General features: G+C 35.9%; 1 protein-coding gene across 3 annotated transcripts; it reads right to left on the reverse strand.

Moving 5' to 3' along the window:
• Positions 1-19135: 19135 nt before the first annotated feature.
• On the reverse strand, positions 19136-43329 carry pcdh10a (protocadherin 10a). 3 transcript variants are annotated; one of them, XM_051109955.1, is made up of 5 exons: positions 40366-43329; positions 39321-39379; positions 38492-38598; positions 25521-25838; positions 19136-22877 (listed from the first exon to the last, which is right to left on the reverse strand). In XM_051109955.1, the coding sequence occupies exons 1-5, from the start codon at positions 42853-42855 to the stop codon at positions 22858-22860; spliced, it is 2994 nt and encodes a 997-aa protein (XP_050965912.1). In that variant the 5' UTR covers positions 42856-43329; the 3' UTR covers positions 19136-22857. The 3 variants fall into 3 exon arrangements, with proteins under 3 accessions (XP_050965912.1, XP_050965920.1, XP_050965904.1); XM_051109963.1 differs by having other exon boundaries at positions 19280-22877; positions 25681-25838; XM_051109947.1 differs by lacking the exon at positions 19136-22877 and adding an exon at positions 22884-25180.
• Positions 43330-72089: the final 28760 nt, after the last annotated feature.

Genomic DNA, 72089 nt, shown 5'->3' on the forward strand with positions numbered 1-72089 from the left:
ATAAATATTTATATTTATTGATTGCCTTTTTTTCTCCCACTAGTGCTCTCAGAAGTTTAGACCGTGATGTACGTTTGCAAACACACATACACAGAATTATAAGGTACTTAGAAAAGATGCATAAGCACACACACAGCAAACCAATTTTGTGGGATGATGCAATACACAAATAATAACCCAAGAGGGTATGCAGCAACAAAAACGTAACACACTTGTGTCTCTCCTAAATGAAAACTTGTTTATTGGCATAATAATTACGAAGGTGAAGGGTCTCTCTCTCTTTTTCTCTCTCTCTCTCGCTCCCTTTGGGAGGTTTAAATTCTTTGTCCTTGTTACCTCTTTCTCTCTTTCTCTCAGTCTGTCTCTCTCTCTCTCTCACCCTCTGGGAGGTTTAAATTGTTTGTCCTTGTTCTCTTTCTCTCTCACTCTCTCTCAGTCATTGGCCTGGCTGTGTTTCTGTATCCCTAATGAGACAGTCCTGTCCTAACCTGACACAGCAACTTACTTCTGGCTAACCACTAATGAGCAATATGAGGTGCTCCACTCGTTTATTTACACCCTCGTTCTATCTCTCACTCTCTCTCGCTCTCTCTCTCCAGCATCACAGACCCTGCAGAGGTTTTGGTGTGAGGTCAGAGGGATGGGAAATAAAAGGAGGGTGCATAAATGACAGGGTAAGTGGAAGTACCCCAGCAGTCATTACCCATGAGTCTAAACTGATACAGTCATCTCTGATTGGCCTGCAGAGATCTCACTCACAAAAGGGCTTCTAGTGTTCATTCTATGTGTTGTTTTTTGTTTGGCAAGCACAAGGCAATAACTCATGCGTTTGCTTTGGCTCAGGGCGAAATTTCATCTGACATGTGGGAAAATTAATTTGGCTAAAAAATCAACTTCAGGCTACAGTAAATGTGCACAGGGGCCCGTGTTTTCTTGATTGGTGGAGTCTAAATGATATTGTCGTTATAAGATAGACGTGAATGTATTCATCTGTATATGTGTGTGTAAAACACAATGCATGCGATAAGAAACGCTTGCCCTTTTTTTATTCAGCCTGAATCAGTCACTCTGCGATAAGTCAATAGAACTCAAATTGGTCTGTCTGTTACAGCAGCAGCTTTCATTCTCTTTGAATTTGGGTGTGTGTACAGAAGCTAGGTGAAAATACTGTACACTATATAGCTAAAAGGATGTGAATGCCCTTTTTTAATTAACAGAATTTTTGAGGACAAACCTTAGCTTTCTACTTCCAGCTGCAACAGTTTAGAAAGAATCCTTTTCTGTTCCAAAATGCTAATAACCATGTAAACAAAACTTGACTTTCCTGTACAAATACCAGACTTGAGAGGGATATTTATTTATTTATTTAATTTTGGACAGTATTGTGTATATACACTACCATTCAGAAGTTGGGATTTGAGCAATTTATGCTATTAATTCCTGTAATAGCAGAGCTAAATTTTTAGCAGCCATACTCCAGTATTACGCAAAACTGCCTAATACTATTCAAAAATTATATAATTAATTTGTTCATTTATTTTTGGACAATATTTCATTTAAACATATAGATAGGACAGTTGAGAGACGACAGGAAAACATTGGGAGAAGAAAGGGTGTCATGATCGGCAAAGGACCTCAAGGCGGTAATCGAACTCGGGTCGCCGTGAGCGCAGTTGCGCCATTTGTCGACCAGAGTATGTGAGCAACAACAATTTCCCCCTCCACGCTCCAAGCATTTTATAACCGCTCTGCTTCCACTCCGGGTTCACTGTTTCCCGTTCCCGCTCCACTCCTCGCTCACTGACACCAGAAACGCCACTCCGCCTTCACTCCATGTCTAAACTATTTCAGTATGTTTGAAATACCATAGTTCTGTTCATAACGTGCATTAAAAGAAGAAAATAACAGAAATAAAACAACAGGATAGCTTTAAAGTGGCTTATTGGAACACTAGTGTGCAAACTTTTTTCCTCATGCCAAGATAACATGGTTGTCAGCATAAAAAGGTATAATTGCAACTTTTTGCAGTGGAAATGTTTGTGATGAAAATAACAGTACGTTTCGTCAGTTATTTTACGTACAGATCGCTGCATTTTTTACAGATTTCTTCTCATTCGAAATCGGATACAGATGAAGTACCACCGTAAGTTTACATTTGTGACCCTGGACCACAAAACCAGTCTTAAGTCGCTGGGGTATATTTGTAGCAATAGCCAAAAATACATTGTATGGGTCAAAATTATTGATTTTTCTTTTATGCCAAAAATCATTAGGAAATTAAGTAAAGATTATGTTCCATGAAGATATTTTGTAAATTTCCAAATATCAAAACTTAATTTTTGATTAGTAATGTGCATTGTTAAGAACTTCATTTGACAACTTTAAAGGTGATTTTCTCAGTATTTAGATTTTTTGCACCCTCAGATTCCGGATTTTAAATAGTTGTATCTCGGCCAAATATTGTCCTATTGTAGCAAACCATACATCAATGAAAAGCTTATTTATTCAACTTTCACGTGATGTACAAATCTCAGTTTAAAAAAATTGACCCTTATGACTGGTTTTGTGATCCAGGGTCACATTTGTTTGAATGCATTATTGAGAGAGTGATTGCGTGTGAATAAGTATTGTACTTGCTTAAATCATGCTTTCACTTGAAAATATTCAGTATCTTGAAGAAACAAACTAATTCATTGAAAACTGTAACTTTCTGCTCATGTCCATTGCTGTCATCCTAGTCTTCACATTCTTTCTGATTTGAGTGATCCATTTCTATCAAGCTAGCTAAATAGGCTGTGTTTAACACGTGAATTCTTACTAAATATGCTGTTATATTATGGGTCGTTGTCATGAATTGTATTCATGATGGAGCAATGCTGGAGTGCATTTGGAGCGAGTAAAAACCACTACGCTCCTCACTCCATTAAAAATCACACCACTCCACTCCGCTCTGCTCACATACTCTGGTGTCGAAGCACTAACCACGAGGCTATTGGTGCCAACTGAGTAATTTTGGGGGGTTTTTTATGTTTTTGAAAAAAAGTTTCTTACGCTGAGTTTATTGGATTACAAAATACAGTAAAACAGTAAAAAAAAAAAAAAAAAAAAAAAAAAAGTTAACAATATTGTGAAATTAGTTCAGAATATAAGTTATGTGTAATAAAATGGAATGACACTGGGGAGAAGTATTGAACACATGAAGAAAGTGAGGTGCAAAAAGCCAAGACACCAGCTGAAATCTATCAGTAATTAAAAAGCAATCCTGCCCCTTGTCAGTGGAAATTAACATTAGCTGGTTCAGTCCCAACACCTACAGTACCAGACCTATGGTACCTATGATCCCAAACACAGCCAAGGAATCTCTCAATTGGTTTCTGAAAAAGAAAATAAAGCTGCTAGAAAGGCCCAGCCAATCACCTGACTTAAAGAACTAAAGAACTAAAGATAGATAAGAACGAAAGAAAGATAAAAATAAAGGTTCTTTATTGGCATCGATGGCTCCATGAAGAACCTTGAACATCCATGGGAACTTTCAAGTGCAGAAAAGGTTCTTTATATTCGAAAAAGTTTCTTTAGATTTTTAAAATGTTCTTTTAAGAACTGTTCACTGTTCACTTTTGATCAATTTAATGTCCTTGGTGAATGAAAGAATTTCTTAAAGGAAAGAATTTCTTAAAGAAAAGAAAAGAAAAAAATCTTTTTAGACCTTCAGACTTCTGCGTTTTTGCTGTTAAGTAATGCACAGGAATCACAAGATAATGAGGAAGTATTCCAATTACCGAATTTTAAAGAGGTCATGAACTTCCTTTTTTATTATTTTGTACTGTTCTCTGAGGTCCACTTAAAATGTTATCAAGATTTTTACATAAAAAAACAACAACTTAATTTAGAAGTAATAGACTTTTTTTTTTAGTTTTGACCACCTAATCAGAACGCATAGTTTGAATAGGCGTGGTGGATTGTAGACTCGAAAATAAACACCCACTGCTATGATTGGCTAACAGTGGTGTATGTTTGACAACCTACATCCCTCATAGAGACAGAGTGCATTTAGGCCACGCCCACACCAGGAAATAGTTGATGTCAGGGTATTTCATGTTGGGCCATTCATTGGATCATTTCTCCAAAAAGGAAGGTAAGGAATAGGAGCACTGACACAGACCAATAAAATGTAGCTTCTCAGTATGTCTCCTCCTCTCAGGTTTACATAGGGTGGTGAAGTAATCCTTCAACATGGTTAAAAATAATAAATGCTTCCTATCGCCAGTTAGGTTTCCCTCCAGTGGGCGTAGTTCTCAGAGTAATATGACAAGTTGCACTCTATTTTTGTGTCCTTAAATGCTCGTTTTTGGAGTCGACAGCTTATAAAAACATAGTTCTGGGTTTTTTAGCTTGTTTACTGTACACACAGAAGCTTTTGAACATTGTTATGTTATTTTGTTATATGTCAGAAAGGACAAGGAGACAGCTTCCTGCAATACAAAGTCAATGGATTGTTTTCCCCCCGGTGGGCGTGGCAAAAGCAACAGTGAACACATAATACAAACTGTTACTCACACTTATGTGTTCAGACAATACTGTCGGATCCTATATAGCCGGCACAGCATCGTCTTTTGTTTCAATCTGAAAATTCTTTGTCGAATTGTGCCTTGTTTGTAAACGGATTTACGGTACAATGAAGTGAACAAAGGACCAAGCTCTTACTGACAGTCTGGAACTTCATTAAAAATAAAGTTCTGAAATAAACATAAAAGTAATTTTAAGTTAAGTATTTTTTTGCACCCTCAGATTTCATATTTTCTAATAGTTCTAATAGTATCTCCTGCCAACTATTGTCCAATCATAACAAACCATACATCAATAGACAGTGTTGGGGATAGTTACTTTTAAAAGTAATGCATTACAATATTGAGTTACTCCCTAAAAAAGTAACTAATTACGTTACTTAGTTACTTTTTTATGGAAAGTAATGCGTTACGTTACTTTTGCGTTACTTTTTAAATCTGGGCAGGGCTTGCTTGTTTGTTTTTAATATAAAAAGTTATATTTTTGGCAAATGTAAAAGCCTTTTCACACCAAAAGCCTCAGGCTTTGAGAAAAGTAAAGTCATGTCTGTACAGTAGACAGTAGAAGAAAAAAATGTCAACTCTTCTGCAAAAAAAGGAAAACAAATGTATCTTGAGTATCTTGGATCATCGAAGGTCGGCAGCAAAGACATTGGTTAATAAAATGGGATTAAATGCATAAAGGATATTTGTATTATTTAACATATTTACAGGAAAAGCTTTTAATCAATAAATTGGGGGGGGGGGGGGGGAGTAAGAAAAAAAGTATTTGAAAAAAGTAACTCAGATATGTTCTTGTCAATTTAAAAGTAATGCGTTACATTACTAGTTACTTGGAAAAAGTAATAGTATTACGTAACTTGCATTACTTGTAGTGCATTACCCCCAACACTGTCAATAGAAAGCTATTCATATTTTAGATGATGTAAATCTCAACGTAAAAAAATTGGCCCCTATGACTGGTTTTGTGGTCCAGGGTCACATATAATAAATATAGTGAGCATGATGCTAACAATCAAGGTCATGTGTCATGCGTGCGGTTTCCAGAGAACACACACATGCACATACGAAATGAAATGTCCCTTCAATGCACTGTAGATTGCAATGAATGAAGTGTCTGCTAAATACATACATGTAAATGTTGCTTCAACTCAGTTGGCACTAGTGACGCCAGAGTCACAGATTTAATTCCCAGGGCGCCTATTGTGATAAAATGTACTTTGAATGCACTGTAAGTTGCTTTGCATTAAAGCATCTGGCAAGTGTAAATGTACTGATAAACGTAAGGGTAATTAATGTGTGTTTATGAGGCTAGCATATTTCTCCAGCCCTGTTCTGCACTGCTTGAATCTGTCTAAAGCTTCTTGTGTGTGTGTGTGTGTGTGTGTGTGTGTGTGTGTGTTGTTTGTTTTTTTGTGACAGTATATGCATTCTCTTTCCTATGCAAATGTAGTATATGCATAAAATGATTTAAGTGCATGCAACAGATTGTGAGTTACTACAGCAGCGCAGCGGTTACCCTACACTGCTGTATCTCAGAAAGAACTGCTGTTTGCCACAATCTCCACTTTGGTCAGGCTAACAGTCGGAGGCAGGCCTTCATACATCGCATCTTTCGGAGGGAGATGGTCTGTGTATGTGTGTGTGAGAGTAGTGCATGAGTGGATTAGGTTTAAATAGAGAGACAAGTCTTGTATCTCCTTTGTTTGTTGTGTAATCGTTGTGGAAAGCTGTCAGAGGAGGTTGGAGTTTGTTTTATTCTTTCATACTGAGGCAAGACTTCCAGTTTTTATTCTCTCACATTTTCTTTTCTCTATTCCCCTGTTGTTTCTTGTTTATTCTCCTTTTGTGTGTGAGCGTGTGTATGCATGTGTGAAAATGTGGTTCCTGTTGATGTCACACTTACAGAAAAAAATAGAGCATTTGGAATTTGCTCAAGTACGGATGCAGAACGGATGCTGTTATAAAAATAGTATGCGTGTGTGTAAAATGTTTGTGTATTTGCATGCATTTTATATCACATGTGACACGGTTTAGGTGTTTGAACACACAATGCCTGTGAAGTGGGATGTTTCTGGATCAACAATACTGCTATTTTTGCTTTGTGGCCACTCAGTTCCAGAAACATTAAGTTTTTTAAGCATTTTTTTAGTTGTAAGAAATACTGTACATTTTAGTATTATTAAAATAACTATTTTGAATTTTTTGGTGTTTGATTTTGTTAATTTTAGTATTCTTGTGACAACAAAATGTTCTACATGATGCTGTTTAATTTTCAGAATTAAATGTTTTATAAAATTTCAGTCATTTACAAAATATTATTAACTAAAATGATCAAGAAAATGCATTTTAGATTAGTTTAAATTTTGCAGTAATTTCTATTTTAGATTATTAAAGTGTTGTTTTTGTTTTAATTTTGCTAACAATAAAACAGTTTTTTTTAGGTTGATTCAAGAGATGATTTAATATTAATATGAATATTTTAATATTTTTGTTATGTAAAATATAAAATAGCAACATCAGTCCATGTTGTGTTGTAAATATAAACAAAAAAAGGAAAATATGCTTTAATTTTAACTACATATTTTACAGAATTTTAGTCTTTGCAGTACAAATTTTGAATCAAGATTTTAAAAAACATTTTAAAAACCCTTTTTAAAGTAAATACACAAATATTGAGATGTACACTGAAAAAAAATGCATATAAACATTTTTACTCAGAAACTACTAGTAAATTTTACAGTTACAATGAAACAGCAAGTAACAGATTCAGTCAAATGTGAAATTTTGAGGGGGGAAAAAATTGTCAAAACTCAGAAATTGCTAGTAGGTTTTACAAACAGTTACAAAGAAACAAAACAGAACGTTAAATTAATTAAATTAATGAAATATTTAGGTAGAAAAACTGAAATAGTATTTTCTTGTGAAACATGCTGTGTGATCTTTGTTTTATTTACAATTTTGAAAATAATTTTGTACAGTGTAATATAGTAGAATATGTATATATATATATATATATATATACACTACACTACCGTTCAAAAGTCTTGTAATAGTCTTTAAAGTAGTCTCTTATACTCATCAAGGCTGCACAGTAATATTGCAAAATGTTTTTACAATATAAAATAATGTTTTTTATTTTAACATACTTTAAAATAGAATTTATTCCTGTGATGAAAAGCTGAATTTTTATCAGCTGTTACTCCAGTCTTAAGTGTCACATGATCCTTCAGAAATCATTCTAATATGCGGATTTATTATTAGAATGATCAATGTTGGATAATATCAACAGTTGTGCTGCCAAATATTTTTTGGAACCTGTAATTTTTTTTTTTCAGGATTTTTTCATGAATAACAAGTTTAAAAAGTACAGTGTTTATTCAAAATATAAATATTTTATAACAATGTAAATTATTTATTATTAACTTTTAATAAACGTTTAATTATTAACTTAATACATCCTTGGTGAATAAAAGTATTAATTTCTTAAAAAAAAAGAAAAAAGAAACAATAAAAATGTACTGACCCCAAACTTTTGAACGGTAGTGTATATATATATATATATATATATATATATATATATATATATATAGTTTGTTTTTTGTCAAAGTTTTCGGGTTTTCAAGTTACTTTTATTTTTAATTCAGATAATAAAATGTCCAGCATCCCCTCAGAGGTCAAGCAGTTTAAGAAGCATGAGTAAATGAATGGATGGATAATGAAAATGATGTTTTTGTTTTCTTTAACAATATCGCCACTTTTTGTAATTGATGGAAGTTTTAAATCCTGTGATAGGCCACAAACACTTTCATTTCAATAAATCTGACTGGATCCAGATGATTTAAGCAGTTTAGAGCAACATTTTTGAGGTCTGGGTTCTTTTACGTGTCTTGGTTAAATCACAGCGCTTGTGTGAAGGGAATGCTTAAGTGTTTGTATGTTTGAACTTGTTTGTGCATATGTTGTTCACACATCTTTCTGTCCCTCTGCTGTAGTGTGTGTGTGAGAGAGAGAGTGAGGGATATGACCAGTAATTGTTTCCTGGGAGAAACACAGGACAGGTATGAACCAAACCCGCCAGACACACTCATAACACATTAACTCACACAAACAACCTTTCCGCTCATTAGAGCCTGTTGTCGATTTTTCTGCACACGCTGGTCATTTACAGATACACCTCTGTGTGTTTGTGTCAGAAATGTATGACAAATGTTTTATTTTTTTGTTTATAAGTACCTCATACTTTTCTTTCAGCTAATGCTTAGTTGTTTTCGGTGCGTGTGTGTTGTGTGTATATCGACTATAGTAGTAATAAAAGAAGAAAGAAGGATAATTCAAAAATATTGTTGTGAAAACTCATATTACTGTGTTAAGGTGAAACTTTTGGTTTACAACACCATGATTACAACATCATGTTTGTTCTCAAAAGCTAAAAGCAATCATTTTATATAAACCAAGTTTATAAGTTTCATATTGTTTCGATATGAAATTATATGTATATATACCATTATGTGTGTATTGTTACAGCCTAAAGAAGTTTCTGTCCCTTCTTCACCATCCACAGTGAGGAAACATCAGTAGAAGTGCAGCCAGACTGTCTCAGCATCCGCTGCAGATGTCAAGTGCATTTATCACACTGACTCCAGCAACAAACTGTTCTTGTTTGTTTGTTTGTTTGTTTATTTGTTTGGTTCATGAGTCAAGCAATGCTTAATCTTAACTGGTAAATATCTAGAACTAATTAACATTGCCAGTGTTTCTGCATTGTTTTGGGGGCACAGATCTATGTTTTTAAAGGGGTCACTGGATGCTAAGTTCACTTTTACATGCTGTTATTAATGTGTGTTGGCAGTGTCTGTACAAATCTACCCTATAATGATAAAAGTCCATGCAGTGGTTTTTAATTAATCTGTAAAAATAATATCCCCTTTTTCAAATCAAGCCATTCTCAGATGCCTGTTGTTGTTGCGTCACACTGACGGAGGTCGCTCCCACGATAGTTGATTGACATGAGCGTCTTACCTCAGATCAGTTGTAACAGTCCAACCTCCATGTTTTGATGCCGGAGCAGGGATGTAAGTTAGACAAGAATATCTCCGACTGAGTGATTGAGGTGTTGTGTTGCTGGATGTAATAATGAACATAGTGGTCGTCATTTACTCCCGACATCTGCGCCGCTGAAGATGCAGTAGATTACATTTTTTTGTAAAGGGAATGCGCATCCCGATCTACATATATCCGTCTATGTTCATGCGAATCATTCGTGATCCAGCTTCACTTACAGCAGAAGTGAGTATAAGGGGTTTTTTATGAATCTTTGCAATCTCCTTTCCTAGTAATGTGCTAGTTAGCAAGTTTAGCGGTTAAACGTGGTTAAAGTAAACAGGCTCGTCACTCCACAGAGAGAAGAGAGGGGCTGGGGCGAGCAGAGCTCAGTTGCATTTAAAGCAGCCTCGACCAGAATGGGATGATTTTTGTAGAGCTGATTTTGGCAAGGTAAAAAGGGTGTTGTTTTACACTACCATTGAGAATTTTTAACCAAAGTATATTATAGACTTTTCATTAAGACCCTAAAGAATCATATCAACTTGTGGAAAATGGGCATCCGATGACCCCTTTAACAATTTTCAAAAATCATGTTTTTTCATTGTGCATTCCAGTTATTCTCAGTCAAACGGCAGTTGGGTTATTTTGATTAAGTAAAGAGTTTAGAGTTTAAGTTGACATGCTAAAATTAAAATTAAAATTAAAATTGAAATAAAATCAATAAAAAATATATTGAAATATTTCGTACTCATCATCCTTTCCTATCAAAATGCTTGCTACGGATGCGAAAACGCAGAAAATCGAACCTGATCCGAATTTTTTTATGACGGACAAAAGTTTCGGAGGCAGTGTGTAAATGTGATGATACAATGTGAAGTCATATTTATTTTTCAACTTTTCAAAAATTTTGGAATGTACAATGAGCTATAGGCTACAACAACCTAACGTAAACTATGGAACATAAAAGAAAATGAGAAACATCTCAGCATTTTTTGTTCATACAATGAAAGTCATTGGTAACTAAAACAGCTTTGTTACCAACAATCTTCAAAATACCTTATTATGTGTTCCACAAAAGAAAGGTTTGGATAGACATGAGGGTGAGTAAATAGTGACAGAATTCAATTTTTTAGGTGAAATATCCCTTTAATGGTTTTGTTTCATTTTTGTTTTTGTTTTGTTTTGTTTGTTTGTTTGTTTTTTGTTTGTTTTTTTGTTTTGTTTTGTTTTTTTTTTTTTTTTTAGTATTAGTAGTAGTAGTAGTAGTAGTAGTAGTAGTATTTTATGAAATGATACTCTAAACAAGAAACTAAATCTGCCAGCAGGTGGCGGTAAATGTCTTTATTCGATTCGTTTTAATGGCTGATTCATTGAGGAATGAAGTAAACTGCTCTCTTTTTATGAAAGGGCCTTTGAATTGCTTCACAGGCTATTCGTTCAAAACGTGGATTCATTCAGAAACTAAACACCACTGGGGTGCTTTATAGGTCATTTGTTCTCTGCAAAATTGAGCAAAAACACATATTGGGTTTAAAATATAACACAATATCAACTTCAATTTACTGAACTGTTGTATAAAATCACATTTAAACTCTTGATATTCTGGACAAAATCAGCACTCGTGTCATATTGCTCTCCCTGCTCGTGTGAATATATAAGGCAGATTCCATATAGTTTCCATCTGGTGTTTGTTTCTTGGTGTTGTTTCCGTTCTTTTGGTATCGGAATTCAGATCTGTTTCTGAGAGAGATAACAAGAGCGAACTGTATATCCATCCTATGAAATAAACTCATACAGGGTTTTTTTTTTTTGCATCCAATAAGTTTTTTGCGTTGTTTAAGTTGACATGCTAAAATTAAAATTAAATGTATTAAAAATATATAGAAATGTTTAATAATAATAATAATAATAATAATAATAATAATGACCAAAGAAAAAAAAAAAACTAAACAAAATTAAATAAATAAGTAAATAATGTTAAAATAACAGTAAAATTAAAAAAAAAAAACCATGACATCAACTTAAAATTGTTATTACTGATTTTCCTGTTGAAGCAATTTTGCTGGTAAGGCTAGTCTTTTTGTGCTGGTTTTCAAGGGGTTTGGGGTATCTGGCCAAACTGTTCCAAGTTGGATAACTAGCAGAGCTATGCTATGCATATAACTATGCATACGATGTGCATGTTTTATTACAATAGGGTTTAGTAAATTATTGATACATAATGCATTAATTCACATTTTTAGGGACAAAGATACGCAAGTAAAAAAAAAAAATACTATCAATTCATGATTGATTCAGTTGTGTTAAAGTTGCTTATCAACAGTTGATAAACAGAAAATGGAGAAAATGTACTCTGTATGCACAATTAACTGATTCCAATCAGTTTCTCTGTTCTTTGCATTAAATATGCTTCTACTGCAGTAGCTTAAATATGAACTTGTCCAGTGTCTATTTTCACAATATATACCACTAATTAATGTTATTTAATACAAAAGAGAGTACATGAAAAGAATAGATATATTCTTGTTCTATCTGTGGTTTTCCTGTCATTGCTTGAATGCGACTGCAACTTAATTTTTGACCTTGCAACCCTCCAGTGTCCAACACTAAATTTCAGAATTTCATCCAACACACTTTTTACCTTTAAATAAACCATTGCTTAACCGGGTTAGTCCCCGTGAGATTTCAGATGTCTTACAATAGAAACGTCTTATTTCAGAGATCCACAGTGCAGCAACAGCCTTCACCCTGCAGGAAGCTCTGGTCACCCACAACGCACTGCCTTTTATAGTGTTTTAATTTGACAGCGCAGTAGGCTAGACTTGTAATTTCATTTTGACTGTATAGCAGATTTTTACACAGTGTATGACTAGGTGGAGTCAGAATCAATGTTCAGCGACTGTGCGCTCACCAGGTGTGTGTGAATTAGCTGATGTGTGGGGCCTCAGACTGACTCTGTCGGCACTCTTTCTGTGCTGCTGCTGCTGCTACAGGGCTTATTTCTGCTGCCTGCTCGCTATTCTTGTCCTTGGACAGCCACTGCATCATGGATCTGCTTGTATTTTCTCTTGGGATGGCTAAAATACAATGTTCAAAGGTTCGTCTTTTTTCTGGATAGCTCTTTGTCTCTCTGTCCCTCATGTGCCCTGTCAAGGTTTGCAAAAACATTGCAAACAAATTGATATTTTTGGAAAAGTTTACATTATGATGCCAGGATAGTTATTTGGCCACTTATGCCATTAAATACAGTTCAAGTGTAAGAGTGTGTGTATATATAAATATTTATGCAACAGTTCTTTATGATCCTCGAATCTGATTGGCTGAGTGGTATTAGATATTCTAGTGATATCAGAATTGTATCACTCTCCAACAGATGAAAGGATAGTACGACAAAGATATCTATCGCTTTTCTCAGTTGACATTCAAACATTTTATTGTGAATACGAGCATAAGCTGAAGAATGAATGTTGTATCAGATGCAGGTGATCACACTCAACATTCCTTTGTTACTAAAATATTCTAAAATGACATTCTCGAATGGGTCCAGCTTGGGTCAGCTGTTAAACTTTCAACTTGAGATTTGAATCAATGGTGGAAGGAAGTAGTTCCAGACAAAAGAGAGTTTTTAAAGACACTCTGTTGTTGTCTCTTTTTTTTATTTACACACTTGTGCCATCAAACTGTTGTATAAACGTAATATCATACTCGTAAACGTTCCATATGGCTGTGTATCGGCACGCTGTGATTACCTACGAATGCTACTTGTATGATATTGCTTGTATATACCGGTCAAAAGTTTAGGATCAAAACATAAATGCTGTTTTTTTTTTAACTTTCTATTCATTCAAGAATCATTATAATATGAACGTTTCCACAAAAATCATGTGACACTGAAGACTGAAGTAATGGCTGCTGAAAATCAACATTTTAAAATATATTTAAATCAAATTTGTATATTACTGTATATTTAAATTAATAAATAAACACTGAAGATTTCATTCAAAAATATTTAATTAAAAAAAACTCCAAATATATATTGCTGTATGCATAAGTTTTCTTCGTAATAGTTTTTTTTTTTTTAATAAAATATGTTTCATTTAATTTTCATTTTAATTTTGTTTAATAATGTAGGGTCAGCTGTCCATTATCACAAAAAAAAAAAAAAAAAAAAAAAAAATCAGGCAATCAAGTGTATCTTGTATCACCCTGAAGGGTTTTGTTTTGAGATAATGACTGGCTGACGGTGCATTATCTGACTTATTACACAGCTTCTTACATAATAAATAAATAAATGCACATTAAATATTGATTTAAGTCAAAATGATTTTATTAAGAGAGAAGACAGCGGTGCAAAACACAAAACCAGCATACAGTAGCATGCAAAAAATAAAAATAAAAAAAAATAGATAGCATGTTTTTAAAAAATAGTTAAGGTAATTAATGTTAGTTAACATATTAACTAACATGAACGAACAATAAACAGTATTTTTATTATAGTATTTATTTGTTAATGTTGTTAATATTAGTTTATGAAAATACAGTTGTTCATTGTTAGTTATAGTTCACAGTGCATTAACTAATGTTAACAAACACAACTTGTAATTTTAATTCATTAGTAAATCCTGAAATTAACATTAGAATGAATTATTGTTTATTCTTAATACATGTTAATTATTGTAGTTAACTAATGTTAACTAATGAACCTTATTGTAAATTGTTACAACAGTCATTGTGCCAAAAATATGTGACCAATCAGTGTTCCAAAAAGCTGCATTTTAATAAATAATTCATCTATATAAAGTTTGTCTACAGTGATGTCTACAGGGCTTTGGTTTTTCAAGTGGTTGTTTTTGCTTAAATTTATATTCTTCAGTTCTCAGTTTCATCTAAACATTTTCCTGAAGTTCTTAAACGTTTCCGTATTAATTTGCTGCTAATAGCACATTTTCTGTTATTAATATAGTGCTTGGTAGGAAAACATTGTATTGAACTTTTTTCATATTTCTTCATCTACTTCACATTAATCTCCAGCAACTGTTATGTAGATAATTTCAGCCTTATGTATTATTTCTTTGTAAACTTTATAGGCTTTTAAACAAACTAAAATTTGTGTTGTAAAATCTCTTGGACTTACACTGATAGAGCGTTCAGCACTGACATTGATCTTTGGATCTGTGGCCTTTGACCCGCCTGCCTTTAGCTGCTAACATTCGTTGCTTTGCAAGCGGCGGTGTATCCGTCAAGAAATGCAAATGTGGTTCTTTAGTCATTTTTTATGCAGGTACTCTGAATATATTTGGATGTACGTCCAAACATATCTCTCCCTCGCTCACTTATTCTCCACAGAAATGAGGTCCACCCAGGTGTTCATTAAGGCCTGATCGATTCATCTCTGGCTAAGCTGATATCATATTTCCCTCAGAAGGTGCTCCTGATGAGCGGCATTATTGAATAGTGTAGATGTGGATGAGGAGCAGCAGGAGCCTTTTCTGCTTACAGTACAGCATAATGAATGATGTGATATTGCTTTATAAATATGTGCATAGCCTGGCTGTGCTAGCTGATGTGAGATCCTGTGTAATAAACCATTGCGTTTCTGTCAATAAGTTTGTGATGGAGAGTAAAACAGGGTCGGATTTATTTGACATACTTGTTGGGGATTGTAGCATTAAATGCTGTAGACATCAATCCTTGCCATAGGGCATTTGTGGTTGTATTCTGAATATCCGCTTGCTGCTTAGATGTGTGCATGTCTCTGAGCTGCTCTGTCTTGTGTTTGTGTCTATATAATTAGACAGGTATTGAGCACTAGGAAAGTTGCAGCTGCTGGTAGCTGGTCATTCTCAGGAAACGCTGCCATTTGTGTGTCAGCGTTACTTACTAAGATAAGACTTTAAAAATAGCGAGAAACAGATACAGAGACAGATACAGAGAAAAAAACACTGATTAAAAAAAGAGGCTAGACTTGCCATTTAAATGTTTGTGATCAGGAAGATTGTTTTATGTTTTTAGAAGAATTATTTAATGCTTAACAAGGCTGCATTTGATTGATTGATTGATTGATTGATTGATGAAAGCTCAAAAGTGCAGCATTTATTTGTATATTTTTTGTAACATTTATTGTACATGACTTCACTTTGATCACTTTAATGCATGCTTTAATGTGTTCTTGCTGATTTTTTTTTTTTTTAAAGAATACAGTCAAATAGTAATATTAATATTAATTAATATTCTTAATTAATATGATCAGTTTTGTATTTTAATACTTTTTAAAATATAACTTAATCTTGTGATGGTAAAGATGAAATCCCTGGGAATCATGCTAATATGCTGATTTGGTGCTTAAGAAAAATAAACATTTCTTATTATTATCATTATTGAAAACAGTTGTGCTGCATAATAAATAAAAACATATTTATTTATTTATTTATTTATTTGATTAATAGAAAGCTTAAAAGATCAACATTTATTTTCTTTTTTGTTTTGTTTTTTTTTAATTTTTTGTAATATTATAAATGTTTTTACATGACTGCACTTTTGAATACTTTAATGCATTCTTTAATTTATTATTGAAAATAATAATAATAATAATAATAATAATAATAATAATAATAATAATAATAATAATAATAATAACAATTTATTTAAAAAAAGAAGACTTTTGAACCGCAACGTAAAGTTGCACTACTGTTATGGAGTTGCACTACTGTTACTGTTTTTTTTATCACAGAAGAACTGTGATGCTACTAGAATTTGCCTATTTATTTATTAAAATTATTAAAAATATATAATTCTAAAAATAAATAATTAATAATAATAATAATAATAATAATAATTGTAATATTTGCTAATCTTAATACTGGGTGGACATGAACTCATATAGTCCCCAATGGGGGTATATATATATATATATATTTAACAATTAGATTTCTTTGAAATGAAATCAGTAAATTAAAAAAAATGTAAAGTGTAAACATGAACATCCCACAGAATGCTCTGTTTGCTTAGAAAAACCATGGTACTCTAGGTCTTGTGTTTACTGATAACCTTTTTGGGACCCTTTGACTTTAATAGACAATAAAGTGGGAGAGAGGAGTAAAACGGGACATTTCACAGGGCAAAATTGAACCTGCGTCTCTTTTGTGTGCTCGTGTTTGCTTGCTTTTTGCTCTCATTCACATTCCTCCCCCTCTCTCTCTCCATCACATGCTTTCACACTGAAGATAGTCTTTCTGGTTAGTGGTGTGTCTTGTGATGAACTCCAGAACGAAAAGAGATAAGAGGAGCCCGACCTCCTACAATCACTTACTTGTTGGGATGATCTTCCCCAGCTCTGGCAGTGTCTGTGTGGGATAGTTGGGCCCAGAGGAGGGGGCAGATTGGCTGATAACACGTCTTTGTCTGTGGTCATTCAGTGTTTCGCTGATATCTCTTGACCTCGTTTTTATCTGGGTGCTGTGCCTGTCTGACATTTCATGGTTCCGACCCCCTCTTTAACCCACTCAACCCCCCCCCCCCCCCCCCGCAGCTGCCGTGTGACTTGAGAGAAAGCAGATATCTTATTCTTGGTATTTGGAGAATTTTAAAAACGAACGCAGTGGTTTTTCCACTGATCACCACTGCATTTTCAAAATGACAATGACATTTTCAGAGACCCTTCAGGACATAATAGCCAGAACCTTAAACCTCAAACAGCACAGGGATGTTCTGAGAGAAATGGTCATGAATTGAATGTAAATTTGTCTTTTTAGGATCATACAGTGTGATATAATATATGTACACAGTACAATTCAAAAGTTTGGGATCAGTGAGATTTGTAATGTTTTTTAAAGGTCTTTTTTGCTCATCAAGGCTGTGTTTATTTGATATGAATTATTGTGTTTTATTTTGAAAAAACAGTAATATTGTAAAATATTATTGCAATTTAAACTAGTGGTATTTGATTTGTATTTGATTAAAATACAAGACAAAACAGTAACTTTGTGAAATATTATTGCAATTTAAAATAGTGGTTTTCTGTTTTAATATACTTTAAAATATAATTTATTCCTGTGATGCAAAGCTCAATTTTCATCATCATTATTCCAGTCTTCAGTGTCACATGATTCTTCAGAAATCATTCTAATATGCTGATTTATTATCATTGTTGGAAACAGTTGTGCTGCTTAATTGTTTATTTATTTATTTTTTTAACCTGTGATACTTTTCTTTTTTTTTTTTTTTTTTAGGATTCTTTGATGATTAAAATTTAAAAAGAGCAGCGTTTATTTAAAATAGAAATCTTTGGTAACAATATATAGTTTGGGCTTGGTTTTCTTTCTTTGTTTGAAATATATTAATACTTTTATTCAGCATGATTGTATGTGTTATATTGATAAAAAGTGATAGTAAAGACTTATATTGTTAGAAAAGATTTCTATTTTGAATGAATACTGTTCTTTTTAACTTTTTATTCATCAAAGAAAAAAGTAAAAAGTATCACACGTTCCAAAAAATATTAAGCAGCACAGCTGTTTCCAACATTTATAATAAATCTGCATATTAGAATCATTTCTAAAGGATCATGTGACAATAAAGGATGGAGTAACGGCTGATGAAAATTCAGCTTTGCATCAGAGAAATAAATTAGATTTTAAAGTATAGAAATCTGTTCTTTTAAATGGCAATAATATTTCATAATATTAACTTTTCTGTATTTTTGATCAAATAAATGGAACATTGATGAGCACAAGAGACTTCACTCTATATATATTATTTATATTGATATAATTTGTAATGTGGTTTACCCATTACCTGGTAATTTGTCTTTTTCCCCTTCTGTTTATTTGTATATTTGTGTGTAAGTGTGTGTGTGTGTGTGTGTGTGTGTGTGTGTACTTGTTTTTGCTACATTGTTGGGACCAAATGTCCCCACAAGGATAGTAAAACCTGAAATTTTTGACATTGTGGGGACTGGCTTGAGGTCCCCATGGGTACAAAAGCTTATAAATCATACAGAATGAGTTTTTTTGAGAAAGTAAAAATGCAGAAAGTTTTCTGTAAGGGTTAGGTTTAGGGGTAGGGTTAGGGTAAGGGGATAGAAAATACAGTGTGGACAGTATAAAAACCATTGCACCTATGGAGAGTCCCCACAAGGATAATAAACCAGACATGTGTGTGTGTGTGTGTGTGTGTGTGTGTGTGTGTGTGTGTGTGTGTGTGTGTGTGTGTTGATATATACACACTACCAGTCAAAAGAAATGAATAAATCATAAAAGTTTTTATGTTTGTTTTTGAAATAAGTCTCTTATGCTCACCAAGTCTGTATTTCTTTGGAATCAAAAACGTAATAAAAACAGTAATATCGTGAGATATTATTACACTTCAAAATAACTGTTTTCTATTTTAATATGTTTTAAAATGCAATTTATTCCTGTGGTGGCAAAGCTAAATTTGCATTAGAATGATTTCTGAAGGATCATGGAACACGTAAAGCCTGCTGAAAATAAATGTTAAATTGTAATATTACACAATATTACCAGTTTACTGTATTTTTAATGCACCCCTGATGAGAGACTTAATAATAAAAAAAAATAATAATAATTGTAAAGCTTCTAAACTTTTAATTGGTAGAGTGCATATATATTTGTACTGTAGTGTAAAATCTATTCATTAAAACAAATATTTTACAAAACTAAAATTAACAACCACGACCAGAGAAAAATATTACTAAGCCATTAAAGATCTCATTATCCAGTGGTGTGGACAAACCCCACAGGGATGCTGGTCTAAATGGAGACCTCATCTTTACTTAAAAGCCGTCATTCTGTTATTGTGAAGTCTCATTGTGTCCATTTGTGCAAGAGGAAAAGTAATTTCTACCGTATTTGTCCTCTTAGTGGAAGAAGTGCTTGATGTCTTTCTGTTGCTGATTAGTCATGCGGGAGTTTTCAATTCAAAGTCTTGTTTTTACATGCTGATTTTACCCATGACATAAAACTGGGTGCTTTTTTTTTTCTTCTTCTAATGGCCAATCAGGAACACTGGAGAAAAGGCCAGAGAAGTTTAATGTTCAAAACAACTCTCTAATCACAGTCAGTGTGGCAGGACTGAATAAACATCCGCAATCAAAGTCTTTCATACTCGTGCTTATCATTTCAGGCCAAGAAGCAAAAGATGTTCTGGATTGCTTTGAATGAAACTATGAGCCTGTGATCTAATGTGTGTTATATAGAGGGAGAGACAGGAGACCGGGTGAGTTGTCACAAAGCACTGGATCTCACTAAATATGAAGCTTTGAGTCTAATCACAAAAACATGTTTTCGTTAGCAGTGAACATATATGTGGGGTGCAGACACCTAGTTTCAGTCCTAGATCATTTTTGTGAATTCTGCCAAATAAAGATTCTAATAGCATATTTTATAAAAAACTGTTGAGGAAACAAGTAAATAAAACAACACATTTATAAGATAAGAGTCCGTTAAAGTCAAAAGTTTACATACCAAGATCATACAAAATGCAGGTTATTTTTTTATTTAGTACTGACCTGAATAATATATTTCACATAAAATACATTTGCATATAGTCCACGAGAGAAAATAATAGTTGAATTTATAAAAATGACCCTGTTTAAAAGTTTACATATACTTCATTCTTAATCCACAGCTGTTTTTTTTGTTTGTTTGTTTGTTTATTTGGTTTTGTTTTTTTTCTTTAGAGATAGTTGTTCATGAGTCCCATGTTTGTCCTGAACTGCCTGCTGTTCTACAGAAAAATCCTTCAGGTCCCACAAATTATTTTGTTTTTTTTCAGCATTTTTGCGTGTTATCACCTTACTTACCCAGTTGATTGATTACATTGATAATTGCAAACATTTTTTGTATTACAAGTTTTCTCAAATTTAGGGTTTAAATATGCAAATGAGGTATTATGTAATGAAATATGTGCTCATTTGCATAAATTTCCAGTACAAAAATCTAAACAGGATGAAGTCAGTTTCAAAATTCTTGTTTTTTTATTTATTTATTTATTTATTTATTTATTTTTTTGCATATTAGAGTCAACTGTTTTTTACAGAGGGAATTTTGGGTATCTTATTCTGTCACTCCATAATTCAGAAAATATTTTTAACAGTTTTAGGGGTGAAAAATGCTGTATAAAATCAAGCAAATTATATACGAACAAATCCCTCTGTAAAAACCTTCAGGATATAGGCAGGAATAAAAATGTAAAGCTTGGTGTGTGTAAGTGCTACTGAAGTGGAGATTTATGGCTCAGTGTAAGAGAAAAAAAACTAATTTTGAGAAAACTGCCTTTATACATATGTATTGTAACTGAAGTCTATTGACAAAAATCTCAACCTTGACAGGAGCTTTGAAAAAACAGTGTTTTGGCTGCAGTGTCTTAGGAGCCAAGGGGTGAAAACTTTTTGAATAAGATCAGGGTCAATTTTACTTATTTTGTCTTTTGGGAAACATATAAGTATCTTCTGTAGCTTTTGAAGGGCAGTACAAAATAAGAAAAATGTACACATCTCCATTCTGTTCAAAAGTTTTCACTCCCAGCTCTTAATGCATGTTTTTTCCTTCCGGAGCATCAGTGAGCGCTTGAACCTTCTGTAATAGGTGCATATGAGTCTCTCAGTTTCCTCAGTGTGAAAATATGGATCTCAGAATCATACAGTCATTGTTGGAACGGGTTCAAAAACATGAAAATGCTGAAAAACCAAAGATTTTGTGGGACAGCACTGTACTAAGAATCAAGTATATGTAAACTTATGAACAAGGTCATTTTTATAAATTCAAGTATTATTTTTTCTTGTGGACTATATGTAAACAAAAATCAGGTCAGTACTAAATAAAAAATAACATGCATTTTGTATGACCTCTCTTATTTTGGTAAAATAATTGACATTTTGCAGATTCTGCAAGGTGTATGAAAACTTTTGACTTCAACTGTACATAATGAATGGCTTTTAGAACATAAGTAGGCTATTTTGTTTTCCAACAAGTTAGTTGTCACATTTATATTGGGGCAAACTGTGAAAACACAAACATATTTTTGTATGTTACCATTTTGTGTTTCATATTTGGTTTTACTAGTTAAATTATAGGTCATGTTGTCATAAATATCAATGTCTGTATAGGCCTATATCATGAACTATACATGATGTAAGTGTTCAAAAAAAACAGATTTGACAACTAGTCCCGGTCTCATCTATATATTGCATGTGTGCGTTTGACAGAGAATTATGTCAAATAACTACAGCATAAAATAATTCTGCATTTATAGACAGAGAGGCCACACAATTCGAAGCCCCAATTTTAATGCAAGTCTTTTCAGCACTTTGTATTGGTTTATGGCAATATGGTGTTTAGGAAACTATCCAATGGGCTACACAGGTTCAGAAAAAGTATATTTATATATTATATATATATATGTTTATATATATATATATAGGTTTATAGTTATTTGAAGCTTTAAAAGAGAACAGTACACACTTGCACACGTGAAGATAACCACAATGTCAGATGAAGTATCCGTAGGCCAATGAGAGGACAGAATCGTCTTTTTTTGTTTTTTTTTTTTCTTTTTCCTTTTTTTTTTGTCCCCCGCATCCACGCTTTTTCTAAAGATAGTAACTTCAGAAGAACACTTGACCACACTGATTAAGAAGAAAAAATAAACGACTATAGAAAACAGTCAAGTCTAAAACGGATAGTTGAGTTTATAATGCACATAGTTTGGGCTGCTCTTTGTACAGTACGTTTGTACATTGTGTATGCGTGTGTGTTTGTGTGAGTGTGTGCGTGTCGAAACGGGTAAAGGGCTCAGATAGTTGGTATAGTTTACAGTGGACTGTAAACAGAGACACATTGATCATAGAGCGGAGAGAGTGAGAAAACAACCGTGTCCATTGATCATCCATTTTTCTCCTTTTGTCTCTCCATCACTCCTAATCCTCTTTTTGAGCTCTCTCCCTCTGTTCTTCCCTCTTGTCATCCAGTTTTTCGGAGAAGATTTGGCGAGGTTTCTCAGTCCTGCTGAGAATTCTCAGGGTCCTTACGTCATCGCATCCGATTTAATCTATTTCAGACGTCCGACAGAGCTGGGAGCGACCAGATCGGCCGTGATTGAGTTCAATTAAAAAAAAAAAAAAAAAAAAAAAAAAACGGAGGAAATTTTAAAAAAGAAACCCTTGATGCTTTTGGCCGGTTGCGTTACTGTGCAAACTCACGCTTTTTCAGGAATGTCCACACGGAAGGTGCTAGGAAATCCTTTTGCGTGCTATGGGGCAAAGAACAGGAGAACACATGAATTGTTAAAATCTGATCCTTACCAAATATTTATTTTCTCAAGCTGAGTCTGATCTCACAAGGAAATGCATTGCTGTACCTACATTTATCCGTACACCACAAAAACATCACTCTGTTATGTTTCAGACAGTTACATAAGAACATTAATCAGATCTTTCAGTCAAATATAGTGTAAAATGCATTTTATATCTTTACCTAATTTCGTACGACCGTTCAAAATTGATCAGGCTTTAAAATTGTTTATAAATATCTTCTTATGCTATATTATCACCACATCTTGGATTCATTTTTTTTTTTTTTTTTTTTGTCAACTTGTTTTCTTTGTTTGCACAGGTTTTGTGTTTATTTTTGGAACTGATTGATCCTAGGCCTCACTGATCTTAGCTTATGCAGTTTTAAAAGAGAAAAAAACATTATTTGTGTATAATTCTGGCAGTATTCACTCAAACACTGAGATGCATTCGATTAATTAGACTAATTGAAAGGAAAAAAAGCTGAGATTGAATCCAGTATTTGGAAATAATGTAGCATAATGAGAAATTCATAAGAAATGTTTAAAAGGCGGGTCGTTTTTGACCGGCAACACCACCAGTGTAAAAAGGTGGGGAGAAAATCCCCGAAAAGCAAAGTAGAGTAAAGTAAAATAAAATAAAATTAAATAATATAATATAATATAATTAAATTAAATTAAGTAAAATTAAATAAAGATCTCATTATCCAAAAAATTAAATTAAATTAAATTAAATTAAATTAATACAATAAAATGTAATAGTAACTTAAATACTTTAATACATTTTATTAAACTTTTATGCAATTATGATCAAATTTACTAGCATGTAAAATTATGTTCCATTTTATTTAATAGGCATATGTATTTTATAAAAAATTATATCAAATAACATGAAAATTGACATCAAATAAATAAATAAATACATTTCCAAAAAAAAAAAAAATAATAATAATAATAATAAAATAAAATAAAATTTAAAAAATAAATAATGGGAAAAAATGGGAAGTTGTTTTACCTAGTTTGAGCAAAGTCAGTAAAATCTGTGCAGTAATGTTAACTATTACTTCTTGGGAAAAAAAAGATCCTCTCTAGGTCAAAATGACCCAACATGAAGGATATAGCATATACAATGCAATAGTAACTTAAATACTTCAATACAGTTTTATTCATTTTTAATTTTATTAAATGAAGAGTTTATTTGCAAAAACAAATAACTCTTTTTTTTTATTCTTTATTTATTTTCAAAAATCAAGTTATCGTGTTTTTATTGTGTTTTGTTGAGTTAGTTAGTAATTAATGATACTTAGCTGTATTTTTAGTTATGTTTACTTAATCAAAATAACCCAACTCCAGTTTGATTGAGATTAATTGGAATGCAAAATGAAAAAACATGATTTTTGAAAATTTTAAAAACTTATCTTTTTTTGCTAATTTTTATTTTAATGTAATCATTTTATGCAATAAAATATAATCAAATAACATGAAAATCAAATAAAAAAATAACCTTTACAGAAGGCTTTACAGAACCCTTTCAAACATCATAAAAACATTTCCAGAGTTATGTTTCGTTGGTACGCTGATAAACGTCAGTATTGTGGCATTTTCTTGTGAGAGTGTAACCCAAATTTCCCAGTTCTAAAAAATGCAGTTATGCAAATAGCCTAGAGGCCCATCATATCCACATGTTTGGAAGGACACAAATGCATGCACATGCACACTTAGTCTCCGCCCACAGAAGAACAAACAGTGTACACTCGCCCTTGCTTTAGTGCAGTAGTAGTAATACTGCATTAAAACACATACAGTAACAAAGTGCTGGATGTGTCAGCGGCTGTGAGCGTACACTACCACAGTTTGCATGCTATAATCAGAGGCGAGGATGACTGGTGCGAGTGTGATTACAGCAGAGCTGTGGCATATGGTGATTAGAACAGACATGGATGAAAAACACAGGTAATGTGAGATTTTAAAGGGTGTATATGAAAGCTGGGAAATAACCACTGCCATTCCATATGGCATGCTGTGCATTTCTGTGCTGCATGATGGATTCAGTGACTGAAAATGTGCTAAATCTTGATTATTTGAGATGCAGAACCACGTGATGTATAGACAAACCATGATTATGATGAAGATAGATTTCAGCTTAAGGAAAAGTCACAGCACAAAGTATGTTTTATGTAGGTTTGCATGACAAATTAGTTGCAAATTCAGCATTCAACAGCCAAATTTGTAATAAGATGGTTTTTCACCAGTGTCTTCAGATGCTTTGGGGAGAATTTAGAGGGCAGGGAGAGGACAAAATGTTGGACACAACTCCACAATTTCACTCAAAAAAGTCCTTTATTGATATGTCCATATATTATACATTTATTGTTTTTATTTTTGTCATTTTGCTTTTGAAGGAAAGGGGAAAACAAATTGGAAAGTGAGAGAATAGGTCAAGAAAGGGTGTTTTGAGAAATGGGATTACATATGTGTGGGAGTTTTTTTAGAAATATAAATAGTTCTATACAAACAGAGCCATGGGTTAGATTTGTAAGAGATGACGGCAGTGGATCAGATCTGGGGGAGTTCAGAAATTGTACATTTTGAGCGAGTACTCACACAGATAGTTGGGTTTGTAAGGCGCTCTGGCGCTTGGTAAGAGTGTGTGTAGCTCGTGGCGTGTGAGCGTGCCGTGGTGTGACTTGTCTTTGCCGAACGTGGAGAATGATCTATCATCGGCCCGATTGCACGCATCGCCCGGAACCGCGCTCTCCTGTACCTCAGTGTCCGGCACCGCGTCCATTCCCGGGACGTGCAGGTTGCTACGGTAATCGGCACCCTGGCGACTGTCGCCAGGCATGAAGGAGGGCATCCAGCAACGGTCAGAGTGACCCAGAGCCTTGCACTCTTCAGTGCAGTTGGAGAAAAGATCAGCTCCTGTGAAAGGCAGAGGAATGATGAGAGGAAATGTTAGTCAAAGATGTATAACTATGAAAGTAGGGGTTTGCCCAAATAGTGAATCTGTATCCAGAAAGGCACCCAAAATGAGTAAGGCGTCCTACGGAGCCTCCATGTGTTGCCAAGTGTGCTGTTTTACCACGGAATTGGGCTAGTTAACACAGTTGCCACTTGTTTTTCATGTTTTTCATGCCTCCCCCCAACCACACACACACACCAAACCGCAATCAGGTTAGTTTTCAATAGCAATTGGGCTATAATTGAGCATAAAAGATGTTTACATATAGTCCACAAGAGAAAATAATAGTTGAATTAATAAAAATGACCTGCTTCATAAGTTTACATCCCCTTGATTCTTAATACTGTGTTCTTACCTGAATGATCCACAGCTGTGTTTTTGTTTTGTTTTGTTTAGTGATAGTTATTTATGAGCCCCTTGCTTGTACTGAACAGTTAAACTGCCCACTGTTCTTCAGAAAAGTCCTTCAGGTCCCACAGATTATTTGGTTTTCCAGCATTTTTGTGTATTTGAACCCTTTCCAACAATGACTGTATGGTTTTGAGATCCATCTTTTCACACTGAGGACAACTGAGGGACTCATATGCAGCTATTACAGACGGTTTAAACGCTCACTGATGTGTCAGAAGGAAAAAAAAAAACATGCATTAAGAGCCAGCGGGTGAAAACTTCTGAACAGAATGGAGATGTGTACATTTTTCTTATTTTGCCTAAAATATTTAGGCAAAATATATATATTTTTCATTTAGTACTGCTCTTCAGAGGCTACAGAAGATACTTACATGTTCCCAGAAGACAAAATAAGTTAAATTTACCCTGATCTTCAAATTCAAAAAGTTTTCACCCCCCGACTCTTAATGCAACGTTTTTCCTTCTGAAGCATCAATGAGCATTTGTACCTTCTATAATAGTTGCACATGAGTCCCTCAGTTGTTCTCAGTGTGAAAAGATGGGTCTCAAAATCATACAATCGTTGTTGGAAAGGGTTCAAATACAAAAAAAAAGGCTAAAAAAATGAATTTACAAAAGAACAGTGAGGGGTTTTACTGTTCAAGACAAACAAGGGACTCATGAACAACGATCACTAAACAAAAAAACACAGCTGTGGATCATTTAAGTAACAACACATTAAGAATCAAGTGTATGTAAACTTTTGAACAGGGTTTTTGTAACTTCAACTATTATTTTCTCTTGTGGACTATATGTAAATGTCTTTTATGTGAAATATCTGATTCAGGTCAGTACTAAATAAACAGTAACATGCATTTTGTATGACCCCTCTTGATGATAATGATCATTTTAATGATTCTGAATTCTGAATGATTCTCTTATGATTTAAGCAAGGAAGCATCTTTAAAAACATCTAAAAAACTTCCTAACATACAGCCTAGCCGGTGAGTTATATACATGTAAACACTGCTCACAAAAAAAAAAACGTTTTTGTAATGTTTCAGAATATCTTTGGTATAAAAGCAAAAAGACCATGAATAATGCTAAAATGAACAAAATTAGCATGTGCGTGGGAGCGTCCCCGTGTCCACATTCCGAGATCTATTTGGTAAAAAAGATGTTTTGCGGAGGCTACACGCTTCCTCACGCTGAGATCTTCTGCTTTCACTTTATCTGCTGCTTTTCTGCGTAACAATCCGATGTCAACAGTAATACAAAGGCAAAATTACTATGAATTATCCAGAGCGTGGAGTCTGAAATTATTCATATTTGAATGGAGATGATTATTTAACCAGACAGATTGCAAGCTTTTTACTCGTTTTATAATCAACTGCAGTCATTGTCAGGCTTCAGCAAAGCACGGTAATTGACTGGAAGGCGGCCCACTGAAAGAAGGATAGTTATATACACAAAGCAGTGAACTCTCCAGCCCTTTGTTTCTCCCTCTCTGCCTCTCCCTGTCCCTCCCACCAACCGATATTAAACGAATCTGCTGTGATGTTTTCATGCTCTTTTCATGCTGTTAATTTCACCGTGTCTCTCATCCGCCGGTCTCTCAAGTCCTTCGTACAAACACTAGGCAACGCAACCAAAACTAACAACGCTGGGAGAAACCGGCCTCCAAACACACTCGCTCACACATACACACTCTTGCTTTCTGACTAATGACTACACAGAGCATGATAATTAGCTGGTTTCAGAGGAAAAGAACGAGAGGGGAGCTTGAAAGGGAAATAAATGAAAGAGAAGGGCAGAGAGCAGTGTGGCGTCACACTGAACTCTAATAAAGGCCTCTGGGTTCAACCCCAGCATGAGGTTCAGTGATACAGGGAGCTTGAAGACCAATTCAGAATTTGGATTGAGAAAATGATCACATTAATAAACAAATCCTAGTTAAGGCTTAGTGGTTATGTGCTCAACATCAAAATCTCAAGGCAATAACTATTTATATGTGGGGCTAATTCCTATGAATTTGTACAATTTACTTGCGTCTCAGTGACGTTATGTTTAGGGGTCAGTCTTCATGCTTACTTTTTTCTGAAATTGTGCACGAATAACTATTTACATTTTGGTGGATTGGTGGTTAATTCATGGTTATGTTTAGGGGTGGACCTTCATGCTAGCTTTTTTTTTTTTTTAATTGCATGTTTACGTACAACAATTCACAACTACTTGTGTTTTGGTGAATGTACGGCTAATTTGTATCAATCCGTACACTCTGATACGTACATTTTTTTTAATACGATCTGCATAATCCTGGTGGCATTAATAATTGGGGTGGTCCTTAAAAATTGCACATTTTTATGCAACAGTTCGTAACTGTTCACGTTTTGATAAATTTGTGATTAGTGTGATTTCGTACAATCTCATTTGTACATTTTCATACGATCTGCTTACGCCCCAGTGATGATTATAAATAGGGGTGGACATTCATTTTTCATGCTAACGTTATTCTAAAAATTGCACGTTTTTCTTACAACAATTAGTAACTACATTTTTTTTTTTTTGCCGAATTTGTGGCTAATTCGTATGAATTAGTACACTGATTTGTACTTTTTTTATACGATCTTCTTACGCCCAGTGGCAATTATAAATAGGCGTAGACCTTCATGCTAACTTTTTTCTAAAAATTGCACATTTTCATACAACAATTTGTAACTACTTACGTTTTGCCGATTGGGCAATTTTAAATTATACATTCTTATTTCTGTATTTTTGTGTGATCTGCTGAATGAATTTGCTTATGCCTCAGTGATGATTATATATAAGGGGTTGACCTTCATGCTTACTTTTTTTTTGTTTGTTTGTTTTCAAAAATCATACATTTTTGTATAGCAGTTGGTAACTATTTACATTTTGGCAAATTGTTTTTTTGTGTCAGTCTGCTTGCGCCCGACTGATGTTTATGTGTAAGAGTGGACCTTTATGCCTATTTTTCTACAAAATTTTAATTATTCATGCAGTTCACATCAAAATTGCCACCTTGTAAAATTCTTCCTGTGAGGTCTGATTTTTGGGGGCGTAGGTAATGGTTAGGTATCTTATCTGTGTGTCCTGTGTGTCTACTGACTTGGAACAGCAATGGTAAAATATGTGCTAATCTTAAAATCAAGGCTAGGGATTTGGAAATTTGGACTAGGAAAAAAGGATGGAGTAGGGATTAGGGTTAAGCCTTACACATTTGACCTTGCATTGACCATCACAGATGCACGTGCACCTCAAAGCATTTATACCTCATGTGCACTGCATTGCACAATTCAACTGCACATGTGTGTTATTTTTATTCAGTAAACTATGTATATAAATCCTCCTCTTTATAATAAGAACAAGTGAACAGGCAAACTGTCAGAGACATTTCACAGTGCAGTCAGAAACATAGTGCTTTTAAAATTATCCCAAGTCATTCTCTGCCTAAAAAAAATTCCAACACAGGTCCATCTGCTCAGCCAGACTTCCCTCAAGTTTGGTTTGCTGCATACAAAAATTTCAAGCACCCATTGATATCACTGTTGGTGCGCATACCTTTTTGCTTGTGCCCATGCATCAGGCATAAGCCTGGACATGGGTTTGAATTTGGAGTATGTTTATTTGACAGAAATCTTTTTCCAGGACCGACAAAACATGATCCAGCAGCACAGTCTGCAAAATCAGTCAAGGTGAGCAGCATAATATGGTATGCTATGATCTATTATTCAGCACCTGCATGGCCTGTCTTAATATATTACATGAAATATTAAACCCCTAATTTTTTATTAATGATAGAAATCATATTAGCTATTTTATCATAATATCACAATTAAATAAGGCATTATGTCATTAGGTGCTCTGCAGTAATACCTAACAGGAACATTGATTTAACTAGTAATCACTTGTCAATTATTTAGTAGTTTTTGCCCATGTACATTTTTTTTTAAATAGACATATGCTAAAATCATAGTGCTGCATGACTTTCTAATTTTGAAATGTGATATTTTATATAATGAAACATAACATTTCAGTAATGAGATCCAGCAGCTTTCCAGCAACCTTTAGCTCTACCTGGATTGTATCAATGTTGCTACATCCTGTTATATCACGCTTCCTCAAGATTTAATTTTGTGCTTAATTTTTCCTATTATTTCCATACACTGCGCCACACTGGACGTTCCGGTGGCCACTCAGGCTAAAAGTGGAAACAATTGTTCATAAGGTCCATTACAAAGAGCCAGCACCTTAATAATATTATCCTTCAGAAAGTGACAGAATTTTGATACGAAAGCAGCAGCACAAACATCTTTAAACATTAGAAATAAATGTGATGAATTCTGAAAAAGAAAAACACCTCGGTGTGCAAACTCTCAGTCCCTCACTCTAGGCTTTCAATCCAGTTATGCAAAAAACAATCAAGTTATATTGTATAAAAGTGCCTGGGCCTGACCACAGTGTATATACTTCCAAAAATTTTTCTAAAAATATCAGTACATTCATTTTTTAAAAAGTTACAGAGTTCCATAAAAGGAACGACCCATATAAGAGTGAAGGAGTAGGAGCAGAAACAGTGATGCACCAAGGTCAGATTCAAACAGATACAATGAGAGAGACCAATTTAAAAGAGGAAATTTGAAGGGAAAGGGGAAAAAAGGTGAGGATGAAAGAGTCTGTAGGCTGATATAAGATATTTGAGACAAAGGTAAAGACAAAGGCCGACAGAGGAGGAGAGGGAGGAGGTGGATGCATGTCAGGCCAATCTCTAATCTCTAATTCCTCGTGGCAGAAGCTTTTCTGACTGAGATCAAAGAACAAATCTGCCCTACTGATAAAGCTGACCATACTATGTGTGTGTGTATTGATGCGTAAATAAGCGTACAAGAGAATAATGCTTTATTAGTGTAAAAATGTCGTAATGATTTGCATAGGCGACCAGGAAACATGTTCTATAAGATGCATAAATTGCTGGAGATTAAATGCACAGAGTCCAGAGTCTGGAGCTTATTAGTAGCGCTATAGGGAACTTCAATAGATGATGAAGCATTATTTAGTGATCAAACTGTCTGGTTATGTTGTGCACAAACAAATCAGCTTGTTTGCAACAGCTCTTTCATTTACTGGACAGCAGAAAATGCGAGATAATTGGTGATGAGGCCTCCGGATTGTGCGTATCAAGGCACAAACGTACACTAAAAATAGGACATGATACACTAACCCTATACTGTAGTTGGCTCTTTTTAAAGTATCAAAACATTTATCTCAAATTTCCTAAGAGGAAAAAATACAGTGTTAACATAGAGCTATAAAATGAAATCACTGTTTTTTTATTGCAGACTTTGGTGTCTTAGTACGTCTAAGCGGTTTTTGACATCGCTGAGATCTCTTCTGAAACTCTAGAGGAGGCATATGCGAGATTACTAGCGTATTTTTCTCAGGAGAGATCTGAGAAGCTTAAGCAAAAGTCTCCATTTGCTCTGTGCAGCGTTGCTGTCAGGGATAAGCAAAGTTAAAGAGATTTCGTATGTGATTCTTCTTTTCCTACGTGCACCTCTGTACTTCTAATCTTACAGATGCAACATCTGAACCCACACTCAGCTCACATCTCTGCTCAGATGCGTTGTGAAATCCATAGATCACTTCCACAACCTGTCCACTTTGTTATTTCGTCATTATATCTGGGTGATATATATGGACGGAGATACACGGGTGTACACAGAGACGTAAATCTTGTTAAAGCAGGGAACCGAGGCCATTGTGACATCATCGATATTAAGTACACAGATAAACCTGACTGCATACAATCAAACTCAATGTAATTAGAAAGGCGGCCTTTAAATATCCCTACCGAGCGAGCAGACAGAAGCTCACAGCGTGACGTTCACATCGATACCACAGTCACACGCAGAGACTTGTGTAGAACATGTAGATCCTGATATCGTCTCATCTGACTGAGGCCTGCTTTTGTAGGAAGGGAAAACAACCAGATTGGCATGTCTTGAAGGAAATATTAGTGCTTGCAAGACAGCAAAATAATAGTGTTTTATGAATTTCAGTTCAGATCCTGATTAGGACTTAAATTTTGGTGGAGACTGTGGGGTGATGGAGAATAAATATGCAAATGTTGGCACACCGAAGCAACAGCTTGGAAGGGGGTTTTAAGTTTTAAATACTGTTACAATTATTTATTGACTGATTTGGACAGGATTGAGATTTCTGTTGCTTATACTTCCATTTACAATCCATTAAAACATTTATGCTAGAATTATAAATATAAATCAATACATAAAAATGTAGCTATGGTATTCAAAGCTTAAAAAATAAAGGGAAACATTGTGGAAAAAGTAATATACTGCATTCACAGATGCTTCTATACAAACATGATTAGATTTCTCAAAGGATTCAACAGAAATGGTTGTGGAAGAAAAACAGACATTTTCAATTTGGCCCGAGATTTAAATCACAGTATGTCTGTGAAACACAAAATGACCATCCTTGGGGAAAACAATTCCTATTTGAATGAGGATAAAGGTTGAAATGATCTATAAAACAAAGTTTGGATGCAATCTTTAATTGGTTCAATCTGAGTTAAATGCTGAAATTTGGGCTGATAGTTAAGCATTAGCGCGCTCTGGGTAAAAAGAACTTGACAATGTAACATCCATTATAGATCGCATGCGGTAGGCCTCTAGGATTTTATGATTTTTTTTAGTCGTTGAGAGAAATTTGAGCTGTCGGAATAATTGTGTTTAAAATCTAACAGCGATACGGTACAGCAAACTGCGTTTGCACGGTTCATTCCATTATTCTGCAATACAATATGACCTCGCAATGACTAGCGTAGCAGGTTGAATGCTATAGATTAACACCTGCACTTCATGGCCAATAAATAAATAAAGAAATAAAAATATCTACATAACTGCCCATGAAATCCTATAATTGCAGACCTGTATTCGATTAGATATTAGATATCCTCAGTGCGGCTGGGAGCTTTATTGAAAACATTAATGATGTAACTACATGTTGGACTCGAGGGCTGCAGATATCTCGAGGAAAAAAAAAGAGCTGCTGAGTACAAACACACTGACTAACTAAGCTGTTCTCCATCAGGAAGTGCTCTGCATCCCACTGTGTGTGTGTTATTTTCGTCTCTTTCCGCTTCTCTTGCATTTTCTCTTCTGGAGAGCTCATCACATCTTTTATCAATGGTGTGCAAAAGTATCAGAACGGAAAGGAAAAACACTGCCAAAGCCCTGATGAGCAGAATTTCCCTTTAGAACACCTGTCGTCGGGCTGACCAAAGACCTGTGCTCATATGCTGAGGACGAGAGTTTTTGCTAGGGTCGAAAGCAAACTTTAGTCAGTTTACTTACAAAGAACAATCAGGGTGGGTTTTCATTCAAAATCAACTTCTAATCATTGCAAATCACCTGTGGTCACTGCTTTCGCCTTTCGTCTTGTGGAGTGACCCTACTAACTTGACTATTTTTTAGTAATTTGAAGTTGTTTAATTATGAATCTTTTCCAGTAGCAAGATTTTTTTCTAATGAGTAGTGGCGTAGTGTGACAAAAACACTGCATGACTGCTTTTGTCACATTGTATTGAACACAAAACTTCATACTGAGTGAGCTGAAGCAATAATCCAAAGAACAAACAGCTGTTTAGATGGATAATGTAAAGAATCATTTAAAAATATTCACTGATTTAAAATTGTTGTGTGGTATTTTCAGTTTTGTTTCTAAACGTTAAATGGTGTTGTATATTTTTGACCATATTCATTTTTTTTTTTGAGTAACCTTTTTTATTTTAAGGTGTCATTGTTACACGTTACGTGTACTTAATATTATAATAACAATTAATTATGCATAATTACATGCAAGTAACCCTAATCCTAACCCTAACAATATAGTAAGTACATTTACAAGTTAATTACAAGGTAACCTTAAAATAAAGTGTAACCTTTTTTTGTATATTAATTGTACTTAGTAAAATGTCTTAGTGTAAGTTAAGATCTTCACTGTATAAACGGCCACATTTTATATTAGGTGGCCTTAAGTAATATGTACTTACATCAAAAAAGTACGACAGTACAATGTACAACATTGTTGCAATTGAGTTGGGATATGAGTAAGGTTAGGGACAGGTTTGCTGGTATGGGTAGATTTACGGGTGGGTTAAGCTGTAAGGGATGGGTCAACAGTGTAATTATAAATGTAATTACTTAAATTAATTACAGATGTAATTACATGCAGGTATTTCTTTTTAAATGTAAGTTCCACAAAGTCGTTTGCACCGTGATTAAATCACTTGATATACAAAATCATGATCTGCACTCACATATTAAAGACTTCTCTTTTCATTCTTCTTACTTCTTATTTTTGCATAAATCACAGATGGGACAAAGACACAAAGGTTTCGGCTCAAATGCCTTCTTCAGTGTGCTAAACAATAGGAAATCTCCACCCACTTTTGACGTCATCATTCATTCACCAATCTTCATTCACTCAGGCTTACATATTCCGTTTCAGTTTGGACAATTCAGACAAAATGACATATTATTACATCTACCACATTCTCATTCCCCCATTCTCACATAAAAAATATATAGAATTTCAATTTTACACTCTTATATAAACAGGCAGTTTGTGTCTTTGTTCCATCTGTTTTTAAATGTAAGTACAATGTAAAAAAGTATGTACACAATAAGTGCATTGTATTAAATTATTATGCATTTAAATGTAAGTACATAGTAGTTAAGGCCACCTAATATAAAGCAGGACCGTATAAATTGCTAAATTATATAATCTAATATATATAAAAAGATATTGCACCCTAATAATACCTCAGTATATTGTTTTCTTTTGTTAGTAACTTGTAGTGTGGCTGATTATTTTTTCAAGAGGGTAGCTTGACTAACTGAACTACTTAAAATTATGAATAGCTTGTAGCTACAGTTTCAAAGTTATTCCCCCAGCATTAGCTCTTCCTATAAACTGTGTGTGCATGTGTGTGTGTGCGCGTGCAGAGCAAATGGAGTTGCCTGATTGGGATCTGATAGCATTAAATTACAGCGACAGGAGTGATTTGATTAACGTCATCACCACACATCCCTCATTTATAGATAATCATCAATCTATCGCTCACTCGTGTTAATCTAATTGTGCAATTTGTCACGCCTCTGTCTCTTTGCAAACAAATGCAGATGTAACAGTCTAAATCAAGGAAAAGGGCCTTGCCTTGACCCCAGCTCTTCTAGCTTGACACTCATGCTCGTCCGAGAGACCCCAAGGCCATTTAAATAGCTTGAAAGATAGTACAAGGCATTTCTGATCTTATAAGAATTATGAAGAAAATTTGGACTATTTAAAATGTTAAATTAAAATGTCACATTAATTATATCAGTACACCTTTTATTCTAATTTCATGTGTTTTGAAAAGGTCAAAATAACCCAAAATGGAAACAGTGATACTATAATGGATACCTGACCGATTTTTTGAAAGTGCATGCGTAGTTTGTGATAAAACACTTCGATAATGTCTAGTGCTTAGTGAGTTTTGCTTAGTGTTCGAAAGGTTACTTTGGAAATGTAATAGGTTACAGATTACAAGTTACCCTATTTAAAATGTAATAAGTAGTGTAACTATTTCAATTATTCTATTAAAGTAACTGATTACATTTGATTACTTTTTGATTACTTTTCAAAATTTGTATTTACATGTAGTTATTTAGCAGGTTTTTTTATTCAAAGGACAATAGAAGCAACCAAACCAACTTTCAATCCTTCAGATCTTAAATTAAGCATATAATAATTTAATCTTAAAGCACAGCCACCACAAAATCAGGCTTTAGCACCTCTTTGTTCTGACGCTAAATACAGATTTAAAATCATAACAAGAAATAGTAAATATTAAGGGGAGATATTGCAGTCAAAGTGTTTTCTCAGACTAGTGGAAAGTAAACATCCAAAAAACACTGTTAAGTGTTTCTTTTATGGCACTTTATCTATTTGTGTCAATAGATTTCAATTACAAGCCATATTTTTAAAGGCCGTTTTTCTCAAACTTCGTTTTTTTCCTCCTACACTGGGCCATAAGTCTTCACTTCAGTAGCACTTACACACACCAAACTTTACATTTTTATTCCTGCCTATATATATATGAAGTTTTTTTTACAGAGGGATTTGTTCATATATAATTTGCTTGATTATATACATTTTAAGCCCCCCAAAAATTGTGAAAATATACTGTTTTCTGTCTGTTCTAAGTATTTTCTGAATTATGGAGTGACAAAAATTACATTAAAAAAAAAAAAATCATCATTTGCATCATTTGCATATTTAAACAACATTTTAGAAAACTTACAAATACAAAAAATGTTTTTATCAATGCAGTTAAAAAATGCAATTATCAGTGTAATCAACCAACTGGGTAAGGTGATAACTATTAGTTATTTTTTTATTTTTTTATTTTTTTACCCTGTTCACCTACAGTGTCTCGCCTTAATACCTTTGTAATCATTAACATTTTTATAAGGAACTGTAATTTAATTACACATTTTTTTTTCTCTGTAACTGTAACAGATTACAGTTACATTTATTTTGTAATTAAATTACGTAACACCGTTACATGTAACTAGTTACTCCCCAACACTGGTTTTGATGAGGTCAAATGTACATTAAAATGTCTGAAGGGATGATAATAGGTAATTAATAAATACATCTTTTTAAGTATAATTATTATTAGGTAAAACTTTACAGTAAGGTCCCATTGCTTAACATTAGCTGATACATTTTATAATTTTTACTAACAATGACCAATACATTTGTTACAGTATTTATTATTTTTTGTTAATCGTAGCTCATGTCCATTAAATATTATTAACACATGTATATTTTATGTTGATAATGTATTAGAAAATGTTGACACTAGATAATAAATGCTTTTCACTCTTAGGTAATGCTAACAAATTGAGTCTACCTATTATTTTTATATTTTTTTATTACTGGGATCTCTGGGACCATAAACATAAAAGCAGTAGAGTGCATCTCAACAGAACATGAGGGTTAAAATGCTGTTTTTCTTTCTCTCTTCTATCCTTTGGCTGGGATTCTCTTAATTTAGACTTACATCTCCAAATTGATGCTGTAAGAACAAAAGGAGGTGAGGTAGGGATGTGTGAAGGAGATAGTGAGCGTGTGTGTATGTAAGTGGTTGTTAATGCAGTGGTTCTACCCCTGTCAGTGTCCCAGGCCTTCATCTTAACCTTGCTGTGATAATTGGCTATGCGGAGACAGGCACTGAAATGGGAGTGCAGAAACTGCGAGCTTGCCAACACACACCCAGAGGAGAGCAGGGAAGGAAAGGACACACACACATCTTCTCATTTTTCCTCTTTGATGCTCTAATAAGTTTTCAAAAAATCTCAATCCCACTGCCTCCTGCCCTTCCTACTTACGGAAGGACCATATCATAGGCCTTTCTACAGTAAACATGCAATCCGTGCTCGTTTCAAGAATTTGTATTCTATTGTACAGGGCGCATACGTAATATCTGGCAACCCATCATCTAACTGTTTGCCAAACCGAAGGCTGAATGTCATGATTCTTTGGAGAGAAAGGTCAAAGCCTTATCCAATCGAAGCCGTAAGGCTCCACCTTGATCAATAAACGAGCAGCAATGAAATACAGGACTTGAAAGTCAGAAAAGCTCATCAAATTGAATATAAATAAATAAAGAATAAACAAAATAAAATCAAATTCGTCTCCAGCGAACGACTGCCATTTCCTCATGCTCGACTCAAACGTTTATGGCATTTGATATGAATGGAAAAATAATTGTGTTTGGGGGGTGTAGATGGGGTGGTGGGCAGCTGTTTGGGTTCGTTACCGTGGAAGCTTTCAAATACTCATTAAATGCTTCAGAAAGCCTGTCCATCAGACAAGCCAGACTCGTTCGCGGCATTGACTGAAATCCGTTTAGCTCTGTTGACAGATGTATAATTTCCATGCAGTCCCTATATTGATCCACTGCTGGAATCGGTTGAAGGCTTGTCACGTTACTTTCAAAACCAAGATTCTCAATGTACCGCTGCCTATGTTTCTCCTCAGCACTCATTCCCCAGGGGCTTTCCAGTCGTATATGCTTCTTTCAAATCTACTGTGAGGTCGACAGTAGGTGAGAAACTCGTAATCAACTCACCTGCTGTGTGGCCCCGGTTGGTGGCGTCATGGTCGCTGTCTCCCTGCTCGCTATCTCCATGTCCGCTGTCTTTCGAGCTGACGATGTCTGCCTCTTGAAACGCTGAACTATAAGGGAATTTTTATGGTTTAGTAGTCATTTGGTAATTGGAGCTTTGTACTACTTTTTCCCATTAGAAGTATTGATTGTTTTGGCTATTCAACACTTTTGGCATAGTTTAGACTGCAGATTTAATTCAATATCAAATTCTATATCAGACTTGTGCTGTGAAGTATCAAACATTACGATGACACATGCAACGGCGAGTCAGATATTGTTATTTTGATTGGAGACCACCAGAAGTTAAATCCAACAAAAGGTCCTTTTGGGGAAGTCCTTATTTGTAATTAAAAAAATAAATAACTATATATATATATATATATATATATATATAAATTTGTTTGTGTACCTATTTAGTTTGTACTCAGAATTGAGCTAAACTTGACAAAATCTCCTACAGTCTCAATTTGTAAAAACACTATATAAAGTAAAATCAATTGAGAAATTGTAAAAATGCATAAATATAAAACCTAAATGTTTATGGTTAATTTTTTTTTAGGATTTTTTGGGTCCCCTTGAGGAAAACAGCTTATAAATCATACCAAATTTGTATTGTTATTATTATTAATAATTAATGTAAAAACACAGAACATTTTCTATGAGGGTTAGGTTTAAGATGTAATATAAGGTCTGTACAGTATTAAAATCATTATGTCTATGGAAAGTCTCTATAAAACATAAAACTTTAATGTGTGTGTATATGTACATTGAATTTAATCAGTAATCTCACCTGTTAACACGACGGGGCCTATCCACCAGGTAGCTGAGCTCAGTTCTCTGGTGCTTGGTCTAAAAGACAACAACAGCAAGTTCATTTGTCATAAGTCATAAGTTCATTTGATATTCTACATTTGTCATTAAAACACTGGTCAGGCCTCTGTTCTGCTCTGTCCATGCACTAGAGCACCTCAACTATAGAACCGCCTTTGTTCCACTGATACCCAGCGACTGTGTGCTTAGCATACTTAAACCCTCTTCCAATACACTCCCCCCCTCCCTACTCAGACTTGACTCCAGGGCTACACCCTTTCAGAGAGTGCCAGGGGATAGTAAGGTAGACCTTGTTGGATGGGGGGGGGGTGGCTCACTTAAGATAACATGTCTTGTCTTGGAGGCAAAAAGGAAGATGCTAGTTTCAGAGCAGAAATGTTATACCAGGCTGTAACCTCCATTCACGTCCCCCATATATTCCTATCATTGGTCTATCGATTTTTCATTGATCGATTCTGAAATGTTTACATTTGCTTTCCATCCAGTCTTGAAAATGTGGTTATATCCTTATATGTAACTGACCCTGAAGTGCTGTAGTGTAATTAAAGTGCCTGAAAATAGCAGTACAGCCCCAAGCTACCTCTAAAAGCACTATGTGAGTCATAAGCAAGCAGATGATTACAATCTGACATTACAAACACAGGAAGTGGAAAGATCACTACTGAATAGCCTCTTAAGGTGCATATAGGATATGTACAGAGACGTATTCCATATTTCCATCCAGTGAACTTCTCAGTCATTTATGCTCAATTTTTGAAACTCAATTTTGAGTTTTTAAATGCAATGAACTTATCATTTAAGATTTATATAGCACTAACACTGACCAAATCTATATAATATTTTAACACCTTCGCAGTTCGTTTGACATTTAGGTCTATATGAATATATTAAAGCTATATAAAGTTATTAAAACCTAAGATTTAATATTGTTAATAAGGTATTGGAATGCTAATGATGTAAGCATTTCATACTGAATGAAGATAGGTAATACAAAGTTTTTTCACCTCGCTGGATAAAATGCTCCCGTTTGAGATGATATCTGGTTGCTGATCCGCGTATCCGGTAACGATTGCCCCGCACGGGTTGTGCTCTGTGTCTGTGCTCCTGGACGGGCTGCACGGTTTGAGGAACATCAGGTCGGTTTTGGCAGACTCCGGTGTCAGGCACACCTGGTAGCAGTAGTTCTGGTTCTGGTGGTGCGAGCCGAAGCTGCCGGACTCCTCCACCGGCACCTGTGCGGTGCTGGCCACGTTAGTGCTCTGGACGAGCATGATGTCCGATTTGCTGAGCTTCTTCTTGCGCCCGCGCGCTTGGCGACTGCAGCACTGACAGCACGAGTCTCCGGCCATGCACGTGTAGATGTTCAGTTTCTTTTCTTTCTGACAGCGCACCGCCAGCACAATCATAGCGAGGAGGAAGATGAAGGACACGGAGCCGAGCGCGATGATGAGGATGAGTGTGAGGTCCAGCGAGCCCTCTTTAGACTTGACCGACCCCCGGTCTCCGCTCCGGCCCTCCACTATGCTGTCCACGAGCACTACGTTGATACTCGCAGAGGACGAGAGCGGCGGCTGCCCGTGGTCGCGCACCTCGATCAACAGGTCGTACGGGTGCGGCGGGTCCCGTTTGCTGGATACCCGGCGCGCTGTGCGCAGCTCGCCGGTTCTCCAATCCATCCGGAACATTCCGAGCTCGTTTCCTCGGAGAATGCTGTATGACAGGCGCGCGTTCTCACCATCGTCCGCATCCGTGGCCACAATACGGGTCACCAGGTATCCCGGCTCAGCTGAGCGGGGCAAATGTTCCCTCGCGGTGCCGTTTTTGCCCAGAGGTGCAATTATGGACGGGGCATTGTCGTTCTGGTCCACTATGATGACATTAACGGTGGCGTTGGCCGTTAACTCAGGCGCACCGGAGTCCTTGGCGTGCACCATAAAACTGAAGTCTTTTATTTGCTCGTAATCAAAAGAGCGCAGCGCGTACAAGTAGCCGTTCTCAGAGTTGATAGACACGTAAGTTAAGATGGACATACCCTGTATTTCGCACTCCAATATGGAGTAAGTGACATAGGCGTTCTGTCCAACATCAGGATCCACGGCGCTCACCGCGTAAATGTAAGCGCCCGGGACGTTATTCTCCGTCACGTACACGTCGTAAACCGACTGCATGAATCTGGGCGCGTTGTCGTTCTCGTCTGAGACGTGCACTTTGATGGACTTGCTCGTGGAGAGAGACGGTACCCCCTTGTCTTTGGCGACCACCGTGAGCGTGTAAGACTCCGCTTTCTCGCGATCCAGCGGGCCGTCCGTGACGATCGTGTAATAGTTCTTGAAAGACGACTTGAGTTTGAACGGAACCTCGCCGTGCAGCTCGCAGGTCATCTGTCCATTCTCGCCGGAGTCACGGTCCGTGACGCTCAGCAGAGCAATCACCGTGCCCGGGACAGCCTGCTCGCTTACCGACTCCGTGACCGTGCTGAAACTAATCTCCGGCGTGTTGTCGTTCACGTCGATGAGTTTGACCAGAACTTTGCAGTGCGCGGGCACGGCGTTCGGTCCCATGTCTTTCGCCTGCACGTAGATCTGGTGCGTGCTGCTCTCCTCGTAATCCACCTCACCGGTCACTTCAATCCTCCCGGTGCGCGAGTCGATGTTAAACAGATCCCGAATGCGCGGCGGATTGTGACTACTTAGAGAGTAAACAATCTCTCCGTTCTGGCCTTCGTCCATATCAGTGGCGTTGAGCTGAATAACGAGCGTGCCAACTGGGGAGTTCTCGCGCAAGCTCACAGAGTAAACGGATTGATCGAACGTGGGCGCGTTGTCGTTGGAGTCCAGCACTTTAACCACTAGCAGTGCGGTGCCGGTCCTCTGCGGCTGCCCTCCGTCCACGGCGGTGAGCACGTACCTGTGCACCGCCTGCTGCTCTCGGTCCAGGGGTTTATCCAGCACGAGCTCCGCGAAGCGGTTGCCGTCGCCTTGCGTCTGTACGTCCAAATAAAAGTAGTTGTTGGTGGTGATGGCGTATGTGCTCAAGGCATTAGTCCCCACATCGGGGTCGAAGGCGTTCTCCACCGGGAAGCGGGTGCCCGGCGTGGCGCTCTCGGTGATCTCCACGGTGATGTCCGTCTCTGGGAAACTCGGCGGATTGTCGTTAATATCCATGACCTCGATCTCGACGCGGAACAGCTCGAGCGGGTTCTCCAAAAACACTTCGAGGTGCAGGAGGCACGGGACGGTCTGGCGACATATCTCCTCTCTGTCGATGCGCTCGTTCACCACCAGCGCTCCGTTCTCCAAGTTGACCTCCAGGTACGGCGTGCGCGAGCTAGGCACGGTCTGGAAACGACGCGCGGAAAGTTTGGTGATGTCCAGCCCCAGATCTTCGGCGATATTTCCCACAACCGTCCCGCGCTCCTGCTCCTCCGGAACCGAGAAGTGCAGCTGCGATAACCCTCCATCCAAGATAGAGAAAAAGAGAAATATCAAAATCATCTCCAAACAACAAGTGCACTCCTCTTTATTCCCTCGCTCTGTCTTGACACCGTTTCTTCTCCAGTCACAGCTTAGGAATTACCCATCGCTTTGGTCCAAGAAAACATATGCGCTTTGCAACTTCCCAAACGAACAAGAAAGCTCCTGTGTTGTACGGTGTCAGCCGGAAACCATGTCGCCATATGCGCAAGATCTATAGCCATTTGATATAATGCTGTCTCAAGGAGAGCAGAATTTAGTAGTCCGTGCGTCACAGCAAGACATTGCAGAACCTACAGACGCCCCGATCCTTATTACTGAGAAGCAAAATCTTTCCAAAACTCTTTTGCTTGGTGAGTGGGTGAATCAATTTCAAATAAAATCCTGAACGCGAGCTACTGCAGACGAATAACACTTTTCTACATACAGTTGTCTAATAGTCCATGATATCTGCGGGATGCTTAGAAATCCGTAGGTCCCCTCTTCCCGAGTTCTGCAAGGAGAGTGAGCACCAGTGCGTTGTTTTGCGCAGAGCTCTTGCCACCAGCAGCCAATGGACGCCCCGGACTGCCGGCGCTGCGTCACTTGATTCGACCTAACGAACGTCAATCAGACGCTCCCTCCCTCCCTCCTCAGTGCGCCCTCACATCCCCACTCCAGCTCTCTTTAAACGGAGAATGAGAATTGATTTACATGTCTTATAAAGTCAAACAGTCGCATTCAAGGTAAATATTAGCACGGGACAACGTGATTCACAAAGGACAGAAATCCTTCTACCATTGTTTTTATCTGTCAGTGTCTAGTCTTCATTTGTCATTATAAGAAATGCAAGTGTGCGTGTATAATATATGACTAAAGTTAGCAATATGACGAACGTCATACTTATTTAAAAAGCAACTCGTAATGATGACATTTGAATGTTTTGAATCTGAGGCACGGAAAGTGTACTGTTTAGCATGCAGTTCACGAGCGCGCATGCCGAGAGCGCGTCTATGTGGAGGAATCTGTAAAAAATGCTAGTAATTTCAATGTGAGGAAAACAGATAAAAACGCTCCACTTAAAACTTGTTAACTGGCTGTCACCTTATGCAGTGTTAGGTAAAATAGGCTACATGTAAAATACCGAAAACATTTTTAGGTGGTATAAGACATGAATTTGCCTATATTTGCATATATAATGTAAAATATTTTTGAAATTATACGCTTGAAATTGTCAAAGTATAAAACATAACTCTCATTATAATTGCTGGCCAAAGATCATTGTTTTGTTATAGGCTACAGTTTGTTTATTGCATTATTTAAGCGTCATGTGTGTTTCCCTGATGGTGTTTCCTGTTATTGTAACACTGTTGTGCTTTGTCTGTTATTATTGGTTCCAAGCCGGCTTTGAGTGACGTGGCCTTCCATTATACCACTAGGGTTATCATCAGAACATTTTGCAGTAACAAACAGATTTTAATAGCACAAATTGCTGGGTATACTGGCATTAACAACACAGTTTAATGACAAAATACACGCCATTCCCAAATCACTTCTTTTCCTGCAATGAAAGCAGGAAAACGAAAATGTAACATTTTTACAGTTTAGCTATAACACCGGTCCCGTTTGCATCTAATGAGATTTAGTCATCCGATTGTTTACCAGCGAGCCTCATATCAGTAACAAGATTTATCTCTCTCCGTCTTTCCTTCCGTTTTATCTCTTTCTCAAGACTGCTGAATACCTGCGACAGGCTAAACTGATTGTTTGATATCAAGAAACAAAGTCTCATTTGGGAATGCTCTCCTCTCCTTTCCTCCGTCATTAATACGGTAATGTGTGGGTGCTGTGTTAAGCTCTTGTCACACGGCTACCAAGTTCCCTTCGTGTCGCAATGAGTTGAAAGCTCTTGCACGGTTCGTCTCTTCTACGTGCACTAACCGCCCCCTAGCGGAAGCGCAGCGACCTACCGGTCTGTATGAGGCGAGTGTGAGGAGAGATTTCGGGGACAAGACGGATAGCCTGTTATTATGTTTTAATTGTCACCTCAAGGGCAAATGTAATGAATGACGCATATTATAATGTTGCAGGCTACTGATCTGAGTTATGGTCTAATTTGTTGACAGCTCTGTAAAAGCGTCAGTGATTTTCTCTAAGAGATTTTAAGAGGAAGCTCTTTACAGACATTGTCATGTTAAAAAAAAAAGCTTCAATTTTCCTGAAACGTCTAACATGACATTAGCAGTTTGCTTGTTGCCCTTTATAATTCACGACTGGCCTCGCATTAGAAAACTCACAGGCTTCGGTTTCTCGACATCAGATGAATTTTTGCAAACAACAGCGCCTCCAAGCGGTCTGTTGAATCTTCAGATACCCCCCCCCCCCTCCCCCCGTCATGCTGCTAAAGATGATTATCTGGGCTATAAGGAGATGTGTATAATTAAGGAGCTATAATGCGAAAGTAATTTTGAGGAGCTGTAAAATAAGCATTTATGATTAACACTGTAACTCTGGCAGCGTGGAGATGATTAGTTACAGTTTTAAAAGAGACACAGATACAGGAACTCATTGATGGAAATAATGAGATATTTCTTTCAAACGTAATTCAGTTGGATTTGCAGAAAATATGTCATGAATAATGTACAGTCAGAGGGTCATTATCACAAAATAAACCCTGACTGGGTGAACCCTAAAGGGTTTTTTGGGGTGTATGCCCTGCTGCCTGTAATTATTATACCACATATTACATGGCTACTTACCAAATAAATGAATAAATGGACATGAAATATTGATCGGAGTTGGAATTATTTTATTAGCTTACTTTTAGAGACCACAGAGAGACAGAACAGAAGAAAAGCATGGTTTCTCGGATGAGCAATCATTTATAGATCACTGATCTGAACAACAGCCATTATTTGCAAATATTTGCCATCTGCTTTTTTATCTTTATACTACTCAAAGCGGGTCCCCAAGGTGCTGAACAACTGACCAATGGCAATCAAGTATTTCAGAGAGAATAATAGAAAAACAGACAGCTTCAAATACATAATTCACCCCTAAATGAAAATTTGTTATCATTTACTCATGCTGATGTCAAACCATGATTATTTACTTTCTTTCTGTAACACAATAGAGGATATTTTGAATTTGTTTTCATCCAACAAAACAGTGAAAGGCAGTGGGGTCCAAAACACTGGATGCCTTTGACTTTTATTGTATGGACAAAACAACCTTTTTAGGTGAACTATGCCTTTAAGATCTTAAATGCAAGAAATGTAAGATTTGTAGGTTTTGTTTGGTTGACAGCATGTCTGTGTCTCTCTCACGCTGTCTTGCTTTTTTTTCCAGATGGAGTGATTTGTGTTGTGTTCATCAATCAGCACGTCACTGCAAGAGGATGATGGGTGTCGCACTACACCGCTCTTTCTCTTCCTCCTTGACCTTACGCACTAAACACATCTATTACTTAAAATCGGCGCTTGCGTGTTTGCGTCAGGACAGAGGTAATGATATTGTGCCATTTTGAGAAATGAAATGATGGTTGCCAAGATATGACATGATGAGCATCTGCCGATTCCGCCGGCAGCCAACCAATAATTGTTCTCTTTTCATCTCTGTCTCACTTTCTCTTTCTCAGCAACATTATTCTGCGAAGCGATGTCTGGAATGAGATGGGCCTTGGCGTGTTTGATTTTGTGCAGTGACTATCAAACTCTTTAAAAGATTTAAACCTCACTCATCCCTCCCAAATCCCACCTCACACTACTCAGCGTGGAATAACGGTGTTGTTCAAATATGATGTGAGAACAATGAGATTGAAGTCAAAGTTTACTGACACTAAGCCGGACCAATTCTCTGTTAAATGGGCTATTACACTCACAACAGCCAGTGAGTGTTTGACCGGGTAAGACTTCATTACAGATTTCATTCTCGCCCAAGGTGTAGGATCTGTATAGCTGTCATTGATTGCATGAATGTGCGGGTTAATTGGCTTTTGGAGTGGGTTCTCTGTGATTTTGCTCGGCATAAGCGAGATGTTGATGAATAGCGAATCCTCTTTTGGATGCACGCTTGTGTAGGATTGAGAGCTGAGGTGAGGGTGTGGGTGTTCTTGATTCTGAATATGACTGTTGCACCATTGTGATTCCTACAGAGCGACCCTGAACATCCAACAATTTGTTTAATTAGCGTGGATCAATAATGGATGGAACCAATGTTTTACACTTACTTCAAGGTCAGCTGCCTTCTTAGAACATGCCGTATTACTTTTAGATAAAGATACGTGTTTATGCCAGGTGATTTGACACTTTGCTTTTCAAGTGGTCTTCATTATTTGAAAAGCTCTCTGTTTTCTGTAAATCTAAAAATGTCTCTGCAGGTCTTTGACGGTTGGAGTTTAAAGGAATAATTCACCTTAAAATGAAAATTGCCTGATAATGTACTTACCCTGAGGCTATCCAAGATGTAGATGAGTTTGTTTCTTCAACAGAACAGATTTAGAAAAAGTAGCATCACATCACCTGTTCACAAATGGATCCTCTTGCAGTGAATGGGTGCCGTCAGAATGAGAGTTCAAAAGTTGTGTTTGTAAGAAACAAATCCATCAAAACGTTTTACCTTCATACTGTCACTTCTGGCTAAAATCCTCTTTAGGATAGGATAGGATCTTCCTATTATGGAGTCCTTTATCCATAATATTTTTATTTTCTCTGTTGAAAAAGTCATTTTGTCTGAATCAGGGGAGAAATATGCACAAATCAAGCACCATTGTACAAGCGAAAGCAAAGTTTTTCACTTGATGGACTAATCATGTGGATTATTCTGGTGTCATTCTGACGGCACCCATTCACTGCAGAGGATCCATTGGTGAGCAGTAATGTAATGTTAAATTTCTCCAGGTCTGTTTTGATGAACAAAAGTGAATTTTTAAATGAACTTTAAGCAATTTTTCATTTTTTTGGTGAACTATTCCTTTAAGAGTACTTGGTAGGCCTATTTGAGGTCTTCACTGAAATAGCTTCTAAGGTCTATCTTAGTGTGTGTTGGTCTGTTTTTTAATGTTATTCTTTAATGAAGTGAGTCTCTTAGAGCCTTCAATGCTGACGTGACAATAAATATATATAGAATGAGGCACGGAGCTTCAGGGGGAAACGCTACTCTGCGATTACGGCCGGTGCTGTAACAAACAAGAAGGAACAATCCATCAAGCGTCAACGCCTCTCCAGATTTTAATTAATTACACTAACTTAGGACAAGGTCAGGGGCGTGCCGCGGGAGCAGCAGGGGGATGGATCGATTCGAGCATGCGCGACCCCGAGATGCAGAGCTTTTGGCTGAAGTCATTAAGAAGTTTGAGTCCTTTTGTGTCCGGCTTTTGTTCCAGGCGCCTCACCGTTTAATTATCCCACGTAGGCATGGAGGTGGATTTAATGCATGCGCATAATACAAACATATTCATCGAGTTTAACATCTCCATTATGATGAAACAATGCACTTTTTGCATCCAGATCCTGTGCGCTGCAGGGAAGACAGAGCGAGGGAGAGGCAGGAAGAGCATGCGAAACACATTTTTCAGGCTATTGGAACTCTTTGCAATCGACCTAATGGAAATACGATTCTTATCTTTGGCTCACGAAGACTCGCTCTTTAATTTACTCATAGATCATCGTGCTATGCGGCCTATCCTTATTTACTCCTACTGCTAAGTACAGTCATAATGTGAAAGCCTCTCTCATACATAACTGGATTAAACAGATGAAACATCCAGTTACGGCACGCATTGTAAATTGAAGGTTTGTGTTTCGTTGACAACATGAGAGCGGCGATTAAAGCACAGCAGAAATTATTTAGTTGTGGATAGCAATGAGTTGTGTAAAGAAATGCAACATGAATCAGTTCAGTGTCATGTATTAATACAGTATTGGTCTACTGTACTGTAACTAAGTGAAGGAAACCCACATTTTTACTTTGTAAGAGATGCGTATAGTGTATCTAAAAGTCCTTTTTTAAAGGAATGGTAAACCAGAAATGAAAATTCTTTCATCATTTACTCACCCTTATATTGTTCCAAACCTGTGTGTCTTTCTTTCTGCTGCAGAACACAAAAGAAGATATTTTGAAGAATGTTTTTGTCACCATTGATCCACTGAGACATTTCTCAAAATATCTTCTTTTCTGTTCCACAGAAGAAAGAAAGCCATACAGTTTTGAGACAACATGATGGTGAGTAAATGATGAAGATTTTTTGTTTTTTGGTGAACGATACCTTGAAGGCAGGCAAGATGATATTCAAGAGTGTTAAAAACAGTGATCCTTCTATGAATATTTAAAGGGATAGTTGACCCAAAAATGAAAATTCTGTCATTAAGTACTTATGCTCATGTCGTTCCAAACCTGTAAGACCTTTGTTCAAGTTCAGAACCCAAATTAAGATATTTTTGATGAAATCCGAGAGTTTTCTGACCCTGCATAGACAGCAATGGAACTAACACGTTCAAAGCCCATAATGCTCAGAAGCTAGTAAGGACATCGATAAAATAGTCCATGTGACATCAGTGCAGAGGTTGCGCTAGACTTTAACATTGTCTGTCATTTTGATGGACAGGGTCGTAAAAATTCCATCATAATCAATTATTATATGTCATTTTAGTTTTCATATTTTAATTATAGTAACACATTTAATTGCTTTTATTTTGTTCAAATTTTCATTTTTAATCATGAACCTACAGGATGGCAGTGCAGTGTTTAAAAGCCAACAAAATACGCTTAAAAAAAATTCTCGATTTAACAGATTCTCATTTTGATGGACCAATATTGATTCTTAAATAGCAATCGATCTTTTGGTCTATGCTGTTTTCAGCTGATGAATTAACAGTACACATGCAGTGTGCCTTTCTTCGCAATAAATAGCAATAGGCTAGGTTTTGTGTTACTTTTGATACGAAACAAAGTCCGATTTCAAATTCTGTCCATTTCGTTTGGAGATTCAAGCAATAAATACTGTTTTGGCACTCTTTAATGTGGCATGATAGATCGTTGTAGCTTCTGTGTACTCGCCTGTGAGTAGGGATGGATATCGTTAAGGTTTTAATGGTATTACTACATCTATCGATACCACTTATCGATTCAGTACTTTGACGGTACTCTTATCTCTACTTTTTGTTGTGTTATATAATAACACTTTATTTTTTAAATGTGAAATAATTATCTATAGCTTAGCAAACACCAGTGTTTGAGCAAATATCTATTACACAAACAAAACCAATATGAAGTGTGAAGGGGCTTTGGGTTTGTATTTTTCTTGGACCAGATGCAGGAAGAGTGGGTTTGTTCACTGTAATTGCAGTGCAAAAAGTTTCAAAATGCAGCTAAACAATCATCTGTGGCTAATGTTTATGTTTTATCATGAACACATTCACATAAATTAGTTAACTGTGTTTGGGATTAAAAATAATACAGGTTTGGAACCTATTGCAGTGTACACTAAATTGAATGTATTTAATCACTACAAATTAATTTTTAGGTAAGCTCTGCTTTATAATTTCTTAGTATAGTTTATTATTATTTATCTATTTGTAAAAGCAGTACTGTAAAGGTATTTTAATGTTTAATATTTATTTAGGCTACTGCATAAAAAAATACTCTAAATATTTAGCCTATATGTAGGCTATATGTAACTGAATGTGTGTTTATTAAATTATTAACATTATAATACTGATTTAGAGAGACCTTATGTGATGTTTATGTCGTTATTTTAACATAGCATACATACCTGAGGAGGCGGATGATGAAGTAGAAGCTAGGCAGTCGAAAACTTTGCATTTCTCTATATGCATATAATGCACTTTGGCTAGATGTTTTGATAAATTGCTTGTGTTTCCGCCCTTGCAAGCAAAAATCTTGTTGCACTTGTTGCAACGAGCATTGTCCGTGTTCACACGGGTGAAGTGTAACCATACTGTGGATCGTTTGGCTCTCTCCGCCATCGTCACTCCATAAGCGCGAGCTCTCTCGTATTGTGTGCGTGCGAGCTCTGTGTACTGCGGAACAGACTACATTTCGTGCGTGAGATTGCAAATAACTGATTGCGAATAACGAATATTATCGCAAATTACAAAAGGCTGGTCAGGTAAAATATGCTAGGTAATGTTTATTTAGCAATAATAAATAGGAAATTTATTTTTTAAATTTCCCCAGTACCGACAGCAGAACCGTTAACGTCAGAGCTTATCGATACTTCGGTCTTTTATAATTAGGCACCGGGACCGATTAAGTACCGGGTTTCGGTACCCATCCCTACCTGTGAGTAATCAAATGCATAGCAAAACATTTGTGAGTTTCATTTTTGTTCTGGATCCTGTGCTCTGCTGCCACACTGGAGCGCACTCACCACCAACTGGACAGGGGTGGTAATTACAGCTACAATTAACAATAGATCACCCTCAGTGTAATCTGTCGAAGTGATGGACGGCCTTCACATTTTTCCGTCAATGACGGACATTTTTCGGTTAATGTGACTTCTGCATCAAGTGGTTCAACTGTAATGTTACAAAGCTACGAAAATGCTTTTTGTGTGCAAAGAAAACAAACAAAATGAGTTTATTCAACAATTTCTTCTCATCCATGTCCTTACTACCCCTCTGGGCCTTGAATGTGTTGCGTGCGTTGCTGTTCGTCAGGTCAGAAAGCTCTCAGATTTCATAAAAATATCTCAATTTGAGTACCGAAGATGAACAAAGGTCTTACGAGTTTGGAATGACATGAAGGTGAGTAATTAATGACAGAATTTAAATTTCTGGGTGAACTATCCCTTTAAGGACATGTTCTGCTAACTGTTGACAACTGGAAAGTATCTACTGCTGTATAATTTAAGTCAACCTCTTTTTCTTGATAAGTGTTCTTGTGGTATCATTACTTAGAACAAACGGCACTTGGTGATATTTTGGTTCAAATGCAATGACATTCATACATTTTGCATGTAGTGTATGTGCCACTATATGATTAAGCATTTCACTCATGACTGCACTTAGCTACAACAGGATACAGAACCAGGAAGTAATGTTTGTTTGCCATTTATTATTAACTGCCACTTGAGCAATGAGGTTTACTGAAGAATTATCGAATTATTATTTTAGAACATTCTCAAAGAGAAATCCTTTATGTAGTCAGAAAAGATCCTCTTTCGTATTTCACGTCGAATATGGAAGAGCGAAAGAGAGAAAAAAGAGAATAAGTCCTTTCATCCCACAGTATGAAGAGGTGGTGTAGGTGGCCTGTGGTAAAAAGAGCGTAGTGTTGGTACGTACAGTAATATAAACAATGTGAACAAATGCAGGCAGCACACACAGAGCACACTGTATTCACTGTAGCAATAACTTGGTTTAAGAACAAGAGAATAATATCACACATAGTTAACCCCAGGCTTCCTTGAAGGTCAGACCAGGAAACTCTCACACAGAGAATATCAGAGAAGCGCACACTAACTAATGCATGTGGGGATTGTGTTGACCAGTTTGACCAAGACAGATGATAGATAGGTGTACTCTATAACTAATCAATATTGTATTGATTTCTGAGGGGAAGTTCAGGTGCAAGACAGCAGCAACATCAAATGTGATGTGCGCCATTTAAACACACATAATAGTGTAGTCATTATGTAAAGTGCAAGACAGATTACAGCATGCAAATATAATGTTCAGCATGTTTGAAATGAATTAGAAATTAATTAGACAGGCTCAACAGATTGCAGTGAATATAAATGTGGGCATGGCAACTAGGAACATGCAGGAAAAGTGGTTGCAATTATATTTCAGATGTGTATTTTTTTTTTAAGCACAGTGCTTTGCGGTTTCTCAAAATACTTCTTTTGTGGATTATTTGAAAGTATTATAAATTCCCCCATCAATAACTGCATTTTAGAGGAAAACTCTGTCCTGATGTGGCTGTCCTCAGGCATACTATATTATCTTCAAGAGTGTGTTTTGAACAGTACGTGTGAGACTGAAATTCGCTTTTTCTTCACTAAGCAGACGGAGTGTTCAGTTCCTCTGCGTGTCATGCCACACAGTGAATACACAAGAACACATTAACAGCAGCACCTGAATATCCCCATCAATTTATTTCATTTTTCATTTTTGACAAACCCCACTAAACCTTTGATTTCTCAGCTCTCTGGAGCTTTAGATTGGAGAGACACCAACTCAGAAGTTCTTCGTTTCACCCTTGATGTTTTGGAAAAGTCATATTTAAGCTTGACTTCGATGTGTGAATTTTATTGTTGAAGACTGCATGAAATAGTTTAATGAAGCTTTCCTTCCTGCGTTGATGTGTGCCCTAAACTGAAGCAGGAAGTTTGGGTTGAGACAAATTGGCAGGCTCGTTCTTTATATGGACATCCAGTAGCTTTTAGTTTGCGTCACAGTCTGGTAAAACCACAGTTTTCCAGAACAGCTGCTATTGGAGGTATTATATCTGAGAGCATTTTATATTTGTATACTCTCTTGCCAACAAGTTGCGTCATCATTATTTTGGGCCATTTTCCCAGAAGAGAAATAGTTTCAAATTTAGGATGTTTTCACAGGTGGTTCATTTAGATTTCTTGAGAGAAGTTTGGGAACATAAGAATTCTTATTTGAAGTATATTTATAATACATACATATACAGTATATTTATTCTTTATTTTATGCAAAACATTTTTTTCTAAAAAAAAACAAACAATGAAACCCTATAACTCTGATTTTAAAGGAAATCTATTAAATTCACTTCTATAAGGTGTTTGAACACTGATGTGTGTCCACAGTGTGTGTAAACAACCAGCCTATAATTTGAAAAATCCACCCACTTCTTTTTATATAATCCCCATAAATCAGAAGTGGTGTCTGAAAACACGCTGTTTCAGATTTACCCCTGTTGTGACATCACAGTATGGGTAAGCCCCGCCCATGACTAGTGATGATCTGCTTTGTAGACGAATTTGGTGTTTGCAAAGAGTGATGATGTTTTTTGTGGGCGGAGCCTATCTAATGGCAGAAAATGACTGTTTTCAAGTAGCAGTCTATGGAAGCCATGGAATAAAAGAATAAAAAAAGGTAAATTTGAGTTTATATTTCAAAATTATGATGTTATTCTCACAATTCCACGATTGTTGACTTAAATCAAGTTATAAAGTATAAAGAAAAAGTGACAATTATAAGATAAAATAGGTAAATGTAAAATTAAATAGGTTTAAATAGTATTTCATGCTGTAACTGTAAGGCTAATATAATATGTCCCCTACATTCTAAAAAATGCTGGGTTAAAAACAACCCAACTTATTGGTTATTTGGCAACCCAGCGCTGGGTAAATATTGGACAGAACACATGCTGGGTTATTTTGTCCCAGCTGGTTTAAATGTTTTTTTCAAACATGCTGGGTTATTTTATTTAAGTCAACTATTGTGTAAAAATTATTATATTGCTGGTTTTAAATGGACTGGAACTTATAAAAACACGTACAGAGAATTACTAGAAGCAACAGCAATAATCAAATCTGATTATTAGTGACATTAGAGAACATATTTTAATATCAAACTAAATTAAACTCAGTACAATAATGAATAAAATCCATTTATTTTATGCAAGGCAAAAGGCGTTTACATCCTGTGAAACAACCGCTGCTGACACAGCTGATTGGCATCTCGTCCTTATGTTGCAGTGTGCAAAATAATGCAATTTACAGCACAGTAAAGACTTGAAATATACAAATCACCAAAGAAGTGCACCAAATTGGCAGTACTGAGAACAGCTCTCTCCAATTGAGGTTTCAAAAAAGTCTGCGCTCTTACTGTAAATCAGCAGCTGGGTTGTTTCATCAGAGACAGGCTTAACTCAGCCTAACTCAGTTGGGTAGAAAAAAATAACCCAGCATTAAAAATGACCCAGCAACTTAGTTACAAAAAAAAACTACCCAGCACCTGGGTAAAAAATATTAAAAATAACCCAATAAAATGACCCAACAAGTTGAATGTTAAAAATTTGGGTTAAAAATAACCCAGCATTTTTTAGAGTGTATGAACTGCATATGTGAATATTATGTAGACCTATTGTTTAAATCAAATTTATGCTTTAAGGGCAATCATAGCAGGTTTCATCCATAGGCTGTCCATTTAAACAACAGTGTTCAGCTTCAAAATTTTATCTTTGACGACAATATTCTATTAAAATGATTTGCATTCCAGTTCTGACATCCGAAGGCACAACAATACATATTTTCTCTTATTCCATGGATTTTACCTGTTTCCCTCTTCATGTTACCAGTTTTCCTGCCACCACAATGCACAGCAGCAATTGTGTAACTGTGATGTCTGCTCTAAATTGAACCATATATAATTTGCCATGTTTATTTTTACATATTTACATATCGTCTGCACCACATAAAAATGACAAATATTGTTTTTGGATGTACAAATGAGAGTCTCCAAAAATTCTCGACATCTGAGCGACGGAGAACACTGTGGATGAATTTCATTTATGGAATGAAATGTGCCGGAGAGTCTTACATGTGCAAATCATTTTATGCTGGACTGCTTCGTAAACAAGGTTTAGTTCAACACAGGATTTGCACAGAAGCGGATTCTGAAAGATGGGTCAATACCAGCTGTTCATGCTTAAACATCATATCCAGAACAAACAAAAATCACCTCATATTTTCTGAATATCTCCAAATTGCATTTAAGGATTAGCTTGTTAGTATGCTGTACAGCTAATGTGGCTAAAATTACCACTGTCCCTGACTGTATTTACAGAGAGCAGAGTTTTTCGTTAGTTTTATCCTGAAAATGATCACTGTCTGCATATTTCAGAAATAATTTCTGACATTTTGGCTGTGGCGACATCTGAAGCACAAGCACAAGTTGTAAAGGCTCCGCCCTGTTCTGGAAAGGGGGCGGAAGCAGCAGCTCACTTGCATTTAAAGGTACATACGTGAAAACAGTGTCTTTTTGCTCACTGCCAAATAAGAGACAATTTGAAATGCTATAAAAAAAGATATGTGAGGTATTTTGAACTGAAACTTCACAGAAGCATTCTGGGGACACCAGAGACTTAAATACGGTAAAAAGAGGCACAGTATTTCTTATGCCTCAAAAGTATTTCTGTAGCCCCAAAGAATGCACTAAAAGTAAAACTCTTCCATAGGGACATTTCCTTGCGCACGACTGGTGTGCAATGCCTCTGTCAGAGCTTTTGTCAACATCATTGCCTTCCGTTATCTGCAATTTGAATGCATTTCATCCTCTTGTGCACACCACCTATTTATACTCCTGCAGATGACCATTTTAAGGTTCTTGCCGAGGGATCAGAATAAAGTGATTTTGCAGAACATCTGCTGTAAAAGAATCTGATATGTCAGGTCAGAAACAGTCCTCAATACCTACCGAAGAAAATAAGAGTGAGTGAGAACCGTGGCGATAATTACGCTCTCAGGAATAGATTAAAACCCCACACGCCACTGTAAATGCTCTTCAATACATGTAATTTCATAAAGTGATATGGCAGCATTACGGAACCCTAAACGTTCAGCTTCTAAAGATGATAAACTGAAGGCGTTCTGCATTAGATGGGGGCTTAGAAGGAGCTGACGTTTCCAGTGATGCATGCTGGGTGGATCATAGGATGATATGGATTGTTTGTGATGGATGATAAGAGGTGTTATCATGTAAATATGGTATAATAGTTTTTCAGCTTGCGCGTATAAACTGGCTCGGCTATCTCTCTCTCATTGCTATCGCTCGCTCTTCTCTACTTCCCTTAAAATGACTGGGTGAAAAAACAAGAACATGGCACTATAGAAGAGGTCATCTGCTTTTCACCAAAAATTCAGTCCTTTTTTCTGTGTAAAAATGCGGCTACCTCACCTTCTCTCTCGCTCACTCTCACTCTGGTGTTGGTATGGATGAGTGGCCAGCCCATTTAAACTGCGTGAAGGACGCTGCACGCATGAAAGGTGGCCTTGTTCTGCATGTAGCTTTTCTTTCTCTCAACCTGCTTTTATTTCATTCACTCTCTCAATCCAGAACCTCTCCAACTGACTCTAAAATAAGCCTTCAATTGGCATCGAAGAACATTCATACTCTTTTCCATTCTCTTCCTCCTTCTTTTTCTGTTCTTCTCTGACTTGGAAGAAGGGAGAATAGGTAGAGAACACTATCGATAGAGGAATTAATTCTTTTTTTTTTTAGAGCTAATCCTATATATATTTAAAAAAAAAAAACATTTATGCTGAAATTGCATTATAACATTTTAATAAGAAATCACTTTTCGTGTATCCTGCAAAAATCTCTTTTTAAACTCCTAACGGAAATACTCTTAAGTTTAATTACTAGTTCAGTCAATCAAGGTGATCAGTTTATTAGTTGCTTTATACTGTTTTTAAAGACAAATAAAGGAGACATGAACTATCTACCTTCAGTTTATAGCTGACTGCTGCTGAAGGACACCATTAGGACACATTCATCCTGATTGGATGTTTTGTTCAGTTTATAAAATACCACACATACACAATCTCTCACACACAGCATTATCACTATTGAATACTTTGCCTCCCTGTCTTACATTTCTTGTGTTGCTGATAAAAGTTTATTTAATTAGTAATAAACATTTGGCTTTCCCTCAGGCTTTGTGCTTGCAGTAGGTTAAAGCTAACCTTCTCTTTTTCTATGTTTCTTTCTTTTCTCACACTGTCTCCTGGAGCTCTAGCAGGCAATTTCCATTAATAGGATACAAAATATATGGTCTAAAATAAGCCTTTTAGTCAGTGAAAGGAGAAGCTTAATTTTCAGGGGTTATGGGTTAAACTAAGTTATCTATAAGCGATTTTTACAGTGTACAGCAAATAAAAAAAGATCATTTGGGTAGCAGGGTTGGATAAAATGCTACAAAGATTCCTTTAAATTAACACAGTACATTGGGCCATATTGTTACGGACTTTTCTTAGAGTGCAGATTGAGCAATGTGTCTGTGTTTCTGTATGTCTTGCCATATTGTAACAGACAGATGCACGCATACAGAGTCAAGGTTAAACATTATGCTGGGTGCAGGGAAAAAATGCAAGAATAGGATGTGCTTAAAGACAAAACTGGGCTTGCAATTCACGACACAGAGAAAAAAAAGACTAAGGGCCATTACCAGAAAATGTCAAGGAAACCAACAACATTTATATATTCAGAAAATGTTTCTTAAAGGAAAAGTACTGTATGTAAATTTTAAATAGCTACTTTCTATTCCAGCTTAATATGCAGAAACTATAATTAAGTTGTTTTCATAAATAACAACATTAAAACTGGTTCGTTTGAGCATCCGTGCACAGCAAAATTGGCTTAACTAGTGGCATGAATTTCTGTGGGACAGTCTTGTGACTGACCAGAGGTAAAGCTTAGGAAACTATTTGAAAACAATCATGATTTCAATTAAATTTAATAACACACTTAACTGATGGTTATATAGTTTCAGCCATTGAATCTGAGTGTTGATATAACAGTCCAACATCACTGTGACTTTTGAGTGTTTAAAAGTTTACAGAAAAAGTTTTACTTTAAACTTACCAGTTTGTAACTATCATTACTTCTTTGGGTCTGAATTTGTCAGAGAGACTGTCAGTCCGCATTAGCTGTGGTAGTTGAGCAGATTGCATCGTTATACCAGGTGGCACCAAGTGACAGTTTTCATGAGCAAGCCGTTTGATTCATTCACTAAACTGATTCATTCGGGAACGAGGCAAAACTGACATGAATGAGTGGTTGAATCATTCATTGAACCGAACTGTTCAAAAACACTGAATCATTCAGAAGCAAAACATCTGTGTTGTTTGGCGTTGCACCGGTTCTGCGATGGCTTTGTTGGAAACATTTTCCTTGGTAGAGCAAAAATCAACGTGTCTGACAGTATTGGGTCTAAAATGTAAGTTATTAATTATTAACTTTGTTTATTGGCTTTCACTGTTGTGTAAAACCAGTATCACACAATCCCTCTTGTTAGTAAGCTGTCGTTGACATTTGTAACTTGATGTAACCTGATGTAATATAGCCTAATGGTTCTGTTTGCATTACAGAATACAGCTAACATCGAATCTCGTGTTACTAATATTAGGCCTGCTACTTATATTGATCCAGTATTTGCTGTGACTGTGACAGCTAGTTAATTAGTTAGTTGAGCATAGAGCATAATGAGTGCTGCTGTCCTGTAGAACGGCTACTGAGATATGCTAGGATAGTTACCAGTACTACCTGTGACCCTGCATAAGATAAATGTGTATTTAAATAGATGGATTAAGGTATGGAGTAACTTTGTACTTTAGAATGGCAAACTCCCTTTAAGCATTAAACCAGTTAGAGTGAGCTGCTTTTCAGAAAATGTTTTTGGATAGGAAATATGTACCCTTTTGCAAGGAAACTCCATCAGCTATCCATCTTTTTGTGAACGCGGAAGTCTCGCCCAGCTGGGACGTGCTTTACATTTCAGATCTCTGGTGTTTCTAGTCAAATTAACATTTTCCAGCTGATAAAATAACGTTAAACGTGCACACATTTTATATTTAGTTATACTGAAAAAGTTTCAATTCAGTCTGTTTTGTTTTTAACCCAGTTTTAACTACTCTATGGAGGCCGGAACACGAAAGCACCCAAACAGAAGTTAGAATCGTTCATGGCTCCGCTCATCGGTTACTCAGGAAAAAGCCATTCCACTATGAATTCTATTTATAGATTATCAAATGAAATGATTTTGCATTGTAAACAGTTCACAAAGTATTCTACCTTTTATAGGTCCAGACCTCCACAGAAAATATCATCTCATAATGAAAAATCCACTAAAATGCACCAGAGGAGAATCTCTCTAATGTGACTTGAATAGCTTTTTATGTTTCTTTCAGTGAGCTTTCTGTCAGCGCAAAAATTGAGGGTTTCAAATAATATTTTTGAGAATAAATGGTTCAAAATAGCATACTACCATAACAGTAATTTAACCAACCTCAAAGAATTGATCATAAAATTAGAATAAAAATACAAAATGTTCATTTTCGTTTCTGGATAATAACTGATGCATCTTGCTGAATTAAAACGGCAGTGTGATGAGGTCATGCAGCGTAAAAATACTACTGTTCAAGATATTTTTGCTTAATTCTGCATTCTGTTTCATAAACTAGGCAGTTTACACTGTGTACTGGACAATACGTAGTAAGCAGTGTGCTAGCATTCCATTCTTAATATAGCCAGTGTGTGAACTGTGTGAAATTAGATGACCGTGTAAATGCATTTGTGCGTGTTTTAATCTACACAGTAAATTCCAACTTGCTAACCAGAAAGTTGACATCAGGTCCTCTCCTCTCAACCCACCCACTAAATCACCAGCTTCTTTATTGGGCTAATTAACCTCCAGCGGTCACCTCAATTACACCTGTGTTTCCGTGGTGACACAACCTTTCTTGCGGTTCATTTGCACCTGAGTATTAACAAGAAGTGACTTGGCGACTGCAAATACCATGATGACACACACACTGTGGCATTTTGCCAATGTTGTTTTTGTTCTTGTAGTTTTGCAGTGCCCCATTCTTCATATGTAGGTTACTGGATTTTGAGTTGACAAAAACCTTGAACTGTAACCACAGGAAATCCTTCCCAGTCATTCTTGGGTTTATAATTTGTGAAGAACAGTTTATCCACAAATCTGACTGATTTATTCATGAATCAGTTTTTGTTTCGACTACTTTTATTGTCATTTTGAAGCTTATCAGTCCTGGTTGCTTTGAACTGTTAGATGAAAAATGCCACATTATTCAGGATTTAGTTTTCCCCATAAAAGTTAGGAAATCATACAGGTGTAGAGAGACACAAGGTTGGGTAAATTATGATAAAATGGCCTAGAAAATGCAGACATCTTAGTAAAGAGTAAAGTTCACAAAACTCGTCTGTTGAAGTGTTGATGTTTTGTGTTGCACACAAGAAGGTAGGTAGAGCTTTTATTCCATATTTTAAATAAAATTTTGTAATGTTGTCAGAAGTTCAGTCAAATAATAATAAGAAAACATTTAACTTTTGATGGAATGCAAAAGTAATTTATTAAAGAGAACATAAAAATCGGACATTTTCCGTGTTTAAGTGCTATATTTAGGTCCCCGGTGTGTCTGCCAACCCAGAAAACTTGAAAAAGGACAACCCAGTAATTTTGTTTTGGTAAGCCTTTCTCAGCAAGCATGTGGAAAAACGAGCCACTCAGATTTTGCTCCCCCTGTGAAGTAGAAAGGGGATCTTATTATAATATTACTGCCCTTTAATCTGCACATTTCCACCGACAGTGCCGTCATTGTGTTTTTGCAAGCGACAATGCTGTACCAGTTCTAACGGTTCTAACAGTTCTAACAAAAGTTCGAGCAAAGCATGCTAACTGTTCTGTCGTTGGCTGCACAGATGAGCACAGAACACTATTTAAAGTCCCAGCCTCAGAGGAGACAAGAGAGCAGTGGATTTATTGATTCATTTACTGTACATTGCCACACAGATCTAATATAAACATGCAATTTCTTTCCTAGCTGTTTATCTTCACAGACATAACTGCCTGTTTTTGTAACACGTGTTTTTAGCATAAAACTGTTTATATTTGACAGTTTAAGTGCAATTAGACATGAAAGAGAACTTTGAGGTATGAGCTGTAAAGGCACAGTTCTATTCTGGAAAAGGGGGCGGGGAGAAGCAGCTCTTTTGCATTTAAAGATAAACCCACAAAAACCGTGTTTTTCTGCTACCACTCAAAATAGGCATTTTCAAAATGATATAATTAATAATCTGCAGAGTATTTTGAGCTGTATCTTCAAAGACACATTCTGGACACCTGAGACTTCTATCACATATTGTAAAAAGGGGCATAATAGGTCTCCATTAAGTTAATTTATCTACAGCATTTTGCAGGACCACTTTGGTGGTTCTTGCTAATGAGATACTGAAATTATTTGTGACCCTGGACCACAATACTAATTTTTTGAAATTGAGACTTATACATCAACTGAAAGCTTACCATTGATGTATGTTTGCTAGGATAGGACAATATTTGGCCACTATTTGAAAATCTGGAACCTGGGGGTGCAAAAAAAATCTAAATATTGAGAAAATCGCCTTTAAAGTTGTCCAAATTAAGTTCTTAGAAATGTATATTACTAATCAAAATTTTTTGATATTTTTACGGTAAGAAATTTACTAAATATCTTCATCAAACATAATCTTTATTTAATATCCTAATGAGTTTTGGCATAAAAGAAAAATCAATCATTTTGACCCAAACAATGTATTGTTGGCTATTGCTACAAATATACCCGTGCTATATGAGACTGGTTTTATGGTCCAGGGTCACATTTACAAATTATTTAGCATTCTAAAAGTAACTTTTGTTCTGATATTTCCTGTACTCAGTTCTTCCCTCCTTTGCTCTGAGGATTTGGCAACAAAAATGTTAACATGTCCAACTCTTAAGTTATCTAGATTATATGTGATATTCTGTCCACATGCAATTTTTTTTTTTATTTATGGGATATAAGTGGCATCCTGGAATGCAGTATTTGGTGTTTAGATGGATAGATATATATATTTATTTTTTGAAGATGCCTCATGCCACATGAGTTCTCATTTTTAAGAGTATAGAGCTATAAAGAAGCCATTTAGACAAGTATTCAGTTTTCTTGCAGGCTAAAATTGACATTCTGGATAGGAAAGCCTTTGTAAATAAATTGCTGCAGTGCATAATACATATGAAAAAGAAGAACAATTTTCACTACATGAATAAAACTCACCCATCATGATGGCAGTTTCTGACTTCTAAATTTAGTTATTTTATCACTGTATGTGTGCAGAGATCAATCATAGAACAGTGAAATCACTCAAAGTAGTTTTAACTTACTGTATATTTTACCATTTAACTGCGTGATCTCCAAGGAAATGTTTTTTACTCACATTGGTAATAGCTATAGTGCGCATATTGCTGCTCATTTACATAAAGTTAAAGTTTTCTCAACTTAATCCCAATGCCTAGATCATATAACCAGAAATCGGCTATTAAAATTTTTATTTGCTCTTGCTGAAAGGCTCTATAAATGTCTCATTTGTTTCTTCTTCTTCTTCTTTTAGAATTAACCCTCATGTCATTTATTGTACTTTTGGACATAAAACATTCTTTAAATTATCCTCTCTTGTGTTCCATAAAACAAAGTTTAAATGAACATTTAGTTTGAGTAAATGATGACAGAATTTTAATTCATGCTGTACTCATGAGTTGTCTCATGAGTTGTAAAAGCTTAACCTTGGAGCAATGAAGTTAGCTTTTGGGTAGATTAGTCAACTATTCATGCAGGGAATAATGATTATTGTCATTGACATGATGCATTTGGAATTTTCTGGATGTAAAAGTGATGGGAGGCTGCATGTACAGTACGTGCCTGAGAGAGGGAGAGAGATTGACAGCGACAGACACCCTCTTCACTCTTTGCCAGAGATTAAACTCTGAGTGTTCTTTTGATCTCTCCTGTATAATCAGCCATGGTAAAGCACAGGAACCATCAGAGTTTATGTGTGTGTGTCACAGTGTATATGTATGATCCTAGGGATATTTAAAGCTTGTCTCTAAGGGTCTAGCTGGTAAATTTGCTGATGTCAGAAGCAGAGATGGAGTGCTGTTAAAGCATCTCTCAGTCACACACACGCACACACGAAAAACTGGTTGCCTGTCAGGCATCCGATGTGAGGAAGAAAGCTGTGATTGAAAGAGAGGAGGAGAAGAGGATTATGCGAGAGATGGTGGGGGAGTGACACTCACTGAGTGGCCATTGGCTTGAGCTTTCTGAAGAAATGTGATTTTTTTTTTTTTTATCATAGTATTCAAGCATTATGCCCGTTCAAACCGCACATGCCACCTCAGATTATTTTATTTTATTTTATTTTATTTTATTTTATTTTATTTTATTTTATTTTATTTTATTTTATTTTTTATTTTATTTTATTTTATTTTATTTTATTTTAAGGGGGAATTTTAAAAAGCAATGGGCAATACGTTTTTTAGATTTAGTAAAACTGATAAAGTTTTTAATAAGAGTCATTTGCTAATTGCTAATTTTGTCTGAGCAGTATGCAATATGTTCAAAAATGTCTTGCCAGTGTGATCACATGAGTCACAAAGGAAAATTTAAAATTCAAGGTTATTTTTATTCTATATTATTATTATTATTATTATTATTATTATTATTATCTACTACTATTGGATTTTGAAAGCGATGTGCAAACATTTGCCAAAAATATGTATATTATTTATTTTTAGGGCTGTCAAAGTTAAGAAAAAAATGTTTATCACAGTATATATATATTTTTTATACATTTACCAGACTTACCACAATGTAATTTTTCATTAAATTTTCTAAAAACCTGGCATTTTGGGTACAAATTCCAGCAGCTCTAGTATTATGTCATTAACGTTTTACTTATATATATATAATTATTATTATTATTATTATTATTATTATTATTTTATTTTTTTTAAGGCTGTCAAAGTTAAAAGATGTTTATCAGTATTTTTTTTCTATAGATTTACTATACAATTTTACAATTTTTTCAAAGTTACACATTTTTTTTGAGTAGCATGATACAGCCAACTGAGTGAGCATGATGCAGTATGCTCAAAGATTTCTTACCAGTCAAAAAGAGTCAAAAAAGAAATTTATTTCATTTTATTTTTATTTTTTAATGTGTCACACAGGAAATGCAAGGTCAAGTCAAGCATATTGTATTGTGTGATACAATATTCCATTCAGTGTACACTGGTAACTATAGTAGGTCTTACAGAATTTGTATACTGTGCACAGTATGCATACTGATAGAAGTTTCTTTAAAAAATAATAGGGTGTATGTCGCTCCACAATGTACTTTTTAAAATTAAGATTTTATTTGAAGTCCAGTGTAGTAGTCCAATTATACACTCAAATGTAACCAACTTAACAAATCACATTACAATCCAGTGACATATTCCAGTTGAATTAACTTATACAGTGATGGGTTTGAATGCTACTGTTTTGCTCTTTCTCCTGTGTGCTACCTCCTTTTCTTCTCTCTCTCTCAACACATTGCAGTTTATAGCTATTATGAAGCCTTATCACCTTCAGGTATGCTAAAAGTTTAAAGATCAGCACTCTGTTCTGTCTAAGTATGTGGGGGTGTGTGTGTGCCTGCCTGCATAGGAACAGTGTTTTTGAAAAGCAGAAATTCACACACACATACACACACACCGTTTCTGTTCTCATTCTGTTCTGCAGAGAGAGTAATTACTTTTCTGGGCTGCTTGGATGCTTTGAAAAGGCAAGCACGCGTACACACGCGCTCACAGTTTTTGAAATTCTCTGGAGGCCATATTCCCTCGTGGCTCACTAAAATTTACTCAAAGGCTTTTTTCACCACATAAGCGTTCTTAGTATTTTATTTATTTATTTTGCTATTTTGTTATTGCCCTCTGAGGTGCTGATTGGAGAAAGTATTAGCTGTGAGAGAACAAAAATACAAAATCTGTAAATAAAATGGTTCACTTGCAGTTTTCCCCAGAGCGAGAGTTAATCAAGAAACGGAAGATGTGAGTTGGGTAAATGCCCCCAACCCCCCTTCTTCATCACACACACACACACACATACACAGGTAGTAATACACTCACAAACATAAATTCATTCCACATAGACTCTCAGTTCACTTCTTCAAATAAACAAACACACATCAAAAATATGTGACCCTGGACCGCAAAACCAGTCAGAAGGGTCTTTTTTTTTTTAATTAAGAGTTATAATCAAATATAATAAGCTTTCCATTTTATGTATGGTTTGTTAGGATAGCATAATATTTGGCCGACATACAACTATTTGAAAATGTGGAATCTGAGGGTGCAAAATAATCGAAAAACTGAGAATTTAAATGAGAATTTAAGCCTTTAAAGTTGTCCAAATGAAGTTCTTAGCAATGCATATTACTAATCAAAAATTACGTTTTGATATAATTATGGTAGGAAATTTAAAAAATATCTTCATGAAACATGATCTTTACTTAATATGCTAATGATTTTTGGCATAAAAGAAAAATTATCATTTTGAGTTAGTATGATCTACCAGTGCCCCTGCAATTTCAAACTATTTAGAACTGCACCATTCCCGGGGCAAAAAAAAAAAAAAGCTGCAAGGAGCGATTACCGGGGTTCAAACACTTTAGGTATTTAAGCACATAAGAAAAAAAAATATTAAATATTAATTAGCAAGCCTGTAACCACCTAACCATTGTAACCATTTTTGTCAAATCCAGGTGATTTACCGTAGAGAAATATGATGTTTTTATAACATTTATGACTGTTATAGCGCTAGCTGTGGTTTAGTCTCTCTGAAACTTTGCATGCTTGTTTAGAATTACCTGTCACATGTGCTCAGCAGGTTTCGTGAAGTTTTGATTTTTCGTTTAGGCTTTATAGGCCTTTGGGTATATTTGGACAGGCCCCTTTTCTAAAGGACCCCGTTATAGCTTCTGCTTCTTGCACTGCTGTGTTTTTTTCCAGACTGATAGAAAAACCCAGGACTAGTTCGCAAAAGTAGGTTTTTCACATCTTTTCAATCATTTAAAAAATGGTTTGACAGCAGTGGTTTTAGAGCCAAAGTTGTTGAGAACAAAGAAGTATATCATATTATACAAATATTGCGTGCATGTGTGGACAACCGCACAATGCGCAATCATTTACGCCCTCAAAAAATGCAATAACACCCCCCAGTGGCCGATTTCTTTCAAATCTCTCAAAAGGTCTGTGAGTCAAACAGGCCCACTGAGTTTCGTTTCGATTGGCCTCTGTTAACCTTGTCTAATAGGTGCTCAAACTTCATCGGCCATGTTTTTTTGAGATCCACAAGTATCCCCATAGAAACTTGTGGCACTTTGGATCAAAACTGTGCACAACGATTTTCATGTTAATAGGACAAATAGTTGCCTAGTTATAGCCATTTTTATGTTATTTATGTTCTTCTTATAGTGCCAACAAATGGCCAATCTTTGCAATTTTTTTCGGTGACCTCAGCTCCAGACAGTCTTTCTGCATTGGTTTGGTTCCGATCGGGTGAAAAAATAGGACTAGTTTGCAAAAGTAGGTTTCGCAAAAAATGCGAAATACCCGAACATTTCACCAGGCTCACGATCGAATCTGAGGCATGCGTTTTGTCCGGCATGAGCCAAGGATTCCAACAACATAAGACACTTGAGCCTGCAACTGACAGTTTGGGAGTTATGAGCGATTTCGTACTTTCGATCGCTATAGCGCCCCCGTCAGGCTGATTAGGGCAAGCCTCAGTCACGTTATAGGTGGTATGAAAATTTTGCACGCAAGAACTAAAGAACCACAAACATTCATCATATTATAACATGTCTTAACCTGTACAGATTATTAACTCTTAAAAGCATGGAATCGACAAAAGCCTATTTGCTACATTTTAGAATAGTGAAGTCATCAGCACTGAAAATCTTATTGGTTATTTCATAAGACAGAATGGAAATTATGTGGTTAAACAGATGTTAAATAAATCAATTTTTTGCTAAGCTCTTCTAAAGACATCAGTTTCTAGTATTTAATTAAATAAAAGCTTGAGTTAATTAATGCAGTTAATGCAAAGAGTGTCTCTTTCAGTGCATTTTGGCGGGTGTGCCTCAAGGGTCTATAAACGGACCATTAGTTTTGTTCTATGTGCAGTACAATATATTCTCGTCCTGTCTCTTTTGAGTACACTTACAGTCCCTTTATTCATTAGGGTATACTTGTATAAGTGTGTGTGTACTTGAAGAAGACATACACTGAAGACGAATATTCCAGCCGGATAGCTGAGAGACGAAGATGATGAAAGAGTATGTACCTTTGCTTCTAGAGTGAGACTTGCTTCAAAGATCTGACATTATAAAGTATCAAGTGATTAAAGAAAAATCTCTATAGTTTTTGTCCTAACAAGCCACGACCACTAGATATGACAAGCGGCAGGACATTTTGTCTCTTTTTTTTTTTTCATTATATAGATGTTTTATTTCATTGTGTAGACTTTTTACCAGTCCCTACACATTAAGTAGTGCAGTCTTGAGTTAGACGGACGTTTTTAGCTTCTGACACATTTGTATTTCATTTTTTTTCTAGCGTTCTAAATGTTGAAATTCTTTATCATCGTCTTAGCAATAAAATGCGTTGTAAGATGGCAGATTGAATGTGAGAAAGATATGGTCTGTCTGAATTAATAAACACTGGAGGGAACAGGATGGAGAACTTTCTCTTGAATTTAAACAGAGTATAAATCACTGGGTAAAGCAGCTCAAACAGGCTTATGAATGTAAATATAAGCCTTTCTGAAACTGACATGATGCTCATATTTATGTACAGCTCTGCTTTACATAATAAACTTAGCAGTTTTCTCTGGTCTTGAACTGTTGTTTGCTTGTTATATTTTTTACATGCATATTTTATGCACATTTTATTCAGCAGTGGTGTAATGTACGACTTTAAAGTGAATAAATAATGTATTTAAAATGGAAAAATTGGTATAAAAAATGATATCATTATGTGGTGAGAAGAAAAAGATGATTTAAATGTGTAAACCAGAGACTGTGCTTGCAGCTTAGTTTCAATTAATCTTGAATCTTGGCGTTTTAGAATTGGGAAATGTTGGGTTTTTAAAGTTACACTATGTTGCATACTTAACCATAATTTTTTTAAATATCAAGAAAAATTCATTTCCCATGATGTAACAGTTAAATATTTAAATTTAGACTTTAAACTGAATCTTTGACTAAAAATGACCAAACTTGTAGGCAAAATGATATGTACTTTAATCACAAGCCCGTGTTTTTGAAGAGAATATTGTGTTGTTTGTTTTTAACTGTTAATGATTGCATTCTGAACTGCGTCTGAGCTGAATCTGAAAGAAATCTATCTCTGTCGGAAGGATCTTATGAACTTTGGGAACTTTATCTCATGAAATTTATGAGGGGACAGCTTTAACTTCTTAAAAGTATTCTGCAATTCCTTTTTTGTTCTTGTCAAATAGGGACTTTTTCTTCTCCTTAAGCCTAGGCCTCAGATACACTGATTGGCTAATTGAACTTAGCCTTTCATGTTGGCGATGCATGTACCTGAGCGATGGAACTTGACGGAAACTTTGAAGAAGAAAGTCAGTGCGTTAATCAGAGTATCTGTCAACTTCAAACACTGTCACTGTTTTACTGTTGCACACAGCTCAACACAAACACACATGCATACACACTAAAAAAAATCACTAGGACATGCATAAACCCTCTCTTAACAAGTCTTCCGTTTTTCACACACACAGACACACAGAGCCTGTGAAAGCGAGAAAGCTCACTTTCATTAGCGTTGACGGTTTGATGCACCCTCACATGTGGAAAATCATTTATTAACAAAGTTCAGCATCCAGAAAGCCACTTTGCAACCATCAAGCTGGCACACCTTGACTCAAATGATTCCCTCAACCCTTGAAAATTCACTTGGGCATTTTGCTTCTGTCCAGAGAGTCAACTGTTCCTTCAGGAAATCCCAGCCTTAGGCTGTTCCAGACTCTTGGGTAAAGAAGGTAGTGCTCTGTATTCCCATATTGCTATCTTCCAAGTTTTATGACTTCTTCATGGCTCTTTATGGCTAGTGGTGTGTCGGGCAGCAACAAAGATTCACAACTCCTCTCTGTTTTGGGCCAACTTCTGAATGGTATCCCAGGTTTGGTTTAGGTCTTCAGTTCTGCTTCCACTGTTCGACGCCAAGAGTTCTTTGGTCTACTGTCTTCAGTTTGTCCCTGGTGTCTTGCTTGCACTGTGCGAGTAGTTGTTGGTTAGTGATGGTTTTGTCCTAGAAAATTCCCTGGAGGATTCTAATGTAGAAAGTTGACAGTTTGGTAAGGTTTCTCTCTGTCATTTTCCAACATTTCAAACTCATGAAGTAAGGCAAAAGCTGAGATTATTCACTAGTAACCTTTCTTTCCACTGAGCTGTTAACCAGAGTGGCTGGAACATTAAATCTGTGATTTGAATTGAATTTGTGAACAAAGCATTTAGACCGGTTTTGTGAACCATTTCAAAAATCATTCATTCTTGAATTAGATATTCTATCACAAATGTGCAAAAGGGAGTCGAATAATATTTTAAAATTTAGACTGGTCCTCACACAAAAATACTGTATGTCTTCAGAAAACTATTTTTGTGATACTTGATTGCGTAAGTTCATTTAATGCATACTGGAGATTTCATGCTTCAAAAAGCACCAACCAGGGCTCTATGCTTACTTTTCTCTACTTTTTTACAAAACATTTAGGAGCAGTCAAAATTTCAGGAGCACCTTCTAATCAATAATCAAAAAAATTGATTAAAAAAAAAAATTAAATAGCCTTCCCGTTACGAGGAGATATTTGACTCCTTAAAGTGATTTACAGGGGAGTTTTGTTTTTTGCATTTTCTAACTTTATAACATACTTTCTAACTACTTTAAAAGTCATCTTTTATGTCAATTTTTTTTTAAAAAATTACATTTTTTAAGCTTGTTAAAATTTCTAATTAAAATAACAGAAAAAGAACAAGTAAAATAAGATTAAGTTACCAATCAAATGAAATCAGTATTAACAAAATTAATTTGGCATAGAAGAACATAAAAGTGGCTTGTAGGTGTACATTCTTAAAAATAAAGGTGCTTTGAAAGGTTCTTCACAGCGATGCCGTAGAAGAACCACTTTTTCAGTCTAGAACTATTCAGTCTATAGTTCTTTAAAGAGCCATCTCTTTCTAACCTTTTTATAATTTGAAGAACCTTCTTTCGCCACAAAGAACCTTTTGTGAAACAGAAAGGTTCTTCAGATGTTACAGGTTCTTTATGGAACCATTTAGACAAAAATGGTTCTTCTATGGCATCGTATTTTTAAGAGTGTATGAAGAGTTCAGATGCAAAACCAGCTAAATCCAGCTGACGTCTTTCTTTAAAAAATGCATTTTTATCAGGCTCAGATATATAGGTTTCTATGTAAAAACCAGTACTTCTGATTGGGCTGAGGCTGGTATTTTAGCGAGTCTGAAGAAAAGTATTTGATGGACGTATAATATGTGTCGAGAGCATTCACTCAGTATCATTATCTTATTTTTGACCGGGATGGCTTTTAGCTGGTTTTGCATCTGAACTCTTCGTATTTTCATGTTTAATGAGGGTCAGAGGTGGCATTAGTGCAATCCAATTCATAAACTCAATGTTTTAAATATAAAATTTTGAATACAGAAATATTAAATGATTTAAATAACTCAAAAGATGCTTAAAAAGTGAAACTAAAACTGCCAGTAGGTTGCAGCAAGACACTGATTTAATTACTGAATCATTCATTTGATTTGTTTGAACGGCTGATTTGTTCAGGAATAAAGCAAGTGACTCTCTTTTTTAATCAAATTGAATCACTGACTCACTAGATCTGTTTTAAAATGGCTGTTCATTCATAAACTAAATGCCTTTGTGTTTGAATGGAGATGCACAGCAGCTAGGTTGTGACTTGTTTCAGACTACTACTGATGACGAAATAGAGCAAAATCAGGCAATAGTGTTACATTATAAGTTCCATTATAATCAACGAAGCTCTCTATCTACACTGCACAATGAATCTCTTATTTACACTCTCTCTACACTTTGTTTATGTAAGGATTTGTGAGATATGTCTGTGATACATTACTCAACGTTGCAAAAACACGTAGAAACCTTTGAAGCTCCCCTCAGTGCAAACACAAATATGCTGATCGGGTCACTCACACATGGTGCTCCTAAATATTTTTTCCCACGCAGTAGTTTTCATTCGCACTGCAGAGCCCTGCCAACATTATTAAAGGGAACATATCATGAAAATCTTTTTTTGTGTGTTTAAGTGCAATAAGACTTGAAAGAGAACTTTGTTTAGAACTCACATACTGTGTGACAGCTGCTTTCTGTGTGCGTGCTTCGAATGTGTGCGTTTAGAAAACCTGCGTAGTCCTAATCTGGAAAAGTGGGCGGGGAACAGCAGCTCATTTGTATTTAAAGAGACATGCACGAAAACAGCGTTTCTGCTCCCACTCAAAATAGGCTTTTTCAAAATGATATAATAAATGATCTGTGGGGTATTTTTAGCTGAAACTTCCACAGACACATTCTTGGGACACCTGAGACATATTACATATTGTAAAAAGGGGCATACTAGGTCTTCTTTAAAA

The sequence above is a fragment of the Labeo rohita genome, chromosome 1 (genome assembly GCF_022985175.1).
Source record: "Labeo rohita strain BAU-BD-2019 chromosome 1, IGBB_LRoh.1.0, whole genome shotgun sequence".
Classification (NCBI taxonomy): domain Eukaryota; kingdom Metazoa; phylum Chordata; class Actinopteri; order Cypriniformes; family Cyprinidae; genus Labeo; species Labeo rohita.

Excerpts from the sequence above, each read along its gene's own strand:
- pcdh10a (XM_051109947.1), bottom strand. The coding sequence starts at position 42,855 with ATGATTTTGATATTTCTCTTTTTCTCTATCTTGGATGGAGGGTTATCG. Across the intron at positions 38,599-39,320 it reads AGGCCCCGTCGTGTTAACAG|TTCAGCGTTTCAAGAGGCAG; the intron begins GTGAGATTACTG and ends ATTCCCTTATAG. Across the intron at positions 25,181-25,520 it reads TTACAAACCCAACTATCTGT|CATCTGAAGACACTGGTGAA; the intron begins GTGAGTACTCGC and ends TTCTCCCCAAAG.